General features: G+C 43.5%; 1 long non-coding RNA gene across 1 annotated transcript; it reads left to right on the top strand.

Annotated features, from left to right (window-relative positions):
• The first annotated feature begins 33,167 nt into the window (after nt 1-33,167).
• Nucleotides 33,168-41,208, top strand: LOC122461974. Its single transcript, XR_006284287.1, has 4 exons — nt 33,168-33,286; nt 38,518-38,593; nt 38,741-38,838; nt 40,377-41,208. It is a non-coding gene; the product is annotated as an uncharacterized LOC122461974 (long non-coding RNA).
• Nucleotides 41,209-72,089: the final 30,881 nt, after the last annotated feature.

Here is a 72,089-nt window from a genome sequence, read left to right as displayed (position 1 = left end):
GCTCCACTGAAGTTTAAAAATAATTGGTGATTAGAAGGTATAATCTTAATGTACAGCAATACACCCAGCCTCTCACCTTTTTTTTGTTTTGTTTTTCAGGATTTCTGAAGTAGTGTAGCTTTACTACTCTGAAAAGATGCTAGCTTCACATCATGCTCTTCTTTATTTTGCAAGAATAATTTTGTCTTTTTTTTTGGATACACTGTAATCCAAAACCACTGCTGTGCTTTCAAATTCATTTTAATCTCTGTAACTCCTTGCACTTCGTTCTCAGCAGCGAAAGCCATACATTATACAATTCCGAAGCTGATTTCTATCTAGCTAAGAAGACTTTTTTATTTTGATAAAATAATATTTAGTAACTTCAGAATTCCTCAAGACATGTATAACATGGGAGATTTTCATCTACTCATGGTGAGGGAGCAGCGGTTTTGCTCTGAAGAGGGTTGAGCCAAAATCTGGACAGATATTTAGAAATTCAGCCACTGTGCTTTGATATCTTCAGTAAAGCCATCCGCGCTTTGAATATTAATCAGGGGATAGAAGAAAAATAGGTGTTATGTTATGCAGAATGATGAGGCTGCTTAAAACAGATACAGCCTGTATTCTTTTGAGTTACCTCCTGCACTCCAGAGCTTGTTGTCATACAGCTAAATAACTTAACACATCTTTTTTGTTAAATGGCTTATAGAGCCAATCCTGTCCTAAGTAGTAGCCTGGATTTCACTGGGGTCCTGTGAGCATAACGGAAGGAAGAATAGTGTCTGGTGTCAGTGACGTGAAAGGAGAAATTGATTATTTTATAGTACCACATGGTGCTTAACAGAAGACACAGAATGGAGAGAAATGGGAACAGACTTTTCTCTAGGGTTCTTGCTCCCTCTTGCGCAGGGGGGATGTACCAGTGGGTGGAGAATGTCAATGGTGGGAGGGCCGGGGAGGGATCTGAAATGTGGTGTACTTCTGCAGTCTTCACTGGCAACAAAGTTAGGTGGCCCTGAGGCTGCTCTTGTTTGCACCAAGGGCCAGACTAGATCAAGGCAAAAAGTGATGTAAAGCCAGGTATGCCTCCTCTCTCCAGCTGCACCACATGCTACTCTGATGCACCTTCAGAATATGACTTGTGATCCCACCCACAAAGAACTTAAGTTTTAGAACTAACATAATTCGGGGAGGAGGGGTGACAGGAAAAATGAACAGATGTTGGGAGGAGGGTAACCGCAATTTAGTTCCCCACCGTTTCTCACTTTGAGACATGTGCACATCTTGGTGGATCCAGAGTAGTTTTAGGTTAATTGGTTGGTTCATCTGTTTGTTTCAATGTACCTGAAAGAAGAAGGGTGAAGCTAATTCTAGACTGTTGTTATAGGCATTGCAGGAAAATTGACTTCTTCTTTTCAGGAGGGATTGACATGAGGGTGGGGGAGTGGTCTTGCAGACCAAGTCAGAGGGCTAGTCCATGCATAGGATGTGGCATGGCAAATAAAGAGACGTTTGTGGGAGAAGCTGATGAATGGAGCATTGAGGCTGGCAAAAGTAGGGGAACCATATCACTGTGGAGTGAGAAAAGCGGGAGAAAGCTAGGGAGAAGGGAGTAACGTAAGGCTTTGAAGGCAAGAAGTTGTTTACATTAGTTGCAGTTGAGATGATGTTGCTCTAAACAGGAGATTTTTTAATGAATTAACTTTCAACATTTTCCTATTGATGCATACCTGATCGGGGTGGGGGGGTTCACTAACACACATAGTATGTGCTTCCCTCTGTGCCTCATCCGTTCTGCTTCATCTCTTAGCTAGGGGACTTAGTTCTTTAGCTCAAGCTGCAGAGGGTTTTGGTTTTTGCTCTAGAGGTCCCAGGCTCAATTTGCAGCTAGAAGCACAATGATGATGATGATGATTACATGGGTGTGTCTATACTATGATTGATAGGACAAAGCACGATAAATAAACTCAGATAGGCTGTGTACAAAGGTTCCTGGAAACTGATGTTTTAACATCAAGCAAGATGGATAGTCTAGTGGCTAGGGCATTAGACTAGGGCTTAGGAGTCCTGAGTTCAAGTCTATGCTCTGTTACAGACTTCCTATGTGACCTTGGGCAACTCCCTTAGTCTCTCTGTGTCTCAGTTCTCCATCTGTAAAATGAGACTAACAGCACATCCCTACCTCACAGGGCTGTTATGGGGATAAATACGTTAAAGGTGCTGATACCATAGGGATGGGAGCCATGTAAGCACTTGGGCTAGATAGACTATAAAAACCTACACTTGGAGACTTTAAAATACACCTTCATCACCTCCAAGCACTATGTGCTGCAGCTTCCTTGCTTTTCATCTTTGTGTCAGCATGAAAAAACTTTAAGGAAACCATTATACTTATTCCAAAATTTATGGGTTTTTTTTCTGTCTCTTCATCTTCCATAAGTAGTATTTATTGGAGGGATTGGCACAAGATGACATTTAATAATATGTTAGCAAATTAAATTCCCACATGGTTTCCAGCTAAGAGTGCTTCTTGCTTGCAGAAGGAAAAACCTTTTACACCATGTCAACATTGAAGATTTTTTGCGAACATCAGTTGGAAACCTGCCCACATGCTGCTGTTCAAACATGGAGCAGGGACATTTGTGGTTTGGAATTGGGCTCATTAAACACCTACCAGATTCCAAAGGAAAAAAAATACTCTGGATAAATCTTAAAATGCTCCCCATCCTGTAATGAGGTGATTCCACTGACCATGGAAAAGAGCTCCAGTAATAAACTCTCACTGTTAGGGAAGCAAATACTGGAACTTCTTGAAAGGAACAAAGAAACAAAGAAACCTCTTCAGTATCTAGCGGTTGCATTATTCAGCATTGCATCATCAGCTGTTAAGTAGAGTGAATGTTAAAAATGAAGGGTGGGATTTTCAAAAGCCTTCAGCCAGGGCCTTACTCTGTTTCAAAGCAAAGCAATTCAGGAGGTAGGAGTCCAAGCCGAGGTGAGTGACGCCCACCTCCTTGGATCTGTGTTCAAAGAGAGAATTCATGAACAGGCTTGGGCTCTGACAGTAATGGTACTTAAACATTGGAACAGTTTAAGAGTGGTAGTGGTGGACTCACCCCTGCTTGGAGTCTTTAGAACAAAATTAGATGTCTTTGTAACAGACAGTCTTTACTCCAGCTTCTGGGAACAATTCGACACCCTGTATATAATGAAGGTTCAGTCTAGATAGTCATTAGATTAGTCATTCCCTTCTGGCTTTGGAGTCTATGAATCTATGACTCTTAGTCTCGTGATTTGCAATACTGTTGTTAAACCTAAAATTGATTCGGAGCAGAAATGTCTGGGGTGTGTCAAGAAACATTCTAGGAGATGAGCCTGAGCTTTTAGCTGCAGCAGCCCTGAGTGGCACTTGATAACCCAGGTGGATATACAAGTTGTCTAGGTCAATTCAAAGTCCATAGTAGGTACAAAGACCAGGAGTAGACATGGTCCTGTTCCTGCTCTGTTAAAGTTAATGAGCATTTCACCACTGTCCTCAAGGGGAGCAAGATTAAGCCCCTATGTGCTTTCTTGCCTTCCACATTAATAAGGCCACCACAAACAGCCTCCTGGAGCAAAACACAGCCATTGAGATGGGCCCCAGAAAATACAAAAGAGAAGTGTGAATGGTTCAGTGAAAATGACCTGTTTCAAGGGTGTGAGGCCGACATATGTCAAATCTAAGAGTTCTCAGGCATAATTCTTGTATGATTATTTATACTTATACAGAAGACCTCACGAGCTCCAACCAGGACTGGATACCCAACGAGCTAGTCACTGTTCCAGCACATAGTATGAAACAAACCCTGTCATGAAGAATTTACAGTCTTAAGCTCTGCTCTGGCAAATGCCTACATGGGCTAACTTCAAGTGAATATGCGTGTAAATTTTTTCAGGACCAGGGTCTACAACAGGACAAGACAAACAAGTGGGGATAATAGAGACATTAAGGTGGCAGGGGAGCATGGATGATAACATACATAGGAACATCTGGTACATAGACTTATCTATGTACAATACGCAGGTTTTGAATCAAACGTTTGGGTTAGGTATGTTAGAGGATATTAAAATGAAAGAACAAGTTTTAGTTTGTGTCCTGAACTTAGACCGATTTATAGATAGAAATAGGCATGGATGGTTTATGCTTTACACCTAACTAAATATCATGTGGCAGTATTTCGCAACTGAACGAGAAAATAATAGGGTTAACAACATTTTCTTTCCATGCAGCTAATGAGGAGATTCAATTTCTCTTCAATATGGTTTAGCAGCATAATTAACATAAATCCAAATGCTAATTGGTGCTGAGCACCTTGCGGCTTCCATTGAAGTTGTGGGTCCTTGACATCTCTGAGGATTTGCCCTGTGAACAAAACTGAACTTCTATTTTAGGCATCTGACAGTGAATAATAAGTACCCGCCATATGGAAGCACCATCTTTAGGACTGAACTGTGAGTCGTAATAAGTACTGGATGATATTCTGAGCACTCACTAGTCACTACAAAACATTTTTATAACTCTTGTTGTACTGTATAACAGCCATTTGTTGTTGAAATAGAACTTTAACTTTTTTAGCACACGGGTTGAAATAATCCTTTATTTATATGAAACTGTTTGCACTTCCCCCCCCACGACCCCCATACATGCTTCCTGTCACCCTGCAATATCCACATGTAAGATAATGAGGCAATACAGAAAATGATCTCTCTTTCATTTATACTATGACAATGTCATGTCTTATTAAGTGACACTGATGATGGACGAATCGCTAAAGGTTTTGGAAGTTTGGTTAGATATGTATGTCAGAGTTTAGGTGCTCTATCTAAACTGAACCCTGACCTTTTAGGTATTGGAAATATAGCAGGAGGAGAACAGCCTGGTAATAGTATGGTACTTTCATGTCCTGCTCAGCCAAGTAAAAATTACACAGGTCTTAAGTTTGGGTCTGGTGTGGAGAGCAGCCCAGTTTCTCCAGATACTCCCATTGCAACTAAATGAAGTGGAAGTTGGCAGAACAAATGAGGAGTGGGTTAGGCCTTGTTCTGTTCTCTCTCTCCCCTTGTGCTATTAAAGAGTAAGTCTGCCAGGAAGCATAGAGATGCCACACTTCCTGTATACTAAACATGCAGTCATTTTGTTTTCCTGTCATGCAAGTCATTCTGGGTAAGAGAAAATAAAGGAGCCCGGGACAGGCTGTAGTCACAGGCTACAGCTAGAGAGTAGTAGGCAGTTTTGTTCCCTTATTTTAGTGCCTAGTTTCTGTTCTTAATAAAGGATTTACTTTGAAACTGGCCCTGCTCATCAGTAAGTTACTGCTTGGTACTGGAAACAGAAGGCACGGGGTGGTGGAAGACCCAGGGAGAGAGGTAACATTGAAATGGCTGCTATGAAGCCTGTGTAACTGCAAGTAACTCCCCCGCCAGCCCTGAGAATCAGGGGAAATGCTGAAGGTGCCTGGAAAAGGTTCAGACAGCAGTTTGAGCTATACATGAAAGCCACAGGGGCAAATAAATTGGACGATGAGAACAGAGGCAGGCACAGAAGCCCTGGATGTATTCAATGCATTCCATGACAACAGTAGGGGGAAGAGAGAAGAAAGCTTTGCATAAATAAAGAAAGTGTTTGAGAATCATTGTGTCCCCAGACAAAAAAATGTTACTTATGAAAGACATATGTTCAGGATGAGAACACAGAAGGGAGGGGAAACAATAGAGAAGTTTGTCACAGACTTAAAACTAAAAAGTCAGTCTTTCTGAGAATATGGAATAGTAAAGAACACTCTCATTAAAGACTCCTCTCCTGGGATGGAATAATAAAAATGTCCATGAGCTGTTAGGAAGGGAGATGGCTCTGACACTAGACAGGGCAATATGTATTTGTCAAGTGTCAGAACAAACAGAAACACTAATAAAAGCCCTAGAAAAAGGTACAGAGATACCATAGCTAAACCAGCAAGGGAAAAGTTCATAGAAATTAAATTGGCCAAGGAAAGAAACACAGAAAGCAATGCCAGTGATGTGGCAACCAACATGAGTGTGAAATGCCTCGCATTCAGGCACATATACAGAAAGTATAATAAACCCAACCACGATGCTAAAAGGTACAGAGAAAACGTATATGCAAAGTAAATGTAATAACAAAAACTAAAATAGAAGGTATAAGGAGCATATAAAAAGTGGGAGACATAGCCGTGCTATGTTCACACGTTCAACTCCTTCTACAGCTATGTGTTAATCTTTGGTCACTGGGGTTTCCATTGTCTCCATCGGGTCTTCCACTGATATGGGGTGGTTCCAGCCAGTCCTTAAAGACCCATTCAGATCACCCCAGAGAGTTCAATTAAACATACACCTCATGTCTCCTGCTCTGCCCTGGGAGCAGCATTTCAACCCTTCTGCAGCCATTAGATAGCAATACCAGGGTAATATGTAGAGAGCTCATGCAAATATTACAGATCCCACCAGTATTTCACTGTACAATGGTCTAGAGGGTCTAGCGGGCATGAAGGTGTATATGCATGACATAATTTGTGGCAGCATTGACATTGAACATCAGGAATGACCAAGGAGCATGAAGGCCTTGCTAGAGCCCTAGGTCTGGCTAAAAGTATGAATCACAGCAGGCAGTGAGCAAAAATAGGCCTTGGTAGAATAACAATACTGTGTATCACCTAACAAGGCAGCACAATCCTGAGAGGATGGTACAGGAATACCCAGACCTCTCAAGTAACTCCATAAATATATTCCTGAGAGGATGGTACAGGAACACCCAGACCCCTCATAAGATAAGGTGGGAATGACAGGATAATGGATGAGGATGTTTTGTTCAAACTATCAGTACAAGGTATACAGATGGTAACGGGTAACATCTGGAATGTAACATGTAATTTGTTTATATCAATGTTTAAAAGGAGAATGGAAAGAGGAGCATCTTCGTACTAGCCTAGTGGAGAACTGATACGTTGTCATGGGCGTACATGTGTTAGTGTGCCTATAACCAGTGAGCCAGGGCACTGATACCAAGCTTCGCTCACATTAAGCGTGGCCCACCTTTTGCCACCGAACTGAGTCTGTGGTCTTTCTTTATGATTAACATTGAGGTCTGCTGAATCAGCAAGCTGTAAGCTACACTCTACCAGCTAACACAAGAGCTCCAAGAACAGCGTAAAAGCAACACAGAGATACAAGAACAATGGAGAGTACTGGACAGTGCCAGAGTTAATAACCGTCAACTGACCACGGCCAAATATCCCTACTTGGAGAGAGAGACTGACCTCAAAAGAGAATCTTGCCTGATGAATCAAAGATTCAGGCTGTACTGAATGTGCCAAGACCTGAAGATTAAAAAAACAATTCAAGGGTGCTAGCCATGCTGAATTATATCAGCAAGTTCATCCCTAAACTATGCAGTTTGCACAATTCACCGAAGGCATCTCCTGCACAAAGTCACTGCATGGGCGTGGGTGCCAGAGCGCTGAATGATTTAAAGCACATTCTAACTTCAGCTCTAGTGCTGCATTTTTGGACTCATTGAAAAACATCAAACTATCCACAGATGCCTTGATGGAGGGCTGGGAGCTGTACTATTATAGTGTCATTGAACTGATTGGTTGCCAGTCTCATATGCATTTAGGCAGTGGTTCTCAAACTTTTAGATTGGAGTGTGACCCCCCCTTATAAATGAAAAACACTTTTTTATATTTAACACTATTATAAATTCTGGAGGTGAAGCGAGGTTTGGGGGGGGAGGCTGACAGCTTATGACCGCCCATGTAAAAATCTTGCGACCCCCCTGAGAAGTCACCACCCCCTGTTTGAGAACCTTGATCTAGGGTAAGGACAGCAGCGGAGAAGATATATGTGCAAATTGAAAAAGAGACACTAGGTCTGACATATGGATGTAAAAGATTTTGCAACTTCATTGTAACTGATCACAGACCACTGATCTTTGCGATATGCAAAAAAAGGACTTGGTGAAGCACCACCAAGAAGACAGTGACGATTTCTGAAAATACTGAAGTATGATGTGACCCTGGAGTCCCAACCCAGATGTGATGTAGTAATGGAAGACACGCAATTAAGAGCGTGTGCGCCACCTGTCAAAACACAGACTGATGATCTGGAATAAGCAATAAACATACCTGTGAAGATAATCCAAGTTTCATGTGCTGTATCTCCAGGCATATGGGATAAACTGGAGGCAAAAATCTCAGGAGTGCTCATGGGTCCTACTGTGATGAGAAGGAAAACATTGGAACAAATACACCTTGGAATGACCAGCTCAAAAGGAGAGCTAGAGAGGTTTGTATTCTGGCCCAGATGAACACAGACATTGACAAATTGGTGAGCAGGCATTGGGGGTGTCAGAAGTACCGAGATTCTGAGCAGCGGGAACCATTGGGACCACATGAACAATTATGGTTCCATGGCACAGAGTTACAATTTGACATGGCCAATCTGGGAAGATTTGAGGTCCTCATTACAATGGACTGCTTTACCAATTCCCCAGAAATAGTCATACTCAAACATACCACAGCTGCAGCGATTGTCAGGCACATTAAATCTGTATTTGCATTTCATGGAACTCCAAGAACAGTAATGACTGACACTGGACTACAGTTCAAGAATAGGGAATTCCTGGACTTTGCTAAAATGTACAACTTTCATCATGAAACATGTAGTGCTAGATATCCACAAGGCATTGGACTAGCTGAATGCAGAGTGAAGAACTTGCTCAAAAAAGCAATGGTTGCAAGAAAAGATCCATATTCATCACTATTCAATTATAGAGCTACACCACTGCAATGTGAAAAGTCACCTGCTGAACTCCTCTGCATCAAACATATACATACCTGATTACCAGATATGAGAGAAAAAAACAACAGCTGACAACGGAGTCCGTGACAGTGAGGAAAAGGCTGGGGAAGTATACACAGACAAAATGTAACAACAAAAGAGCAAGACCTCTTCCACAGTTAAAAATGAAAGACTTGGTGAGAGTTTGGCAAGATGGGCACTGGCCAGTCAAAGCTCCAGTGATAAAAGAAGAGCGACCTTGCACATTCTCAGTGACCACAGAGGAAGGCTAATTCTTATGAAGCAACTGAAAGATCTGCTGAAGACACCTGAGAACTTGGCATAAATTGTGAAGTGAGAGGAGAAACACAGTTTGAAAATAGCTCACAAAGTGTTCCTGTTATTAACTCTGAGATTGACTAGTCTATTACAGACAAGGACTTGCTTAAACAGGGCTTGCAATACAGCAGATCATGAAGATTTTTGAAATGCCCTAAGAGACTGATCAACACAAATTAAGATTGTATTAGTGCAACCTGAAGGGCTAAGTCAGCTACTAGTATTTTTGTATAGCTTGCGAGTTAAATTCAAAAGTGTTTTTGTTCAGTCAGGGAATTTGGAAAGGGTTCTAAAAAAGGGAAGATGTGCTATTGAGTAAGTCCTCCAGTCTGCAGCCTGAAGTCTTTAAATCATGATTTGAGGACTTCAGTAATTCAGGGCTTATCTACGCTACCACTTAGACGTTACTCAGTGGTGTAAATAATCCACACCCCTAAATGTTGTAAGTTACACCAACCTAAGCACCTGTTAAGTGATTCCCCACTCTGGCACATAGAGTGCAGAAGGTGGGGGCCTGCAAGGATTCTAAAAATTAATACTGGCCACTTCAGGCTTGTAGTAAACTCTCAAGGTTACAGCTGCTGCCACCACCCAAATGCAAACCCCTTGGAACCAGGAAGGCGCACTTGGGAATTCCTTCCTGTGTGGTACCCTCAAGCCCTTTCACCTCCCCACCCCTCCGGGGAAGAGCTGAGAAAGAAAACAAAGGAAATTAGCTGTTGCCCCCAGCTAATTAAACAACATATGCACAAACCTCTTAGGACACCAAAAATCCAATCCTGTTCTTAAAAAAGGTAAACTTTATTAAAAACAAAAAGAAGGAAAATACATCCGCAACTTAGGCTTTTGCTAGATTTTAAAAACCCACTTAGAAAAATTAAACATCAAGAATAACCTTCTTGGGGTCCAGCTTAAAGGTTACAAGCAAACAAAAAACATTTGGGGGTTAGCACAGAGGAGTCCACTAGCCATAAGAAATAAACAGAAATAAACCTAACCGTGTCTTTCCAAACATTCCTGATCTACTTACATATTTGGGTTGTTAAAAGTAGTTCTAGATATGATCTGATGATTTTCATATCTGGCCTTCAGCTTCTCACAGCATAACAGCTCCCTGTTTCCCTCTTTCCTGGAGAACAAAGGGGAAGGTTTTTTTCCCCATTTCAAAAAGTTCTAGCCTTCCCATTGGCTATTTGGTCAGGTGCCCACTCCCTTTCCTTTACCTGGGGGACTTTTTAACCCTTTACAGGTAAAGCAAGCAGAGAACAGCCACCAAGAGGGACTTTATAGCTAACTGGCTTGCTGAGTGTCCGTAAAAGGGAGCTACACCCCCCTTTCACTTATCACAGTGCTGGTGTAGACAGCGCTATGTCGGTGGGAGAGTGTCTTCACCACAGTGGTGCAGCTTCATCAGTGTACTCTAGCTCTCAGCCAGAGGTTATGGGTCTATTACAGAAGTGGGTGGGTGAGGTTCTGTGGCCTGCCATGTGCAGGAGGTCACACGAGATGATCATGACGGTCCCTGCTTAAAGTCTATGAGTCTATGTAAACATACTTGCACTACCCTCATCGAGCTAGGGTGGAGGGCGACTAGCAGTGTAGCTGAAGTAGCAGAGGGTGCAGCCGCAAAGGCATGGGTGAGCTGTGCTGAGTACGAAAGAGTATGTGTGCGCCACCAGGGGAATCACACTCTAGCTCCAAGTGTAGTGTAGCCTCAATCACAGAGCCTCCCAGGACTACTCCTAAGTTGGAACGAAAAAGAAAAAAAATCCAACCCTCAGAAACAAAACATTCTACTGTACACGCTTCTCTCTTTGGGGAGAGGATGAGAGAACAAACATATGATAGATGTTAGTCACATTGCTTAATGCACTGCTGGAAGGCACTCAGATTCAGTGATGATGAGGGCAGTATAAAAACCTAGATAGAATAGAATAGCAGCTTCTGCACTTTCTTGGGACACAATCTAGTCCTTGGTGATGGGCTAATTGCCTCGTGCCACAAGGTGACCAGATCAGGTACCATGCAGATTTAAAATTATAACTCTACTGGGGGAAAAAAACACACACACTCAGATATTAAACATGTATGAAGGAAGTTAATTCATTCAATGGACTGGCTGAAAGTTGTTACCTTTTCTGTGTAAACTATTACTGTCCTATTCAGCCTTACTCCACTTTCCTACTTGTTGTTTGTTACTCCTACTTGTTGCTTTCTATCTTAAACTAGAATGTAAACTCTTCAGGACAGGACATGTAATGTATGTATTTGCACAGCATCTAGCACAATAGGGCCTTGATCCTGATTGCATCCTCTGAGTATTACCGTAATATATGTAAGAATAGTGATGATATTATTATCCATATTCTTCATTTATTAAGATAGCCCCATAACATTCAATGCAAGTTATTGACGTATACTGGAAATATTTTTCATTGTGCTTACCTCTTTCCAAAACTCTGGAGGAGAGAGCACTACTGAATTGAAATTGCTTATAAAAATTGGAACGGGAACTGCATCATTTGGTCCCATGTGGCATGTCAGGGAAATGAAGGCTCTTCTCAGTGTATAGAAAAGCATGCCATGCTGGTTTGCCCAGAGGAAGGGATACCAAAGCTGGTAAAGTAAATTGGGATAAGACTTCAGCTTTGCTGAGTGACATGTTGCATCTTAACTGCAAAACGACTGAATGCTTTTTATCAGAGGGGTAGCTGTGTTAGTCTGTATCCACAAAAACTACGAGGAGTCTGGTGGCATCATAAAGACTAACACATTTACTTGGGCATAAGCATCTGAAGAAGTGAGTTTTTTACCCACAAAAACGTATGCCCAAATAAACCTGTTAGTCTTTAAGGTGCCACCAGACTCCTTGTTGTTTTTTGCAAATGCTTTTTTGATATTGTTTAATACCGATTGATAATGCTATGCCATATACCGTCTGACTGTGGTGCCACTCACAAAATAGGATATGAGACATGATGTTAAGTAGTACACTGACTTAGTATGTCAATTTAAAAACACACCTTTCTTGCAGTGCAAACTTGGCTTGTGTCGGTACAGCAACCGCTCCAGTGGGCTCCGCTCACAGCTGGGGCTTCTAGGTGCTGCTTTCATACAAAAAATAAGTAATAATAGCTTTCTCTCACATGAAAATCATGCCTAACTCCAATGACATGAATAGTTACATCAGTGTAAAACTGATGTCAAAAAGGAATCAAGCTTCAGAGGGGTAGCCATGTTAGTCTGGATCTGTAAAAGCAGCAAAGAGTCCTGTGGCACCTTACAGACTAAAAGACGTATTGGAGCGTGAGCTTTCGCGGGTGAATACCCGAAGTAAGAATCAGTTAGCTTAAGTCACTGGTAACATTTATTCCACTGTAGGTCATGAAAGTGGGAGCTACTGAAGGCAGTGTGGCTTAGGGGTAGAACAATAGCATGGTATGAGGTGAACTGGGTTCTATTCACTCCCCTGCTAGGTGATTTTGAGTAAGCCACTTCACTGCTCTGTACCTCAGTTTCCCCATTTCTAAAATATAGCTGTTGATGCTTACTCCCCTGTAAAGGGCTTTGTGATCTACTGATAAAAAGTGATGTATACAAGCTAGGTGGAATTATTACTATTTTATTACTTCCTTGAATCTGAAGGCAAAATTTGGCTCTGTACTTCAGTGCTTGTGTTTAATTCCAGTACAGCAGTAACCTATGCTTGGTTTTAGATGTAGGAACTTGACAAGAACAGTTTCAAAATTGTAAGAGACTGTGCAAGCTGCCAATCAGATTCACAACAATTGCCTGAAATTTTTTGGAGTTGATTATATTGGGTTGGACAATCTCTCTGGTGTTCACTTGAAGGCTTTCATAGCAGTGCAGAACAGCCCACTGTTGACCACGGAGGCATACTGTAAGAATGTACAGCAGGTGGGATTACTTTATATCTTTCTGTGTACTCCTTTGAACAACCATGCTAGCTGCTGTTTTGAAAATCCTGTATCCAGTCACAGATCTGCTTCTGTGTCTCCACATTTTGCTCAAAATTCCCATGTCTGGGGTCCTGTGGATAACATGAAGGGCCGGTAAGACTTTGTGGAAGCAAACCAAATCCATTGCACTTCAGAAATTAAGCCTGCAATTTTGTGGAAGGCATAGGCTGCCGATGTAACCGACTTAAAATGAGCAGCACAACAGGTGTTTATATTGTTATGGTTTCCATTTAATTCAACAACAAGAGATGTCAAATAGCTAGGCTTAATCAACTTTATTAATCAAAGATGATTAGTTAAAGATTAAAACAGCACAATACAGAAAGGCAAAACTATACAGTACCATCGATCTGGGAGGGAGCAGTGCAGGTGGTTAGAGGTCTCAATATGTGAGCTGCACTCTGCCTTTATATCTATTGGGGTTGAGGATTTCACCCGTTCTTTGTATTACTTCTCATCTATTATCTTTGGTATGTTTTGAAGACCTTTGGCTAGGCTTACGCAGACCCTGAAGTAAACAGGACAAAGTCTGTAACTACTTTATTACCTTGTTTTGATCTTAGTATTCCAGAAGACAGCAAAACTTTCGAGACATTCTTAATCAGTTATAGCTTGGTACAGAAGTCATGTTCACTAAAACAACAAAATTGTTTGTCTTGTTCATGTTCTCTGGAATGGCTCTATATCTATACCTAACATTGAATTTACAATACTCCCCTTGGTTAAACAGCTTAACACAAGTAAAAAGTCTTTGGGGAAAAGCTGAACATGAATAAAATTAATTGTTAAACAAGACCGTAGCTGATATTATATGTCATATTGTATATAATATTGACTAACACTATAAACCTTACAGATGCTCTCTTTTCTGGCTTCATATATATTTTGTAAGACAGAGGGTTTTTAGTAGCTATGCACAGCAGTATACCTAAAGCTTGGTGGGTTGAGTGTATTTCTCAAGCCCTGTTGTAGTCCCCTGCTGTATACAGAGCAAGGGTCATACAAAGGTTTCAGCATTTAATTATAGTTTAGTTTTAGTGTTATATAATTCAGCATGAATATAAGGCATTCTAAGCTATAGTGTACTACAGTGATTTACTATTAGCTAATTATTTTGGTTACATAACATTTTATTTTTATATTCATACTTATAGCTACTCCACCACCTTCCATGCTTTGATGAATGCATTTTGTGCATGAGCTGAACATCCCTATTATCTGGTGCTTAGCAAAGCAATTTACCTTCCTGGATAATAATTCTGTTTCGGAGAGCTGGGTTCCCAATAAAGTCTGTTTTACAAGAGTCAGCTTCACAAACCTTGATAAAGTCCCTTCCTTATTTGATAACTACCCCAGCAGCATTTTAACGAGGTACAACTTTGCAAGCTTGGTTTTTCCATTTTGCCTTTGGCCTGGCTAGGAACACCATGGGGCCTTGGCTTAGTTCAGTCATAAATAGGATAACTCACTTTTATTCTTCAGGCATTTTTTATCACAGGCTTCAAAGCAATTTGCTTTTTTTGTTGGGTGACTCTAAGGGCAGAGGGAGATAATAGTTTGAGCAGAGGACTGGGAATCAAGGCTCCTGGGATCTGTTCCTAGTTGTACCACTGAGTCTCTGGGTGACTTTGGGAAATTCATTTAACTTTTCAGGGCCAAAAATTCTGCTCTCAGTTATAGTGGTGTAAATTCAGTTGTTTTAGTCATACCTTCTATTGGTTTTACCACATTTACACTGGTCAATGAGAGCAGATTTTAACTCATAGGGGCCTCCTTTTACTCACTACCATGGTTCTACACAAGATCTCCAGTATTGGCTAGCATCTCTGCACTGTGCTAAACATCCCTGAGTCCCAGCACTCCATCTCTGCTGCACAGCTGGCACATGAGTCCTGGAGACTGGAGTCCTAGGCTGTGCTCCAGACTTGAGTGATGGGCTGGAGTACTGGAGAATATAGCTGGATACTTTGAACTACCGGTTCCCACCGCCCACACCACAACTGGCTGGCCTCATGCAAACCGGACTCCACCAGGCCCTGAACCAGGGCCCTAACAGTGGCAGAGTGGTCCGCCACTGGGTCAATAGGGAATCCCACTGAAACCTGCTGACCTCACATGGGTGGGAGATATCACTCGCTCACCCTCCCTGGGTCACTTCCTATTCCTCTTCCTGAAGCCGTAGTCCAAGGGGCATCAGGGGTCTTCCGAATCCTCAGTGTGATTAATTCCCTGGGGCTTGGTTAGCCATACATCTCCAGTCCTAATCTCGGGATTTCGGGCTCCTGCAGGCAAGGGCTGTGGCGGCTCTTCAGCTGGAGCCTCTTCCAAAGGTCCTTCCTCTCCAGTGGTCAGCCTGGAAAGAGCTGGGCTGCTCCCTTTTATACTAAGGCAGCACGGTCTAAGGGGTGGGACGTCCGCCGCCCATAGCATGGGGTTAACCCTTTCCTGCCCAGTGCGGGGTATGCACACCCCGTCACAGCCCTCCCCCTTAAGAGGGATCCCGGTGGGTGGTCCATCTCCTTCTCCTTTCCTCCCCTCTCAGCCTGGAGAAGAAGTCCGCATTGGTGTGAGCCTTACCAGGTCGATGACACTCATGGAAGTCATACAGTTGGAGGGAGAGGTACCAACGCATAATCCTGGGGTTGGCGTCCTTCATGCTGTGTAACCATCGGAGGGGTGCATGATCAGTAGTCAATGAGAAGGTGCTACCCAGCAGATAGTAGCTTAGGGTGTTGATTGCCCACTTTACTGCCAAGGCCTCCTTGTCGATTGTTGACTAGTGTGTCTCCCTGGGGAACAGCTTACAGCTCAGATATAAAATGAGGTGTTCTTTCCCATTGATTTCCTGGGATAGGATGGACCCTAATCCCATTTATGAAGCATCTCTTTGCAGTATGAAGTCTTTTGAGAAGTCTGCATACATGAGGACTGGTTCCTGGGCTAGCCATTTCTTAAGGGTCTGGAATGCCTGGGTCACACTTACTGGACCACTGCACGTGCCAGAGTTGGGAACTTTTGAGAGAGAGGGGCCGCTATTGTCGCAAAGCCCGGCATAAAATGCAGATAGAATCCGGCCAATCCCAGGAATTGGCATACTTGCTTCTTCATTGTCAGCCTTGGGGTATTGGATAGAGCTTGCACCTTACCTATCAGTGGTCGTAACTTGCCTCCTCCCACTATATACCCCAGGTATGTCACCTCTTCCAGCCCGAGATGACATTTCAGAGGGTTGGTCGTGAGGCCTGCCTCCCAACAGGCCTTGAAAACACTGGTCAGGTGTCAAGGGTGGTCCTCCCAACTGCCACTGTAAATCACGATGTCATCTATATAAGCTGATGCGTAGTGGTCATGAGGCTGCAGCACCCTGTTCATCAACTTCTGGCCTTGTTATGAACTGGAAGAGGCCATATAGTGTGGGAAAGGCAGTCTTTGCCCTGGAATTTGGTGTCAGGGGTATCTGCCAATACCCTTTTGTTAAATCCAGTGTTGACAAATATTTGGCTCCCCCTAGTCATTCCAGGAGTTCTTTGATACATGGCATCTGCTACTCATCAAACAGGGAGATGGTGCTGACCTTTCAAAAGTGGATGCAAAATCGGATGGCCCCCTCTGGCTTTGGGAGAAGTATGATTGGGCTTCGCCATTCATTTCGAGATTCTTCCACCACTCCCAACTCAAGTATTTTCTCCAGTTCCTGGTGGACAGTGTCCCACATCTTCCTGGGAAGGGACTGATGGTCATCCCTCACCCTCTGTCCCAGGGTTGTTGCAATATGGTGGCTTACCATATCAGTCTGCCCTGGGTGTGTTGACAAGATGTCCAGGAACTCCTGTACTAGAAATTGTAACTGTTCCTGTTGTGCAGGGCTAAGGCCTTCTCCCATTACCACTGGCTTCGGCTCCAGAGGTTTTCCCACTAATGGTCCCAGTTCTCGTTCTGGGGGTGAAGTTGCAATGAATAAGATGTCTCTGTCCTTCCAGGCTTTCAACAAGTTCACACGATATGTGTGTACTTCCTTCCATCACCCCAGCAACCTGATCTTGTAATCTACTGGTCCTACCTGGCTAGACACCTCAAAGGGGCCTTGCCACTTGGCTAATAGTTTCAGTTCAGTGGAGGGCAATAATAATAGAACCCAGTACCCCAGCTCAAAGCTGCGTACCTTAGTCCCTCCTTTGTACTGTTGCTCCTGGGTTTGCTGGGCTCGTAACAGGTTCTCTCAGCCGAAGGCCGCCCAAGGCCTTGAGAGGAGCTGTACACATAGTGGGTAGTTCCCAGGACCCGTGTTTCTTGCACTTCCCAGTCCTCTCTCAGTAGGTCAAGGATGCCCCAAGGTTGTCTCCCATAGAGGAGCTCAAAGTGGGAGAACCCAGTTGTGGCTTGGGGGACCTCCTGCACAGCAAACAGTACGGTAGGCAACGAGTCCCAATCTTGAGGATCATCTTCTACAAACTTGTGGAGCATTGATTTGAGGGTTCTGTTAAAGCACTCAACTAACCCACCAGTTTGTGGGTGATACATTGAAGTCCTAATGGTTCGAATGTTCATGAGCAGCACAACTCAGCTATCAATTTGGAGGACACATTGGTGCCCTAATCACTTAGGATTTCCTTGGGTATCCCAATCCAAGTGAAAATCTTCACTAACTCAGTCATGATGTTAGGGGCCATAGCTGTGCACAGGGGGATGGCCTCAGGGTAGCGTGTTACATAATCGACAAGCATAAGGATGAATTGGTTCCCTGTCTGGCTCTTCTCTAATGGGCCCATGAGATCCATGCCTACTCATTCAAATGGTATGACAACCATGGGGACAGACACAAAAGGGACCCGGGGTAACCCTTTTGATCTGGTCCTCTGGCACTCGGGGCAGGAGGCACAATAATCCCTTACCTCCTGGTGAATACCAGGCCAAAAAAACTGACCTGCTATCTTCTGGAGGGACTTCTCTCTATGCAGGTGTTCTACCCAGGGTACTGCATGAGCCAGCTGCAGGAGGCTCTGGCATAATCTCCAGGGTACCAAGAGCTGTTGGATAACTTCCTGTGTTTGGGGTTCCTGCACCACTCAGTAGAGGTGGTCTACTCAGATCTCAAACAATTGTCCTTGGGGAGGTAGTGGCGTATTGTCGCCTTCTTGGTCTGGGGTTGCCCCTGTTCCCAGGCTCGGCTTAAGGATAGGTCCTCCCTCTGCTCTTGGATGATGTCCCCGTCATGCTCCAACTCCACCTGGGTATCTTCTACAGAGTGTTCCATGCCTGGATGGGACTTGGTGGATGGCACAGGGGGTTCAAACAGTCCTTCTCCAGGGTCAGGTTCCGAGGGGTGGCCAAACAGTTCCCCTCTCATCGATCCTGCTTCTCCCCCTCCTGGATTTTGTCTGCCATGGTCCCGCAGGATCTCTTGGAATTCCAGCCAGTCTCGCCCCAACACCATCAGGTAGGCCAACTTGGGAGCTACACCAGCTGGAGGTTTCTTCTCAGCAGTAGACCTCAAATTTTACCCAGGCAGTTGGATAGGGCTGTATATCCCCATGGATACACTGTAGGTGTATCCTTGTCCTGGAGAGTCCAAGGTTGGGAATGAGTTCCTCCCGAATGATTGTCTGGTTGCAGCCTGAGTTGACTAAGGCTGTTGTGGGGATCCCTTCCACTCAAACTAGGGCCATGAGTTTTTCTCAAGCTGTCTTCTGGGCCTGAGGGCTGGCTCCACAGACTTGTTTATAACTACAATCCATGTAGGAGCATTCCTGCTAAAAGTGTCCCTCTTGGCCACACTCCCAGCAGTGGTCTCAGGCTCCCCCAACACCAGGGTTCGCCTTCGGTATGCTCTGTCCTTCTTGAGGGTCTCCTTCCCTGGTGGTCTGGGTCCAGCTGACGGGCCGCTTGTGTTTGTGCATTGGGGGGTTAGCTGGTGGTTGGGAGAGGTGTCGTGATTCCACTGGGTCCACCAAGCTGCCAAGTAGTCCTCCATCAGTTCTATGGCCTCTGACAGTGTCATCGGCCAGTGCCGTTGCACCCACTCCCTCCCTCCACTTTGGAGGATCTGGGTGAGCTGATCGAGGACAACGATCTCCGCTACTTGAGTCTCCAATTGTTTCTCTGGCTCTAACTATATCCAGGCATTATCCCACAGGTGTTGGGCTACCACCCAAGGTCTGGGCCCTGGCAGGTACCTTTCTTGACGGAAGCACCAGCGATATGCGTCAGGGTTAATCCCTATCTGGTCCACGATGGTGGCCTTCACTCTCTCATACACTAGGGCATCCTGTGGGTCTAACCCCCGGTAGGCTGCCTGGGCTGACACCGTCAGATAGGGAGCTAACAGGGTAGCCCAGTACTCTGATGGTCACCTGGCGGCAGTGGCTGCCCGTTCGAATATCACTGGAAATGCCTCGGGGTCATCGCTGGGTACCATTTTCAACAGTCGTACTGGCAAGCCAGTGGGAAGTGCCCTCATGTCTTGCCCAGGCAGGCCGGGGGTCAGCATGCCTGTTGGGTGCAACAGGGAAGCCATTTGCTGGATCAGGCATTCTTGTTGGGCCTGGTGTTGCATGGCCAGCTCTCTCATCATTTGATGCTGCTGGGCCGTAATTTGTTGCAACAGCTGAGCCTGGTGTTGCTGCTGTTGGGTAGCCTGTTGCTGTTGACTTTCCAACAGCCATTTCAAAATCTTGTGGGTCTCCATTTTGGGTAGACCGACAAGTAGGCAGGTGAAGGAGGATTATGCTGCTAACAACCTCCTTCCCCTAAGGCCTTTCAGCAAGGCCCAATTGATGCCCACTTTCTCCACCACATGTCGCATGGTATGCACAACCCGTCCTCCTTTGGGACAGGGTGGGGTTGTGATACCACCATGGTTACAGTCTACCAGACTGTCCTTAGGCTGAAAGTGGCACCGCCCAGAGGCCAGAGTCAATATGGTGGCTCTTGGAGTTAGGGCAGTGCAGCCTAATGTCCAGAGTCAATATAAGGGCCCTTCAATTCAGGGCAGTGTGGTGTAGCAGCCAGAGTCCATTACAATGGCCCTTACATTCAGGGTGGTGTGGCCTAGAGGTCAGAGTCAAGTACCTGAGGGGCCACCACAAGGGGGGAGGGGCGAGTAGGGGGCCTGGTTCTTCCCGACTCCACCAGGCCCCAACCCAGGGCCCTAACAGTGGTGGGAGTGGTCCGCCACTTGGTCAGCAGGGAATTCCACGAAACACGCTGACCTCACACAGGTGGGAGATACCACTCGCTCACCCTCCCTGGGTCACTTCCTACCACTCTTCCTGAAGCCACAGTCCATGGAGCATTGGGGCCTTCAGGCTCCTCAGTGTGGATAATTCCCTGGGGATCCTTTGGCCACAGATCTCCAGTCCTAATCTCAGGATCTCCGCCTTCTGCAGGCAAGGGCTGTGGCAACTCTTCAGCTGGAGCTTCTTCCAAAGGTCCTTCCTCTCCAGCAGTCAGCCTAGAATGAGCTGGGCTGCTCCCTTTTATACTGAGGCAGCAGTTGGAGCATGCCCAGCACAGTCTGAGGGGCGGAATTTCCACCACCCATAGAGTGGAGTTAACTCTTTCCTGCCCAGTGCGGGATATGCACACCCTATCACAGGCCTCCTGGGTTACATCTGATCTTTCAATCAGGATTGGGGTCCTGTTGTGCTGTGCATTGTATGAACACCACAATGGAAGACCTGATCTCCGTGCTGAGGAGCATACAAGATACAGCATGTGGTTATACAATCTGAGGGAATAGTCAAGGGAAGATGAAGGCAACAGTGATAGGAATACATGATTACATAGGTTCACCATGGGCTCCCCAGATGGTTTTGAGTCATTAAGGTAAATAATTGTTTTATATTTAATCCCCACACTTACCGTCCATCTGCCTAGCCCTGTTCTCTTCTGTATATTTATGCATTACTTTCCCGCATTCATAAAAGCCCTTTATATAGCTGGTTGAAAAATTTAAAATGATTTTTTCCATCAAAAAACTTTGGAGAAAAGTAAAACTTTTTGGAGAAAATTTTAAGTTCAAACAAAATGTTTTCATCTGTAGGATAACTTCCATCAAAACTGTGTGTGTTTAATGGTTTGCCAAAAAAAAAATCACAATTTTTGTGTTTTTTTTAATGATTTTATGTTTCAGTTTGCTACCATGTAACACTGAATTGAGTACAAGTGTTGATGTGTGTTCCTGATGTAGTGGTTGGAGGAGGATGCACATAAATACATTATGTACTCCCTCCAGCTATGCCTCACACAAGGGTCTCTTTGTAGTTTAGAAAGATATTGGCTTTCAAAAACCACCACCATGTCTGTAAAAATGTTTAAATTTGGAAATCTTTGAAATGGAAATACTTTTTATATTTTTGAAATGTAAAAATACCAACTGTGCTGAACTGCTCTAGATCTAGGTCAATAGAGTGAGCTCAGAGAGATGGTTCACGCTATAGCTGGATGCCTAGTCTTGCTGTTTTAAATCACTGTTCATTGGCTATAGCTTCATCAGAAATGAAAACAGCTGAAGAAAAGGGCTCCTGCAGATGTGCACCAGCATGCACTTTGTTGCCTCAGGGAACTAATCACATCTCCTCCATGGGAATTTATGGAATGTCTTATTCATTGAAATACTGAATTTTCACAGCAGCAATCTACAGTAGCATGGGGAAGCTACATCAGATACAACTATTCCTTCCCCATATTTCACCTCCCGGAAAAAATCCCCTTGTCCCAAAGTGTGTGTCTGTGTATAATTTGGTATAGGTTTCATTTAAAGTGTGTCAATTTAAAGAGAAACAGTAAATACAATAATTATATGTATTATGGTGACATCTATGCTACGTCTACACTGCATGCTTCTTTCAGCAGCCTGTACAGTATGTACTCGGACAGCCCCCAAGCATGGGTTTAAGTAGCAGTTTAGACAGTGAGGCATGGCTTAAGTGAGTCGAGTACAGCCATGCCTGAAGAAGTGTGGATGTGTACCCTACGTGGCTCTCTGTTCGCCCAAGCTGTGCCTTCCTTTCTACACTGCTATTCTTAGCTCTGTAGTGTCCCACTGCTTCCCAGGGAAAGACTCCGACGATGGGGAAAGGCTCTGGCAGGGGGAGGCAATGGGGAAAGGCTCAGCCTCACCCAGCTGCCTCCCCACCTGCCAGAGCCTTTCACTGACACGTGTAGTTACACCCCATAGTGTAGCTAGTGACACAGCTTGCTTGGCACTGCAACGTGTAGCCCCACCTACCTTACATGCCACCAAAAGTGGTGTGTAGTGTAAACGTAGTCCTAGAGGCTGTAATTGCAGGCCCATTGCGTCAGGCAGCATACAAACATATAGTCCAAGACGGTCCCTTCGCCGAAGTCTTTGCAGTCAAGGAGAGACAACAGACAAGAAGAGCATCAGTTATGATTATTAGTGCTATAGGCAGCGTTCGTAGTGCGCTAGAGGAAAAAAAGTTGCCATTAATGGCTGACGAATTGGTTCGGCTAACGTAACAAGAAGTTCAAATAGCTTTGGTGCATAAATTACAAACTTAGTAACATTCTTCCAAAACTGCAATAACTTGAGGCTTTAACCAGAAGGCCGCTGAAGTCAATTAGAGGGCTCTCGCTGACTTCAATGGGCTTTGGATCGGGCCTTGGGAAAAGAGTATGAAGACCTATTTCGAATGACCAAGCAGAAATAGGAAACTCTTTAACAGACTGTACAGCTGGACATGGAGATGGATGGTATACGGAAGGCCTTACGTCCCTGGCTGACACCTAGGATACATACACTCGCCTTTTTAGTTGCCTTTTTATTGATAAGCAAATAGGTTCACATGGCAAACTAAAAGGCCTACTCTTAAAGTAAACACTGACCACGAGAATCAAAAAAAAAAGAGGAAAGGTAGCTCTTCCAGAGGGAGTGGCCAGCTCCTCTCCGTACGCTAAACCCCAGCACAAAACACTGCTCACCAATGTGGAGAGCATGTATGTGTCCCTGACAACCAGAAATGTGATAATTTGTAGGGATAGTCCCAATAATCACTGTTTTAACACCGTTTTTGAGAAGCCCTCAGACTGCCAAGTCAGTGGAAATGACAGTAGGCTGGCTGAATGCCTCAGAATCTACCACCCTTACCCATTTCCTGCACCCATAAACCATCGCCACTCAGTCAGACACTGATGAAATGCTGCCTTCCCTCTGCTCCCAAGAGGCTTCCCACAGGTGTGTACCATGATGAGTTGCTGAATGTCCTGAGTTCTCAATGAAGTTAATGAAACATATGGATACTTAGTATCTTGCAGAATCAGGTCTAAGTCATATGAATAAAGTTGAGGGATGCTGGATCAGGCAGAAAACCCCACATGGGCTCAGACATGGAATCATCAGAGCCTGTGATTATAGGAGCAGCGGCTTGTCTGTGGACAATTTTATTTTTGTATGTATGCCCCACTTTAAATTATTTTTGACATCTTGGAGCTCCAGCTATGCTCCAGACAACAGCTTTTGCCAGTGGGCTGAAGTGCAGAGATTTGTCTGAGAACAAGAATACATGCCTCCATGCCCCAAAGCAAATGACCGAAGAACAGAAGTGACAAGGTTATTGAGGTAGCTGTAGCTGGGTTGCAGGTTGAGGTTCCATACGGTAGCTCTTTGTAATTGGATCTATGACATATGTGCCTGAACGGTACAGGCCGTGCTGTAGCATCGTAGGCGGGCAGTTATCTTGGTGAAGTGCACAAAAGGGCATCCGCAGCTTGAATTCCCAAAGAATAGTGGTGAAGCTGGTAGTCTTGCCTAGTATTAGGTTGCCTGACACGTCCCATTATAAGACACGGGTTTTAGTGGCTTGTAAGTTTGCCAAACATTCGCCATTTAGGCTGAAATTGTACATGCAGGGTGTCTGCCTCAGCCTGAATTTATTTTGAAAGTTTCAGCTAAAATGGTTCAGAAAATACATTGCTTGCCTAGGTTAAAAAAATGCTTAGGTTACAGCTCACTAGCTAACGAGGGGCTAGAGGGGAAAATGAATGCAATCGTTAGTAATTGGTATTTGCTAATTCCCCCAGAAAACATATTTATCATGTTATTGAACCTTGCTGCTTGTTGCCTAGTGGATATTCCAGTTCCCCACCTAAGTTGGGATAATTATATTTACTCTAAAGCTTTTAGATCTAAGGAGGAAAAGTACTGTAGAAATACAAAATGTTGTTTTTTTTAGTATTGCATGGAGAGTGGGTAGTGAACAAAGAAGGACTGCTTTCTCAGTATTGCAGTAGTCAAGGTATTTCACACATTAAGTATAGGAAGATCGGAGTGAATTCTACAGATGCGAAGATAATTGTATTTTAGGGTCACCATAGTATGCCAGTCATACAGTATGTAGGCTTAAGTGGACTTTGCATGCCTACCCGTCAGTCACATGTTGTGCAAAGGCCATTGAGACTTACAAGCATGGACCTGATTCACCATTGACCTACTCCAGTTTTATGCCGGTGCAGCTCTACCGAAGCAGTGGAATTATACTGGCATAAAACTGGAGTCATGCAGTGGTAATCCCGGCTCCAGAACATCTGAGAGGAAGCCTGTGCCCAATTATCTGATGGCATAACTCCATCACAACTCCATGTTATCACTAGTGCCCAGTAATGCCAATTTGCTTTTCCTCTCAGGCTTCATTTATGGCTAATGTGCCCGTACAAAGTAGGTTACTAGGCCAGATCCTCAGATAGTGTAAATGGAGCTACACTGTTTTAAAGCAGCTAAGGATCTGGCCGCATTGATGTCAGCCATTATTATCTCTTGGCAGATTTTTCCTTTGGGGTCCCTCTCTCAGCCCCTGTCCTCTCCCTGACCCATGATTCCCTCCCCATGTGGATGCAGTGTTAAAATGAAAGTGGCATTTAAAAATACATAGGGCTAAATTGGTATACAAGCTACAGAAGGAGAAACATTTGTTTTTAAAATTCCACAGCTTTAAGGGCATGGAGTGTCCACTGAACTGTCCATATAAAGGGGCTAGGCATGGCCTAGGCATCTCTTGAGAGCCACAGGGCAATTAATGCATCTTGGGGCCTCCATATTCCTCTGAAAACAGACTCTGCCATGGTGAGCTCCCCAGCCATGTCTGGCTCAGATCATTCCCTGAAAATGGAGGGATGGGTTTGACGGGGGGAAGTGGCAGATTAACAGTATCTCACGCAAGGCGATCCATGAAGAACAGCCAGGGTATGATGCAGCAGAGAAAAGCAATTCCCCAGTTCTACCCCATTCCCACCTCGCCACATTTCCCCCACACCCATTGTAGATGGCATGCCTCCAAATGCAGAGGGACTCAACAGCCTTGAGGTTTTTGGTCATACACGTTGTTTTCCATTCATTTCATCTCCTCCATACATCACCCCATGAGGTTTGTTCCAGCCTGACTGATGTACGAGAGCAAAATGAAGCCCAGTGTGGCTAGATAGAAGCCCAGAAGCTGTGCACAGACGGGAGGGGGGACAGGAAGTTGGTTATGGCTCTCTGATTCTGTGGCTGGCTGCCTCCCTAACAACCTACGGGCTGCTCAAAACTGAATCAGATGGTAAGAGTCCACAAACTCTGGCCATGCCCCTTCTAGCCCCCAGCACTGGGGTCGCAACGATGGTGGCATATACCAATGCTACACCGAGTGGGAGACTGACTCCCTCAAAACATAAAATAATGACTGATAAAGATTGCAGAGGACACAAAAATGGGGGGAGAGATAAATAATGAAGAAGATGGGTCACTAATTCAGAGCAATCTGGATCACATCATAAATTGGGCACAAGCAAACAATATGCATTTTAATATGGCTGTGGTGCTGGCAAACTGGGTGCCAGCTCATGCCAAAGCCCCAGGTCTTCCTGAATGCTTACATATGCATAGCTGGAAGGCAGGCCGATTCAATTGAGTATTAGTATAGATCAAAGAGATTGGTCAATGTATAAGAGTGTATTTGGTGGTTAAACTTCATGAAAACTAATGAGATGTTACTAGCATTATTTTTACTTATCTGTATCCCGTTATACATGTACATTGTGTGTACCCCTGTAACTAAATAACCCATCAAATGAGAAAGGAGCCTTGTATAATGCAAATGAAGAACTTTAACAGAAAAGTGCTAATTTCAAAGGAAGTGGTCATTGTGTGTGATGACTGGTGGTCAAAGGAAGAGCCCACGTGGGAGGTGACCTTGTCAGCTTATTTTCTCTGAGAAGAAACTATAAGTATGGATTGAGGAAAATACCTGCATCTCTGGACTGTTTGGATTCTAACAGGGTGGAATAACTGAACGAGAAGGCGGAGATCCCCCGAGTTATTCTCAGTAGTCCTGAGAGACTTTTGGGAAACTGGCAGAACACTAAATCTCTGTTAACAGTTGGAATTATAGACTGTGACTCATCTGTACGTACATTTTACCTGCTTTAACCTCTCAATAACTCTCATTTCCTTTTCTTAGCTAATAAACCTTGAGTTAGTTTACTATAGAATTGGCTGCTGGAGCTGTCTTTGGTATAAGATCTAGGATACCAATTGATCTGGGATAAGTGACTGGTCTCTTGGGACTGGGAGCAAGCTGAATGTGGTGTGATTTTTGATGTAAGTGACCTTTTATCACAAAGCCAATTTGTCTGGGTGGCAAGATAGGCTGGAGAGTCTAAGGGGACTGTCTGTGACTCCATGGTAAGACTGGGATAGTGATCCAGGAGTTCACTTTTGTCATCTAATTATAGAACACACCAACAGTTTGCCCTGTTTTCTGACAGTCTGCCCTACGGCCGGCACTCATAGTCGTGAGCCGCTCCAGACAGCATGACAATGGCACAATGTAAATGGAAATCTAGGAACAAAGAACACAGGCCATATTTACTCTCTCCTGGGAAGCAATGATTCTGAGAAAAAATTGGGTGTCAAGGTGGATCATCAGTTCCCTGTGTGATGCTAAAAACTGCAAAAGAGCTAATATGATCCTGGGATGCATAAATGGGAGTCTCGTGTAGGAGTAGAGAGGTTATTTTACCTCTATATTTGGCACTGGTGCAACCTCTGCTGGAATACTGTGTCCAGTTCTGGTGTCCACCATTCAAGAAGGATGTTGATATATTGGAAAGGGTTCAAAGAAGAACCACAAGAGTGAGTAAATGATTATAAAATGTACCTTATGGTGATAGATTCAAGGAGCTCAATGTATTTAGCTTAACAAAGAGAAGAGTAAGGGGTGACTCAATTACAATCGATAAGTATGTGCATGGGGAACAAATATTTAATAATGGGCTCTTCCAACAAGCAGAGAGAGGTATAACATGATCCAATGGCTGGCAGCTGAAGCTAGACAAATTCAGACTGGAAATAAGATGAAAAAATTTAGTGGTGAGAGTAATTACCTACCGGAACAATTTACCAACAGTTGTGGTGGATTCTCAACTTTGATCCAATGTTTAAACCAAGATTTGATATTTTCCCAAAAAATCTGCTCCAGGAATTATTTTGGGGGAAGTTCTATGACCAATGTTATACAGGAGGACCGACCAGATGACCACAGTGGTCTCTTCTAGCCTCAGAATCCATGAATCTCTGCTGAGGGAACCCATATAGAGAGGTGCAGCCAGGTTTTACTACATTTTGCACTACCTGAGTGGAATCTGCCATGGAATTTAGATATACCAACTGAAACAGTGATATTTCTTCTTTATGTTGCAAAAGGTGTCCTCTGAATTTAGGGTCAGCTTCTGGATTTTGGCTGTGCAATTACATCCATGCTCAATGTGCCGCAGCAGAATTTTCCAAATCTATTTTCTCTTCTTTTAGCTTTTTGTTCCTCCTTTTGTGTTGAAGGTACACCCTGGATGACTTTGTGGAATCACAGAGCACACTGTGAAAGATGTGTGGAATGAAATGTCCTTGCTCATCCTCGCACACAGAGAAGACAGGCTCCAGTGTGCCGTGCTATTTGCTTTGTGCTGCACAGATGCACAATATCCAATAAAGTCAGAGATACAACATAAAAACCCCACCAAGACCAGAAGGAAGAAACCCCAGAGAAATAAACCATTTTTATTAAAGGGATTTTAAAGGTTTTTTTTCCTGGTTTTCCTATTCGTTAGCTTACCTCCCTCTGCAGCCAGCTTTGTAGAGCCTTTTGGGAAAGGGAATCATTGTTCACATGCATCAAATTTGAAATACTTTCAAAATAAAAAGTACTTTTAACCACAAAATTCTTTGAAGCAAGTTTTTTTCTTCCCCAGTGATTACATCAGGTTTTAAAATGGGTCGAGTGTATTTTTGTTTGTTTTTTGTGTATCTGCCTTCATGGCGTTAACCCTGCCGCTCTTCCAGGCATCAGCTAAAATGACCACTTGTGATGCTGTGAAACTGAAGAGCTCACATGACTCCAGAGAGATGAGCTTCTGAAGAAAGTGAAAGCCTTTAAGTTATACTTCTCCTTGGTTAGTTCCCTAAGGAAATCCACTCTCTCCATGTGGGAGGTTAGTGAAATACATTAGTAGCAAGAAGGTTGGTGCCCCATGTTTAATGATCCTTAGCCACAGAAGTCTCCTACTGCAAATGGAACATAAAGCTACTCTAAATTGAGAGATGAGGCCAGGCATTCTAGTTCACCTATTTTTGTTTCTAAGCTTCTTGTGTTTCTATATAGATACTTACATTTTATGGGCCTATTGTTAACTCCGTAGTCTGACATCTTGATTTCACGGACTACCTCTGATCTTTACCTATCCCTGCTCCAGTTCAGATGTTTTCTGTCCCATTTTTTACTGGTTGCTTTCCATTATAGACATCTCTAAATGATGTCTATGTCCAACATGAATGCTTCTCTCCACTCACTGTCTTCCAGCCTAACTAAACAATTTCCCAAAACTTTATTATTTCAGTGTGCTTACAGTTAGGATGCTCTGGCCCCAGAATGTTCCTCAGTTCCTAATAAATGTAAACCTCTCTTATTCACGCCATGTCTTCATCCTTATACTTAGACCCTGCAATTCTTCCCCATGCCTTCAATCTAGTTGTCCCTGCACATACATGGGACTGGAAGCATTTCTGAAAGAGCTGCCTAAGCCACCTTCCTAGCAATCTAAAGTTAGCTTCCACGGCCTCATTGGTACAAATAAGTACAACTGCAGACTGTTCCCCAGCACTCACTAAGAGAAAGTCTAGAGCCCTCATGAGACCCATCACTTTTGAAGCTCATAAGTAAGTTGCTGACTGTTTCTTACCGTCAACACATGTCCAGCTACCTGGATTTTTTAATGATCTAATCCCTGCCACAAGAGCCTTCCCCATCCCTGCAGGCTCTGTCTCCACATCTACTAGCCTCCGCAAAGACAACTTACTTGCCTGTGTCCAGGGAAGCAAACTTGGAGAAGCCAGCCAAGAGCTCTTCACTGTGACCCTGTGGGACATGGCCAAGTGTCAGCTAGCTGAGGGATTTGGTTTACCAGAATGAGGCTTCACTGTACCGCGTTCACAATGCGTTTACATTTAATGATGGGCAAACCTTCAGAGATTCAGAGGGTCATTACTGATCGTTCAAAAGTGTTGATCCAAACCACCCAGACTTTTGGGGAACGCAAAATTGTGCTGGATATTTTGAAGGGGTAGGCTCTCTCACCAAATTTCTGGTACTTCTTTCTGATGGTTTGGCAATAGTCCAAGAACAGTCTATTTTCATAGTCTGGCACTTACATTTCCAGTCCCAGACAGAACTCAGGCACGCTGAGATGCACAAAAATGTCTGTGTTCATATATGTGTATAAAACCCCAGAAAAGGTGTGTTTCACATTCTGTTTTGAGCTTGGGGGCAAAGATTTGGAAGAGGTCTTACTTTATCTTTGTGGGTTCACCCACCCTTAATATGTTAGTAGTTCCAGTTATAACCTTTGTCATCACCAGATAAAACTCTGATAAATCAATAGGTGAAGATCAAAATTCCTATTTAAATGACTGGCTGCATGAGATTCAACACCTGAATGGCTCCGAATGCAACTAATGGGAAGGCCCCTGTGTCAACATCCAATGGCAAAATTTGACCCTAAATGATCATAATGATGATGTTTCATTCACAAAATTAAATAAAATCAGCAAAAAGTAGAACCAGCTACAAATGGACAACAGAGGAGCAGCAAATATGCCCCACTTCAAGAATGCAATTAGGTATGTGTCTAGCTTTAAATCTATGAGTCTATGTCTACACTACATTGTAAACCCAGGTCTGTGGGACCTGATGTTTCCAAGCCCATGCTTGAGCATCCACACTTCATTGTAAACTTGGGTTTACAGTTGCTGGATCTGGGTCTCACAGCTGTGCTAATGCATCCATACTGCGCTACACAGATCTTCTGACATGGATCTGTAGATTTGAGTTGTGTACACACTGTAAAATGACAGGGCTTGGACTCAAGTCACAGAGGGACTCAGGCTCTGATGCCCCTCCCTGCCCCCCTCCGCCCCCCCGGCAGGTTCCTGGGACCCAGGTCCTGATTGCTTGCTGACCCGAGTCAGACTGATTTGGGAGTGGATGGAAGAGGGACTTGATCTCCAACCTGAGTCAGATTCTAGGCTTAGTGTGCAGTGTAGACATACCCAGTGTCATCCCAATGGGTTAGGAACATGCTTCAGTACCTTGCTGAACTGGGACCTTAATTCAGGGGAAATGTAACCAAATATAGACACTCGTACATCATTTAAAAGGTAATAGAGGACAAGGTCTGTTCAGCAGATACAGTTAGAGAATAAAAGACAAAAGACATCTCTGTGTGTCATTACTCAATGATGTGCAACATAAACAGAAAAGAAATACCCATATTTCCATGCACAGAAGAATGACAATTTGGATAACTCCTTATCACTCTGGTCTAAGTGAACAATCAAATATTAACAAATAAGCAAAAAAGGCACCTGACAAGTCTATGGATCATAAAATAGGAAACAATGATAATTCTTGCCTATGTAATTCTGAGAAAACCGTTTGAAACATAAAGATTATATTGATTGATTAGCATGATTAGGAATCTAACCACTTCACAAGAAGAAATAGGAGCAGCACTAGCAGTCACTGGTAAAAACAGTCCTCCCCTTTCACTAAGAGAGTGTTCATTTCGAAATATTTTTATATATTAACATTTGTGTTTCTAAAGCATCTTCTGCTTGTGGATGTCAAAGTGTTTTGCTTAAATCAATAAAACTTCACAACAGCCCTTCTGAGGTAAGTATCCCCCCGACACACACATTTTAAAGATGGGGAAACTGAAGTAGAAAGAGATTAAAGCCCTGATTCAACACAAATTCAAGTCCTAGAAAACTCCCAATAGCCATAAAGCATCTCCTTGATTACTACAGGACATGGATCAGGCCCTAAAAGCAACATTTTCAAACTTGTTTGCCTAAATTTAAGCACATGTAGGGTGAGATTTTCAAACACACAACATGTGTTAATACCTAATTCTCACTGAAAGTCAATGGGAATTAAGCACCTACTTGACATTTTGTGCCTTTGAAAATCTCCTCAGTGGGCCCTTAGTCAGCAAAGAACCTTAAGGCACATGCTTAAGTCCCACTGACATTCACAGGACTAAAGCACATGGTTAAATGTAAGCATATGCTTAAGTACTTTGCTGAATAGGGATAAACTTAAGAACATGCAAAAATGTTGTTGAGCTGGGTTCAGTAATAGGTAACCTAGTCTTCAGATGTACCAAACACGTCCAGTTTCCATTGCTGTCAATGGATGAAATTCACCCCTCTGCAGACGGCACACACAATAGCTACGCAACATTTAAGCATGAGCAAGGGATAGAAAATGTGTGCGTTTAAAGGCTGCATTTGTATCATTTTGAGCATGGCTATATGTAATGTTCAGGAGGGATGTTAAGAATTCATCTTCATGTGAAATGACTTGTCAACTCTTTCTCTATTGAGCTGAGGAGAAATTTTTTTACAAAACTTCGCTGCTAATGAGTTGGTAATGCCTCAGCAATAAACTACAACCTGCATCCGCATAAGCTTATAAAAATATCTTTTGGAGATAAAATTGGCATTATTTATGTGTGTCACTTAATATGAATAATGTATCAGTTTAGCTTAACCTGAATAATTCAAATCAAATGTTGGTAAACTCTAAAAGCCTTTTTAAATGGAGATTGGGAAAGAATCGTATCTCCTTTGAGACTTTCACCAAATGAGTTTTCTGTAGATCTTTTAACTTTTTTTTTTTTAAGATCCTGGTCGAGATAATGTGCCTTTTCTTTTTCTAGTGGGAGAAAATAACTGTTGTTGCTGTACGTTAGATGGCGAGCACAAACGACAGCATCTCAGATGTGTTTGAAGTAGATCATATTATTGTAAATTTTACATGCAGATTCCTCAGAACATGCGGTTTGCAGAGAAAGGGGGAGACTGGAAAAGGAGGAGAGATTTAACTTTTATTTGTGCATGTAAATAGCAGAACATGTAAGTTCTGGCGCAGTTACTTTCCACTGGAGCAGCAGTGATAGATCATTGCAGAGTGAGGTGAGAAAACAAAACCCCAGTCTCTTTGTTAATGCTTTAAGGTCTGTTTTTAGCCACCTATCAAGGCAAGAGGACAGGAAGGATTAATTTATTATGATAGATATTAAGGCAGCGCTCGATTTTAACTTGGGATACATGCCCATGCAAGGAAACACACTGGTAAAGTGAAAAAAAGAAATCAAGCCCAATAATAGAGCTAGTTGAATTTCCAATACTGAAATATTTTGGCCAAACCGCAAAATATTTTGTTTTGGAAATGCCCTGGATAGGTGGGGTGGAGGCCTCATGCTCCCTTTTGCCAGGCTCCCTGGTCAGCCTGCATCTCAAGGTGCACCTGGTCTTCCCCCTTGGTAAAGGAGGCAATTCCTCACAGATATCTTCAACAGGGTGGCTTGCTTGTTGGCCAGAGAGCCCACACTAGGGTTATGTCAGCCCTAATTACAAGATGAGCCTCATCTGAGAGGAAGCAAGTAATTCCTGTATAAAAAGGCAGTGAGATGCCACAAGGGGGGTTGGGCTGAGGAAAGTAGCTGAGTACTGCCTGAGGCCCGGCAGTAAGCTGAGGGTTGCCCAGGAAACAGAAGTCTGAGAAGCTGTAACTGGCTGAAAGCTGTTGCTGAAGGGAGCCCAGGTGAGGAAACTTTTAATTTTCCTGTGGAGTTTGTTTGAGGAGCCCTATGAAGCAGAAAAGAAGGGTGGGGCACTGCAGAGGCAACGGTGGCCATGGACTGGTGCTCAGGAAGCAGTGAGGGGACACAGTGCCAGTGTCCCTGGCTGTGGTACGTGATGGAAAGCGTAGTCCAGCTGGGGAGCCTGGACAACAGAGGAGACTAGACATGCGATGACTGAACTGCAACTCCCATGAGGCACCATTGCAGCATTTCCAAATTGAAATGTTTTGGTTTTCAGGCATTTGTCAACAAAATAATTGCAAGAAGACACTCATCATGGGGGATAAAGGAGCGAAAAACCCAATTTTTCATTGAAAACCAGTTGACAAAAAAATGTTCACCAACACTAACCCATATGAACAGTGCAACAACAAAGTACATAACCCAAATAGAAAACAAAAGCAGAATTAACTTTCTCCCAAAGGATGCCACATATGACTCTAGTATATGCTGAGGAGGAAGCTTTCCAGGTATTCAGACTTGACCTTTCCAGTTTATACTTGGAGCTGGTTAGCAGTCTGAAGCCTACAATCTCAGCTGCCATATTGAGACAGGTGACAAGAAATTAGACTTACATTACTGAAGGGTTTAAATGCCCATATCAAAACCTGATATTACATTTGTTGAGCCAGGGCAGTCAATGCTGGTTGCAAAGTAGCCTGACTGGACCAATAGGACAAAAGCAACAGTAAAAGACACCATGTTTTTCCCAAGTCACCTCCTTTGAGGAGATCAATACACAGAACATTATCTACAGTAATGCTAAACAAAAGCTAACTTTGCTTTACAACTTTCATGTTAATTATGCATCCTTTTATATGCATCAGTATCATTTTTCATATTTCTGTTGGATGAAAGCAGAAATATCTTGTCACACATAAAACAACTAAAACCAGATTGTTTAGACTTGTTTTTGGGTTCAGCAAGGCATATTTTGTTTTTTTAAATTTCTAATTAATTTGACAGTTTCATATCCCACTCTTCAAGGCACTGCCCCAGTGGGTTTCAGTTCCCCTTGGATCACTGATAAATACAGAAAAAGTGGCGAATATTTAGGGTGACCATATTTCCCCATGTTGAATATGGGACCCCTTGTAAAATTACTCATATTCAAGCAAGTTCAATGGCAATCAGTCTGAACTGTGCAGTACAAATGTTCAAATTAACATAAAGTTGACTGAGCCCCTGTTCTAAAGAAATACTGCGTAACTGGATTCTTTATATTTACCTTCTTATCTATAAAGCTTTAGGGTTCACACAGGGAGGGTGACACACACACACCCCTACCCCCCACCACACACACAGACACTCCCATACACGTCTCTCACAAAAAGCCTGTCTGCATGGTTCTACAGCTGGGTGTGTTCCTACCTGTGTGCTGGTGAAAGTGTGAGACCTGGAGCGTGTCTGCAGCTTGTCACAGCATTACAGGGTGAGTGGGAGCCCAGGCTGGTGGGTCAAGGAGCTCAGTACCCCAGTTCCAGGTGGCGCCCTGGGAGGGAACTTGTCACACCAGGGTGGGTGAAGAAGGCGCTGTGGAGCCTGCAGGGTCAGGGCACGAACAGGCTGGAAATCGTGTCCCCCCTGCCCTGCCACTCCAGAGCTTAGCTGAGGGGATGAGAGGCTTCTCCATGCCAGCGCTGTGCAGGTCTTGGAACACGCAGGGCTCAGTTCTTCCTGGCCAGTGCCCCAGGCTGGATGGTCTTGGCCTTTCCCAGGCCGCCTGCCCAGCCAGAGGCAATGGGGGAAGGAAGGAGCCTGCTGGCCAGGCTGTTGGTGAGCTGAGCACTCCGACCAGGGGCTGGTTCTCCGCACAGCGCTGGGAGCAGGTTGTGCCTCACTGTGGGGGGGCGGGATATGGAGGAGCAGTGGTGCTGTGGGGGTGAAGGGGCAAAGCAGGGAGAGGACAGCGAGAGGGGGAGCACATTAAGGGGCAATGGGTGGGCAGCAGAGAAGACACGTAACCAGTTGCCGCCCGAACTCACCAGCAACCACAGCGCAGAGCCAGTGCCGGTTGGAAACGGGACATGGGGAGAGGCCCTGCTGGCCGAGCGCCAGCACGCAGTGTGGGCTGTGCTGATAGACCAGCAAAGGGAGCAGCCAGCCCCGTGTGCTGCAGTTTTGCCCCGCCACCAGCCTTGCACACTCACCCCCATCATCAGCCACAGGACCCCCTCTCCACCGCTGGTGGGAGGGCGGATGGCGAGCAGGGATCCAGCCAGCAGCAGGACCCGCCAGTACTGATGGGGAGGGAGACAGAAAATACGGGACAAATTGCCAGTTTTTAAGAAAAAGTTGGGACACCTGCAGGAGGGCTTAAATACTGGACTGTCCCATGAAAAATGGGACATCTGGTCGCCCTACAGATACTCAGATGTTGTAAATCAGCATAGATCCATTGACTTCAACTGAGTTACACCAAGTTACAACAGCTGAGGATCTGGCCTGAAGCATTTTTGTTTTTCCCCAAGATCCTTTGTGTTATATATTTATTTCAAAGATAAGATTGTGAGGTACCTTGGTCTCTGCGCATAGGTACTTACACATGGAAAAGACATTTGACAGTACAGGGCTTTTCAATCTAGCAGACAAAGACATGACAAGATTGGCTGGAAGTTCAAGTTAGATAAATTCGACCTTGACATAAGCTGCAGTTTCTTAACAGTGATAGTAATTAAATACTGGAACAGTTTACCAGGGGAGGTGGTGGTCTTAGAACCTGTGCGTCTTAGAAGTGAGAACTATTTTAAAAACATGCTTTAGTCAATCTTCTGGGGAAAACTCTATAGCCTGTGTGTACAGGAGGTCAGACTAGATGATCATAGTGTTCCAAGCTGGCCTTAGAGTCTCTGAATCAGTGAATCTTTGAGGAACTGTGGGTTATGGAGGGGAAAAAGTAAAGCAAAGCCTTACTAAGACAAAACAATCTTTAAAGTCAAATCTGTAATGTGGGATACCATCCTATCAACTGTTCAAAATCATCATTCTTCATAGTTACATAGAATGAGACCACTGCTGAAATTAAATCCCATTTTCCATCTAAATTACTCTTCCTGATACATCTAGGACCAGATGTCATACGTGCAGGTATGGGGTGTTGCATGTATAAGCATGAGATAAAAATGGGCATATAGAAATGCAGAGGAATGCAATCCTGCACTAATGAAAGCGCTGCTTGCTGACTGCCAGTTTATTCTTCCATAGGAAAAGGGATAAGGCCAAAAAGAGGCATGTGTCGTTACATTCTTTGTTAGTATAATGAGGATCATGCTTAAGCCCATGGCTTCTCAGACATGCTCATGCTCCACTTCCACCCTATCCTATTTTACCCTGTATGCTTGTGGGTGAGGTGCTGAGTGCATCCTGGGGGGCACTGAGGACCCTCAACTCCCATACAAGTCCAAAGGGGTGATGAGTATGCAGCAGCTTGAAAAAACAGGCAACATACATTTAGTGCTATGGGAGATAAGTACCCAACTCCCTTTGAAATTCAGCAGGAGTTGGGTGCCTCATTCCATTAGTCTCTTTCAAAAATCCCAAGCTCAGCATGCAGTTAGGTTATTGATGTTAAGCACCCAGGTTTCTTGGCCATAGTGTAAGGGAGACTGTTTGCCTAAATGATAATAATAATAAAGGTACTAGTCCAAGCCCTCTACCTGATCATTACAAAGGCTGGAAATAAAGGAAAATTTCCACAGCTTGCTCTTTCTTCTAATAAACCTCCAAAACACTTTGGCAGATGAAAAGGCATTGCAAGAGGATAATGAAGGTTTTAAGGTGAAGTTTGTACTCACACTGGGTGTTGGACTGACAACCCTGAAGTCTTCTGTGTATCCGGAGAACAGGGAACAGTTGTGCAGGTGCCCGCAGTCACCTGGAAATGTGCCTCAGTTGTGCCATGGAAGAGCCATCCCTGGAAGCAGCCAGGCTGCCGAGATTGCAGACAAGGGTACTGATTTAAAGTAGCATTGAGATATTGATACCCGTCCACTAGGAAGTGGGCTGAAAGCAGCAATGCATTTCCGTGTAGGCGTCTGAACTGTCATTAAATGTGACCACTGGAGCCGAGCAGAGATTTTTCATCAGAAGTGTTTCCATTTAAAAGCTTTTCATATTTTTCAACCGATTCTAATAACTTTCAGCCCCTTTCAACCTGTACTTGAACCAGAGCCCCAGAGCGCATTAATCTTCTGTGCCATATGGCCCTAGCCATTGAGACTTCTAGGACTGGTGGCTGAAATTTTCCAAGGGTACACAGCTCCTGTTAAAAGGCAACAAAAGAGTTCACCAGAATTCATTGCTCACCCACTTCTCCATCTAACAGTATCTGTACCAAGTGCTGCTATTCAAATTCTTCTGCTTACTCCAGTAGGGATTTTTAAGCAAATCATATTCGTTTGCAGTCATTTTAGGGGCTTTTTTTTTTTTAGCATTAGATTGATTACTAGATTGCTCATTTGATTTACAAGTTATTATATTTGCTCCCCCCCATCACTGAATTTGATTTCTCATCTGGGTCTATCTACTCTTTCAAATCCAAGTCTGCTGGGTTTGTTTGGTCTTATTTATTTATTAAATTATTTTAACCACATGAAATAACTACTTGGAGACCTTTCCCTTTCTTCCCTGTTTTCATTATTTTTACAACACAATAGAACTCCTAGAGTTCAACAGCAAACCGTGTGCCTGCAACAGCATAATGAGTGGAATACATACAGCGCTGTATATGATATCAGAATTGATCCCATGGTGATAAAACTAATATCACCAACCCTGGGTTGTGGCACCTCAGAATGAATCATGGGGGAAGCACACACCGAGAATGAAGTAGAAGGCTTTTATTTACACATTCATCTTGCTAATCAGGCGTGGTGGGAAAAAGAAATTCAGAAAAGAAAGTGCCTGGCAGTTTAACAGGAACTCTGATGAAATATTATATTGTTTAAAGTTTGCCAGAGTGTGGTTCTCTAAGGAACAGAATTGCTTTAGTGTTTTCTTCATCTCACAGTGTTTCCTAATGGAATCTGCCTTCTACAGAATAGTGGACAGAGTAGCATACAGAGCGTTACATCTCTTTCACAAACAGAAGTTGGTCCAGTAAAATATTTTATCTCACCCACCTTGTCTCTCATCTCTCCAGGTAAACAGACTAAAAAACTTTTTATTTGTTAACCTTTTATTTGTATTACAGTAGTGCCTGGAGGCTGCCCTGAAGCCAAGATCAGCTACCCATTGTGTACATATGCACAGTAAGAGTAAAGGATAAGGTGGGTTTGCAGAAGGGCATATGGGCAGCTTGGCCAAATTGTGTTTAAGACAGGATTAAAGGGGAAATAGGAAATTGTGGCTTTCAACTACTTTTACATTAGCACTCAAATACATTATTTTTTATTTGTATATTCCTTTGCAAATAGTGAACCAAATGCACGAGGGGTACTATACCACTGAAGTTATTGAAGCAGCATTGAATTTGACTCATTAAGTTAACCCTCAGAATGAACATCTCTGTGATGTAAGTAAGCAATTTTTAATTTCCCCTTACGCAGAATGAAGATGATGACGTGCCCAGGGTTGTAGAGGCAGCCAGTGTCAGAGCAAGGGTGACCAGTCATCCTGATATTATTGGGACTGTCCTGATATTAGGGGCTTTGTCTTATATACATAACTACAGTAACTCCTTACTCAACGTTGTAGTTATGTTCCTGAAAAATGCTACTTTAAGTGAAACATTGTTAAGCGAATCCAATTTCCCCATAAGAATTAATGTAAATGGGACGGGGGGAGGGGGGGCAGTTAGGTTCCAGGGACATTTTTTTCAACAGACAAAACACTATTTTTATATATATATACACACGCACACACATGCCCATATATACAGTATAAGTTTTAAACAAACAATTTAATACTGTACACAGCAATGATGATTGTGAAGCTTGGTTGAGGCGGTGGAGTAAGAGGGTGGGATAGTTCCCAGGGAACGCCTTGGGGCTAAATGATGAACTAGCACTCGGCTGAGCCCTCAAGGGTTTAATATGTTGTTGTTAATGTAGCCTCATGCTCTACAAGGCAGCAGGAATGGAGGGAGGAGACACAGCATGGCAGAGAGAGACAGAGACACACACTGTGAGAGTGAGACACACACACACACATTGCCCCTTTAAGTATGCTGACGCCACTCTAAGTACACTGCCTTTTTAAGTAGATCAGCAAGTTGAGACAGCAGCTGCTACCAGCAAGCTCCCTCCCTCCTGTGCCCTGTCGTGTCCCGCTCTGTGGAGATGGGGCAAAGGAGCAGGGGGACAGGATCGGGGGGAGGGGGACACCCTGACATTAGCACCCCTCTTCCCCCCCCCAAACCCCTCACAGCAAGCAGGAGGCTCCCGGGAGCAGCTCCAAGGCAGAGGGCAGGAGCAGCACGTGGCAGTGGGGGGAGGGACAGCTGAACTGCCGGCAATTGATAGCCTGCTGGGCAGCTGCAGCACAGGGAACTTAGGGGAGCTGATGGGGGGCTGCCGGTCCACCCTGGTTCTAAGCTCCCACCCGCTCGCTGCAATGGGCTGCTCCTCCTGCAAGCAGTGGACAAAGCAGGCGGCTGCCAAACAACATTATAAGGGAGCATTGCGCAACTTTAAACGAGCATGGTCTTTAATTGATCAGCAACATAACAACAAAACAACGTTAACCGGGACATTAAGTGAGGAGTTACTGTGTGTATACACACACACCAAAAAGTGTCCGGATTTTTCAAACTTGCTATCTGATCACCCTAGTCAGAGCAGAGACAAGAACCCAGGAATTCCTGTTGCCCAATCCTATGATCAGTCCAATGGAGTAGGTACTTTTCCTCTTTGTAATTTTGGGCACATTCATAATTGTTGGCAGTATAGCTAGACTTTAATCCTTTTTATATTTGTCTTATTTATGTTTCCGAAGCATGTAATCAATTAGCATACATGCTTATGTGTGTATAAGGAAGCATATGCAACTTCAGCCCCGCCCCCAGCTTTTCTCTCTCTAGACTCTTTTGTGTTGTGTTTTTATTTTAAACAGATGGCTGCATCAAATTCCATGATCATGATGGACAATTAACATGTGCAATTGGTGAATCATGACGGAACATTCCTATAGATAAATACAAGATGAAATTACCTTTGGATATTTTAGAATCATGGAGACAATTTCCTTCTTTGTACTCCCCCATCTTATTCTAGCCATTTAAAATCTCTTCCACAACATTTCATATCAAGCCAAGTTTAAAAATAAAACAACCACAAAGAAAAAAAAAAAACCCACTTCAGCTGTAGAAAAATGGGATCCAAGATTTTGAAAAATGGACATCTGCACATAGGTTTCACCTAATAAGTGGCCTGATTTTCAAAAGACAATGGGAAGAAAATCAGGCCATTTTATTTCGATGTGAAATATAAACTAAGATGCCAAAAAGCTTACTCTCTTTTTGAAAATCTTGACTCTAATATTTATTAACAAAAAAAGGCCTACATTTTGGGACAGTAAAGTTTGCAGCAGAACACACCCCATCCAGACAAAATCTTAAAAAGCATGAAAATAAGAAATTAAGGTGATAGACTGTGCATTCCTTCCCACTTTCATATTGCCTGGAACATACTCTGACACAGTCAGACATATATATTTCAGACTTTGTCTCCAACAGATACCAAAAACAATGCATACCCCAGCTTTGTCCAAGTGGTACTTGAAGGCAAAACTTGAACAGTGAGTTCATATGCTTTTATACCTGTTCTTTGAACAGATCAGCCCATCTCAAAGTTCCACATTCCATGCAGTTGGGAAGTTTTTCTGCTTTAAGATGGGTGAGGCCACTGGTAAGATTGTCCTTCATTGTCATACATTATCATCAAACCACCATAAAGAATTCAAATACCACTCAAAGTTTATATTCTTTGTTATGTTTTTTTGCCATTTCAAATAGATTTTTACAAAATAAAGATTTAAGCTTATGTTAAAACTGGAATTTATAGTGCAAATTTAACTATGGTGCAGCTACTGCTGCATCATAATGAAAACAGATCCATTAAGAAAGGACTTGCCATTTGCAATGCATGATGAAGTGAAAGTAGACTGAAAAGTGACTGCAAAAATTACATTGAAGAGCTCCATATTTATTCACTTCCAATGAGTTTCTGATCAAATTTACTGAGTTTATAAATCAAGATATTTACCAACATTTTCAAACTTTGGTGCATTATGCTTCATAGATTCCAAAGCCAGAAGGGACCATCTAGCCTGATCTCCTGTATAACACAGGCCATAGTACTTCCCCAAATTAATTCCTAGGGCATATCTTTTAGAGAAACATCCAATCTTGATTTAAAAATTGTCAGTGATGGAGAAGCCACTACCACCACTGGTAAATTATTCCAATAGTTAATTACCCTCACTCAAAATATTATGCCTTATTTCCAGTCTGAATTTGTCTGTCTTCAGTTTCTAGACATTGGTCCATGTTACTGCTAGACAGAAGAGCCCATTATTAAATAGTTGTTCCCCGCATTATTTATCGACTGTAAGCAAATCACCCCTAACTGTCTCTTTGTTAAGTTGAATAGATTGAATTCCTGGAGTTTATCACTACAAGGCATGTTTTCTAATCCTTTAATCATTCTCATGGTTCTTCTCTGAACCCTCTCCAATGTATCAATATCCTTCTTGAGTGGTAGGTACCAGAACTGGACATGGTGTTAGAGCAGAGATTGCACCAGTGCCAAATACAGAGGTCAAATAACTTTTTGCTCCTACTCCAGATTCCTCTGTTTATGCATCCCAGGATCACATTAGCTTTTTTGACCACAGCATCATACTGAGAGCTCATGTTCAGCTGATTATCCACCACGATTCCCAAATCATTTTTAGAGTCACTGCTTCCCAGGATAGAGTCCCCCATCCAGTAAGTGTGGCCTACATCCTTTGTTCCTAGAAGTATACATTTACATTCTGCCATATCGTTTGCTCTCACCCGGTTTACCAAGCAATCCAGAGATCACTCTGAACAGTGACACTATCCTCTTTGTTATTTACTACTCCCCCAATTTTTGTGTCATCTGTAAACTTTATCAGTGATGATCTTATGTTTTCTTAAGCCTTATGCTCTTATGTTTTGTTCAGTCCTCAATCATTGTAGGCAACTAACATTTTCATTTATGTGCTTTTAAATGGAGTGAAGAGCCTAATAGTTGACAATGTAGAAAACGTTGGCTGATTGCTTTGATTTTTTTTGCTGTAAACTCATTCTGGCATCTGAAAATTTAGCTGAGATCTTTCTGCTTCTCATGCCACCCTAGTAATAACCACTGATTATTTTGCTGGATAGAATCCAATGTGCTCTTCCATTCCTGCATCACCATGCTAATAGTACGGCAGTAGATGTTTGCTTTGATCAGAACCATATGCAGGTCTGATGAAGACACACACAAAGACTGAGGAGTCTTGGTAATTTGGACAACCTTCTCTCTTCCTTCTCTGAGGTCTCTAATGACACCTCTAAAGTTTCCATTCCGCTGTTACTTTCCTGTTGACTTTTCCTAGAGAAATTTAAGGTCATTTTTAGGTTGCACAGTAATTTCCAGGAAGAACAAGGTGTCAGTTATACCTGTGCTATTTTCCCCCTTTCCCTGAATTTCCTAGAGTTCCCTGCCGTGGCAGAAATTATCTGAGGAAACCAAAACACGATAGTTCCTTAGAGACATTTGTTGAGGGAAAGAACTGCAGTTCCACTGCTTTGCATTACAGAATCTAAGCTTCAGTTGAGCATTATTGATTTCTTCAGCAGAACCTGCCACTCCATTCTATCTAAAGGATGTGTATACTCCTATTCAATCATTTGGGAAATCCTGTCTCATTGATCTAGTAAATCCACATACTTGAAGTACTGTACATTATTTCCCTTATAGGTGCGATTTGTGTTTTATTCTTATTAGCACTAACTAGACACCATGTAGGTAGATCAGGGCATATTGATATTACAATATCAGCATCGCACTAATGTAAGAAAGGGTGAGAAATACAGAGCACAACAGGTCCAGCATATGGTATCTCAAGTGAAAAGGGTTGTTGTTAGTTTAATCAATGTGCTTTTGAAAAATGTAAATACTTATATCATAATATGTAAAAATCACATTTGCCCATAAAAAAAGGGTCTATTCTGGCTCTGACAACAACTAGTAGATGACTGACATTTAAACCCAAATTTTCAAACGAGTGCCTCAGTTTTTGATTCCTTACTAATGTTACCAAGGGGCTTGATTTTCAGAGCTGCTCATGGCCATTGACCGTCCCACTGAAATTAAGAGAAGGTGTAAACCAGAGGTGGGCAAACTACGGCCCGCGACCGTTCTACCCAGCCCTTGAGCTCCTGACCCGGGAGGCTAGCCCCTGGTCCCTCCCCTGTTGTCCCCCCCTCCCTCGCAACCTTAGCTCGCCGTACCGCCAGCACTCTGGGCGGCAGGGCTGCGAGCTCCTACCGGGCAACACGGCTGCAAGACCCACCAGCCTGCCCTAGTGCTCTAGACTGTGCGGCAGCGTGGCTGGCTCCGGACAGGAGGTGGGGCTGCCAGTCCTGGTACCATGAGCGGCATGGTAAGGGGCTGGGAGTACCGGGGGGGCAGTCAGGGGACAGGGAGCAAGGGGCGGTTGGATAGGCGTGGGAGTCCCGGGGGGCTGGTCAGGGGGCAGGGGTGTGGATAGGGGTCGGGGCAGTCAGGGGACAGGGAGCGGGGGAGGGGGGTGTTGATGGGGGTGAGGTCCTGGGGGGGTGGTTAGGGGCGGGAGGTCCCAAGAGGGGGCGGTCAGGGGATAAGGGTTGGCTGGGTAGGAGGTTCTGAGGGGGGCAATCAGGGGTCAGGAAGTGGGAGGGAGCAGCTAGAGGGCGGGGGCCAGGCTGTTTGGGGGACACATCCTTCCCTACCCTGCCCTCCATACAGTTTCGGAACCCTGATGTGGCCCTCGGGCCAAAAAGTCCCTGTCTCACCCCTCCCCCCCCCCCCCCCCCCCCCGCCCCGGTGTAAACACTTCTATCATTTGAAAATCAGGCCAAAAACTGATTTGAACAGAATTTTTGGCCACTTTGATATTGACCTTAAATTTTCTATGTCTATTTTCATGGTTGACTATTTATAATAATACCATATCTAGCACAGAAACCTGGCAACATGCTTAATTAATTAATGTTTGTGATGTGCTTTGAGATACAGGGAGGGTAATTTACCATTGGAACAATTTACCAAGGGTTGTAGTGGATCATCACTGGCAATTTTCAAATTGAGATTGGATGTTTTTTTCTAAAAAACATGCTCCAGTTCCAACAGGAGTTAATTCAAGGAAACTCCTGTGCCATGTGTTATGCAGGAGGTCAGACTAGATGATTCATCGATTCCAAGGGACCATTCTCACCATCTAGTCTGACCTCCTGCATAACAGAGTGTCACAGTTCAGGGCAACTGCACCTGTATTTCCCCCTTGTTGTCCACCAAGAGGAGTCATTTTTAGCCATATGGCTACTCAGCCCTCAAGTATCTTGAGTGGAGACTCCCATCTCTCTTCCCTGACTGGAGGTTTTCCAGGCCCCACAGTTCCCTGCCTACATTGTATTCTCCCCCAGCAATAAACTGGCTAAATAGGCTTGTGTCTACACTTTTGCTTTCTGCTCAGAAGTTATGAACAGTTGTAGTTTCCCACAGTTATAAATTACCACACAGCTCTTTCTATGCAAGCACATTCATTCTTAAGGTGAAAGCATTACAGACAGAACATGTTAAAACAATAAAAGAACCTACACACACGCAAATAAGCTTACCAGAGATCACCTACCACCACCATGTCCAGCAGGGACTCTGGCAGGAGTCAGTCCTTCAAACCCCACCAAGGGAATTTGTCTGTGGTTACAAGTTCATAACAACCTCATCTCAGAACAGGCACCCCCATGAATAAGTCAGTCTTTCCTTTATACAGCCTGGGTCTTTGGTCTTCAGATTCTGGGGAGAGATAATCGGCAGACAATGGTTCTTTCTTAAAGGCACAGCTTCAAAAGGTTGGGTGGAGGTGGGAATTTTCATTCACTTTCCCCCAGGTATTTCCTAGGAAACCCACTTAACTTGGTGTGTTCCAAAAGTTCCTTCTTGTACAGTCCATTGTTTAAAATAATCATTTGAAGCTTATAATACTTCCCAAGGTTTACATTGGCCATGCCTCCCTCCTACAGAAGTTGCAGCCAATCCCACAATAATAGATAAGCTTTGCATTCAATACAATAGACTCCAAAAATACTTAAACTTAATTCTATAAGGTTTTTCAAGGATATTGCAGGAAATTGCCCTGTCACACACCAGTCATAGAACTTCCCCAAAATAATTTCTTTGAACAAGACCATTACACAAAATCCAATTTTGATTTAAAAATTGCAAGTGGTGGAGAATCCACCATGACCCCTGGTAAATCCTTCCAGTAGTTAATTACCCTCACTATTAAAATGTTATGCCTTGTGTCCAGCTTCAACTTCCAGCCATTGAATTGTTTTATGCCTTTCTCTGCTAGACTGAAGAGCCTATTATGAAATATTTGTTCCCATGTAGGTACTTATAGATTGTGGTCTAGTTAACCCTTCACATTCTGGCTTTATAATCAATGAATTGTCAGATGAAAGATGTCATGTAAATGCTACTATGGTATTCTATATCAATTGATCCAAGTACCGTAATCACTAGTGATTTGCACTATTATGATATGATACTGTATTATTTTTAAAGTCCTGTTTCCCACTCAACCCCAACTATATAGTACTTAATATTCTTCAGTAATACATGAAAATATGCCATCAATTTTAATTTTGCTTAACCCTTTCTGTGTGCAAATATTGAACTATAGCATAGATTTCAAAAGAAGCCAATTGTTTACTTTGCTGAAAAGCAAAAATTATTGCTGATAAAAGATGCTCATATGAATACCTGTTGTTATTCTTGTAACTGATAGACAGGTACCGTACAGTTGGTAATACTACACTGTTCTCAACAATGCTCACTGAGGTAGGGTGGAATAGTGGATAGGAAATTGAACTGGGACTTAGGAGACCGGGGTTTTGGTTTCTAGCTCTGCCATCGCTTTGTTGGGTAACTTTAGGCAAATCACTTCCCCAGCCCAGGCCTCAGTATACCCATCTGTAAAATGGGGATAATAAGTGTGCCCTCCTGTGGAAAGTGCTTTGAGATCTGCTGGTGAAAAATCCTGTACAAGAGATAGGTATTATGTAGATGGAACACCACTGAGAGTGAAAGGGTTATTTACATATCAATGCCCCTTTAATTTATGGTCTTTCCACTGATACACACAACTGGTCGTGATCACCAATTGAGTTGTTTCTTGTGGTGTGGCCATTCTGAACCGGATTCGGACTATCCATCCACAAAGGACACCGAACAGCTCTAAAATAGAAAGAAATCCTCAGTTACTACCAACCAGGGTGGGATTGGAACCACTAAATTTAAAAGTGAGGTGCTTCACTTTCTAAGAGTTGTCCTCTGAGACATCCAGTCTCCTTCTACAAGTGAGAAAGGCTGTATGCCTCAATGCATAGTATTGCTGTCTCTCAAAGTTGTGAGAGGGAGCTTATTCTTGACTTCAAGGGGTCTATTTGGGTGCCAGAAGTTTTGCATCGATGTACCTGAATTGGAGTTTCAGGCATGGGGCTAGATCCTGAACCGCACCAGAACTCTAGCATAGCTGAGGAGTTGGGGGGCAAAAGTGGCTTTAAGCCATCTTTCTGATCTCCAGCACTGCCATGGCCCACTCCAGCCTCTCACCTAATTTAGAGCAACCTCACATCTACTCTAAATTACACCCCACTGCAAAGGCACAAACAATGGGTTCCACAGCCAGGAATTGCCAGAGTATAATGCTCTCTGGCCATGCCTCCTCCCTCCCCAGCATGCCCCTCCACTGGCAATGCTGGGAGAGTGCACCACACAGAGAACTAGATCAGCTGTGTGTTATGAGGGAGTCGCTCTGTGCCAGGAGAATCCCCATCTGGGGAGCTTTACATACACTTTGTGCTGCCGGAGCAAGGCAGGGCCTGGCTCAGTACAGTCAGGCAACGTCTTGTAAATGTCTATATAATTTGGATAGTTGGCCTCTATTGTCATACAGACCCGCTCAAGACAAATCTGGATCGAGTGTTTCACTTGATAAATGGGTCATGGCAGCACCTATATACAAATTATGTGTTACCTGCCAGAAGAAGGTGAAAAGAAATTGGAGCCTTATCCGGTGCCAAAGATATTATACGCTGGCATTGAGCTGTGGTCTAGGGAGCAATAAATTGGCCTCCTCAAACAAAACTGAAACAGCTGTTGTCTTTAAAAACTGTCAGACACCAACTGTGTTTTCAAAGTTTGGTTTCCCCCTGGGCTGTTTAAATATTTCATTAGAAAATCTTTAAAGTTAAAAATTGTAATGAATTGAAAATTAGCAAGCACAGAGCATACATGCAACCATTCACCACAACATCTGGTTCCCTGAATAAATTTACCCTCTAATAATATCTAGCTCTTATATAGTGCTTTTCATCAGGAGATCTCAAACACTTTGCAAAGGAGATCAGAATAATTAGCCCTATTTTTAGATAGGGAATCTGAGGCACAGAGGTGGCAAAATTTGCCCCAATTCACTTAGCAGGCCAGTGTGAGAGCCAAGACTTGAACCCAAATCTCCTGAAGCCCAGGCTAGTGCGCTATCCATTAGGCTAAGCAACAACAGCATTAGATAGAATGCTAAAGGAACATCCTGCATGATGCATGGTGACCAGCCGTGGCTTGAGCAGGAGCTGAGGCAGGAACAGGCACAGGCTAGAGCAGTCTGTCATAACTGCCAGGGAGCATCCCCAACATTAAGGTAGAAACATTAAGCAGACTGGAGTGGCTGCTTTGATTAGGAGCCTATACACTTGCATGGCCTCCCGTGGCTCTTCTTATCTTTCCTTTGCGTTGGAATAGCTTGATGTTGAGCCTCTAGAATTACATCTTTTAGGAACTGCCAGCCCCCTTCAACTGCTTTTCTTCATAATTGGTCTTTCCATGGGATCTTGACTATTATTTCTCTGAGTTGGTTGAAATCCACCTTTCTGAAGTCCAGTGTCCTTGTTTTGCTGTTCTGATGTCCTCCTGTCCTTAGGATCTTGAATTCTATCAGAACATGATCACTTCCTCTCAAGTTCCCAACCACCTTCTCGTTTGCAACTAATTCATTCCTGTTGGTCAAAACCAGATCCAAAATCAGTTATCCCTAGTTGTTTCCTCAACTTTCTGAATCAGAAAGTTGTCCCCTACACATACTTGCAGGACATGTTATGTTTTGCTGTAATAGTCTTCCAATAGATATCAGTGAAGTTAAAATCCCGCATTAATACTAGTGCGTGTGTGTGTTAGCTAATCTTGTTACCTGTTGTAGAATGACTCATCCACTTCCTCTTCCTGATTTGGTAGTCTATAATAGAACCCCATCGCTGCTATACTTTTCTCTCTTTATCCTCACCCAGAGACTCTCAGTAGGTCTTTCGCTCACTTCCTTTTGGACCTTGGGGCAAGTGTACACATTCTTGATCTACAGTGCAACACCTCCTCCTTTTCTCTTGGGCAGTTGGAGTTTGAAGGCCACAAAGTTGAGCTTCTGGATGACCTGGAATGGGCCAAGGTATCTATAATCCACCTTTTGTGAAGATCGGGTAGAGCCAAGGTGTTGTGTGGAGAGCTATCCATGATGTGAGGCGTTCCTTGCTGACAGAGGTTGGCATAGCATTTGTGATCCCTTTTGGCCTCTAGGTGAGATTTCAATGTCTCCTGAACATGGTGCAGCCTCCAGCTAGGTTGGAGGCTGCAGGGACATGGGAAATTTGTAGCATGGCTGGATGGAAATAGAGGTAGAAGCTGAAGTTAGCAGAAAAAGGACTCCAGTGGGTCGATCTGTGGTCAGAGTTGGTGTAAGTGAATTTGGCAAAAGGGAGGACTGAAACCCATTCTGGTGGTAATTGATGAAGCAGTGGAGGTATTGCTCAAGAATCTGGTTCATTCACGCCATCTGTTCATCAGCTGGGGTTGATCCACGTCCAGGAAACTGAACAACTTTCACCAGAAATGTGAAATGAATTGCGATCCACAAACAGATGTAACATTAAATGTTAGTGTGACACCACCCAGGGTACATTGAACAGCTGTGTCCCCTTAATTCTCTAGCCTGGGATGCCTTTTACACTGCTTTTTGCTGTTACACAGCCTTCAGTATGCAAATTCACTCCCAGCTAAATACATGAGTCACTCATGAATTAAACTGCAGGACAACACCCACAAATCCTTAGTCTCAGCGTTGTTCACCCAGAAATGTGCATCTTGTACTATCCAGCATACTACTGAACAAAGCAAACTAATAGAAAGTCTGTCATTTCATTAAAGGAAAATGATATATGCACCAGCTTTGTTATCCCAAATGGAGTCCCCCCCACACTTTAATCCAAACACTCTGGTTAAGATTAAACAATAAGATAAGTTTATTAACTACAGAAAGATAGAGTTTAAGTGATTACAACTGATGATGCATAAATGTCAGGACTGGTTACAAAAGAAAACAAAAGAGTAATATACAAGTGACTGCCTAACTTAACAAGCTAAGTGAACTTAAAAGCAAAGGTTTTATTTCACCATACACTGTTGTAAATTTCACAGGTTGAGTCCCCCTTCAGCCTGGGACCACTCCCCCTTAGTTCAATTCTTTGAGAATTTTTGATGTCACGAGCAAAGAGAGGTGTGAGGAGAGGTGAATTCAAGTGTTTTTCTCCCTCTTTATAATTCAATTTCTTGTGCTAGAAACATCCTTGCTGAGTCATGGGGGCACGCAGTCCATTGTGGACATGATGTTTGAATCATCCCTGTGATGAACTATACATTTCTTGTTTTCACCTTCACCCCCTTCTTAAGCATGGCCACTTAAGTAGGTGATGGCCTTTTAACACCTGTCTTGGATGCTAGTGTGTCTTAGTCTCTGAAAAACTGATTTGTGTGTGTGATGCAGAATTACAACATATTTCATTAACAATTATATAGTAGAATCTTATTACCTTGCATATAGTGTTGCTACACATTTTAACGGGATAAAGATATTCAGCAGATTATGACATTTCAAATGATACCTCATAAGGCATACTTTGTACATAATTTATCATAGTCTTGTAAAAGTGGTGACCATAATAGTATAAACTGTCACAGGTAGATCATGGAGTTTGAAGATGTGGGTGAAAAATAGTTGGGCTGCTACTTCCTCAGTGAGCATTTGAAGGCACAGCATGAAATGAGACATTTTTGTAAGTAGGTTGACAATGATTAGCACAGTCACGTGGCCCTGGGAACTGGGAAGGTCAATGATAAAATCCATGAAGATGGACAACTACAGTTGAGATGGAGTGGGCAGGGGAATCAAAGCACCCAAGGGTTTGGTGTGTACTTTGAAGCACACACATCACAGGAGTTGATGTAGGACTCGATGAACAAATGTAGTTGTGGTCACCAGAAACTTCGAGACACCAACCTCAATATTTTCCAGTGACTGAAATGGTCAGCTGGGGGCAAATCACGACATAGAGTACTGCTAGGCATGGTTGACCATCAAGGATACAAATCCAGTCTTCAAACAAGAGGATCATATTCTTGACCATGAATTTTGAATTAGGAGCTAGGTCCATATTGGACAAAGTAAGTTTTGCCTCAAACTTATTGAGGGGTAGGAGGGATTTCACAAGAAACGGTAGTTGTTGTTCACCATCACATTGGCAAAATGGCAGGGTTTCAAGATTGTGGCAGGTTCTGAAGTCCCATCTCTTTTGTCGCCGTGCTCACTCTTACGAGAGAACACATTGGGTTACCATTCTTGGCACCTGGGTGATGGGTCTGGGTGAAGTCAAACCCAGGAGAAATGAAGAAACCAGTGGATCTCTGGTTGATTGGGAGGTTTCATGGTTCATGGGTTCTTGTGATGCATTTATACCTGGACTGGGAAATGTGTGTCTTACAGGTGATGATGTCATTCTTCAAAAGAGGCCTTGGTGGCCTGCAGTTCTTTCTCACAGATCTCATAGTTTTGCTCCACAGTTGTCAGTTTCCAGGAACAAAATGCACAAGGATGAAGCACACTCTGGTTCCATGCCATTGTAACAAAACTGCTTCGATTGCAGGCATCTGCTTTGACAACAAAGGCTTTTTTGTTGAGTCCAAATATACCAAGAAGGGCACTGACGTAAACACTCCTTTCAGTGAGCAAAAGAAAATTGGGCTTCCTGTGTTCCAAGCAAATATATTATTCTTCTAGAATAGCCCAGGAATCAGGGTCACCACCTTTGAAAACCCCTTGCTGAACCTCTGATAGAAGATGGCAAATCTCAGAAAGCATTGGATGTCACAGATGTTTCTTCAGTTTGCCCAGTCCATGATCACAGACACTCTTCGGGGATCCATACCTATCTGATCAAGGGAAATTACATAGTCTAAGTAGTAAACAGAATGTGCTCAAACTCACACTTCTCAGGTTTCCTATACAGGCCACATGCTCAGAGGCACTCAAGTACCAGGCAGACATATTGGTTGTGGAGGCCTTGATTTTCTGAGAAGATGAGGCTGTCATCTAGGTAGATCACCATGAACTGGTCCAATACATCTCTAAAAAAATGCCAGCTTAATTCAGGGCTGCTACTGCATTGACTGAATTAAATCTCAAACCACCAAAACCAACAGCTGTTTTTGCAATGCTGTGTTGTTTTAGTTTTGATGTCAATGGTTTTTGTTGTTTTTCTGTGCATGCGAGACAGCATGGTGCTAATGTTGCAGGTTCAGTCCCCAACATGGGCTAAGTTGCAATGATGGCCATGTTGCCCTCACAAATGTTGGTGGTAAAACAGGTGGGCAGGATCTGTCGTAGATTGAAAATACCTGCAAATTTTTACCACTTTTGGGTGTTGCAAATGGCTCATAAATGCAAAAGTGGTTCCAAAAGAACATAATTTTGTTGCTTCTTTGTAAAAGAAAGTTAACACACTTGGCTAAAATGCCATCAGGGCTAAAGTTTTTTCTCCAAGTGAGCAAATGTAATGACTAGGACAAAACATTTTCATGGTTTGTGTAAATTTAGAGTTTTAATGGTGTAAGCAGAAAACCAGGAGGGTTTCCCTCTCCCCATCTTTATCAGTCCTGGGCGTACAGCCCAGAAGTGATAAGAGCTAGTTTGTTCCTAAACATCTTACAAATATATAACAGCAGTTTTAAGTTTTGTTTTAGCTACATATAAAGTAAGTTATAAATTTTAAGCTTTGTTAACATCTAAAACATTTTTGTAATATCTAATGAAACAAGATTTGTAAATTCCAATTTTAGGATAAGAAAGTTGCAAACCTTAAAATACAATCAAGTACATTTTTCTTGTCCTTTTTTCTCAATGCTTAAACTAAAATAAGGTTTTACTTTGTAATTGTGATTTGTATGAACAAATGTCCGATGCTTGGTGAAATGATTCATAGAAGAGAAGGATTATGTTGTGATAATTGGGTTTACACATTAATCCTAATTGTGAGCTCAACTATAAAAAGTATGCAAATGTTTGTAAGATGTCATGATAACCTATAATAGCAAATGTTGATGGGAAAAAGTATGCAAGAGAGACAGAAAAACGGAATTAGTCCAAACAAAAAGGCCTACTCATACAACTCAAGGACCGTGTTAAGAGCATTCTTGGTAAATAAGAAAAGTGTAGAACGAGAAATCAGGGAACCATATTGGTGTGTCAGAAACAAGGCCTAATTGGTGAGTAAAATAATGAGAGGATGGGCTATTCCACCCATCACTTTCTTTGTGGGTCTTTAAAGAAAGAAACTTTGGGAAGAAAAAGTATCTACTGGAGCAAGTTTCACCATGATCGCTTCCACTCCCACTGTCTCCTGGGACTCTCCAGGCCTTCATTATCCTGATCCTGAGAGATGTCTTGACCAGAGCAGGCCATAGAGGAATGTAGATGACATTGCCAACTCTGCTAGCTCCAGCTGTATCCTAAACACCATTTGGGATGAATCAGGATCAGACTTTAACAACAACAGCAGCAAGAACAGCTCCAGCCCATCTCACTGTTAGAGAGCTTATTCCTTCACTCTCCCACTTCCCTGGTCCTTCTCGCATGAACAGAGAGCAACAATACCCGAAGTCTGAAGGTGCAAACAATTCGATGTTTATTGGGTTGAACTTCCAGCAAGCTTAAATACAAGTTCCTTTTTCCTTATTTTCGAATCCCAACTTACTTCCTGTTTGCCCCTAATCTATATAGTAATATTCTTAGCTATACCTTAACCAATCATTCTACTGAAATTTAACTAACCAATCCTAACATATTGTAACATGATTAGCTAACCAATTATATCCCACCACCTTAATTAGTTTACACCCAGCAAAATTAATTATACAGCAGACAGAAACAATCACAGAACCAGACAGAGACCATGCCAATAAACAACAGCAAAGTGGGAACTATAATGACAAAACAATACAGAAGTGAGGATTTCACAACTACATCCGATGAAGTGAGCTGTAGCTCACGAAAGCTCATGCTCAGATAAATTGGTTAGTCTCTAAGGTGCCACAAGTACTCCTTTTCTTTTTGCGAATACAGACTAACACGGCTGTTACTCTGAAAAAAGACATAAGAGTTTCCCAGCTGTGTCTATTGTTAAGTGAGTTCTTACCAGACAGAAAACTATCAACCTCAATTTCCTTTTACATCTTCTAGGCACTTCCCTTTCTCTGGAGGTGATAGGCACTATCAGGACAGGATTGTATTCAGGACAGGATTGTATTCCTAACAGCCCAATAGCACCTTCTTTCAATGTGACTACTTTGGAATGTGAGAATGTGACTGGTCGCTTCCCAGCTTATGGCTGCCTCTGTCGCTTAGCCAAAGGCCTTAGCCTAAGAACAGGGCCTCAGACTGTCACAGTAAGAGAAGGACCTTACACTGGCAGACAGTGATTTTGATTCTTTCTTTTATACCTCTAACTAGCCAAGTGATAAGAATACACCTAAATTCTTAAAGTACAGACCTTTGCAGACAGGCCTGAATATCTATATCCTAACACTCACTTCTTCTCTTTTATCCAACAGGACAGATATGGCCATCTTTGATATCACCTAAGAGACCATCAAACAAGGGTTTTTTCTTTCTAAAAACTCTCCAGCTAAAGGGAAAGGGAACAAAGGAGGTTGTTAAAATGAAAACCTTACTCAAAATGTTACATTTCAAATGCTTTAACTTTTTCCTTCTTTATCTTTAATAAAAGGTTTAAATGATTGTTAATTATGTCAGGTTTCAGAGTAACAGCCGTGTTAGTCTGTATTCGCAAAAAGAAAAGGAGTACTTGTGGCACCTTAGAGACTAACCAATTTATTTGAGCATAAGCTTTTGTGAGCTACAGCTCACTTCATCGGATGCATCCAATGAAGTGAGCTGTAGCTCACAAAACAAATAAATTGGTTAGTCTCAAATAAATTGCTCAAATAAATTGGTTAGTCTCTAAGGTGCCACAACTACTCCTTTTCTTTTTGTTAATTATGTGTTTGCCATGGTACTAAGCTGGCTAAGGTTCCTGAATTCCAAACCCTGAACCTTGTTTAACACTATTTAATATTAGGCAGTGACTAGGTTATGCTAGCACAGGGGCTGGCAACCTTTGGCACCCGGCCCATCAAGGTAAAGCCGCTGGCGGGCAGGGCCAGTTTGTTTATCTGGAGCGTCCACAGGCACAGAGCCCTGCAGCTCCCATTGGCCATTCCCGGCCAATGGGAGCTGTGGGAAGCAGTGGCTAGCACGTCCCTCGGCCTGCACCGCTTCCTGCCACTCCCATTGCAGGGAACAGTGAACTGCAGCCAGAGCTGTGGGGCTCTGTGCCTCTGGATGCTCCAGATAAACAAATCGGCCTGGCCCACCAGTGGCTTTACTCTGACGGGCCGGGTGCCAAAGGTTGCCAACCCCTGTGCTAACACATTTGGCCCCTTTATTCCATCTGAATTACTACTACACAACCCGGGCAGATTTGGTAGATCTGGGCTGCCTTGTTCCATGTGTATTGGTGACCAGGTGCTAGAAGTGGGTGGCATATGCTAAGATGGGCCAACAGCCTTATGTGAAAACCTACAAGGCAAACCTACAATGTGAGTGCAATTTGGCTGTTGAATATGACTGAAAAGGCATAGATGAATTCACTGAAATGAGTACGGATTAGCCTCATCCATTCCAGAAGTAGCAAGGCACCTTCTAGGGCTTCCCACGTCAACAAACTGATGACAAGCCCCACCTAGGTCTGCTTATCAGGCTACATCGTGGGACACATTAAGAACAGAAGGTTTGTAAACCACACAATCTCTGGTAGTCCCCATCAATTCCTCCCAGAGGTGGAACTTCAGGCCGCATTCCATAGAAACTTTGAGCTTGCAGTACTGGCAGCATTAGATCTGCTGGCATTTGGGAGCAGAGGGAGGCATTCTCCCTTGCAGTTGGACAACCTGACCCTATAGGTTGTGGACCAGCTCTATGATCTTAGTGACAGATGTGCCACGGATTTCAATCTTGGCCATGCACGTTTGGAGGAGTCTGCTCAATCTTTCCAGAACAGAGAGGCAACTGGCTATGGCGTGAGCAGGAGCAGAGACAGGCTGGACAGGAGTAGTCTGTCAGGACTATGAGGTAGCATAGATCATCCCCAACATGGTAGCAACATTGAGTGGGCTAGAGTGGCTGCTTTCCTTAGGAGCCTAAATAGCTGCTGTGGGTCACTTGGTTAGTCCCTTGCTTGTGGATTGGCTGGGCCCTTACAACTCAAGGGTATTATCTAAAATGTCTTATCAGGCTCTGAGATCAGAATACTCAGGCTCAGGGATGACTCCCCAGGCTCAGAACACCCATCACATCCAGGACCATCAATGTGCTTGCCAAAATATTGCAGATGTCTTTACCCTGCAGGGTTACCTCATATTACCTCTAGAAAATAGCTAATATACACGACTATGATCATGGAAATATGTCTGGCTACTAAAGCACTGGAAAAGGAAAATAAAGAAGAAAGATGAGTGTTTTTTTAAAAAATGAGTTGAATTTTTGTTATGGGAATTTAGATGAATTACATGGGAAGGGGTCTTCCTTTTGGCTAACTAGACTGGGGCTTCCATCTCTCCGTTACAAGATAAAGTTGGGTCTCCTTTTACAATCTATTCCATTGCATCTCACGTATGAAAAGGATAGAAAATACCTTAACACAATTTAGCACTGCTACTTAATGACAAATATATTCATTACTCAGACCATTTCTTTGTATTTTGTTCTGTTTATTCATGATACTCTGAGCACAATGTTTTCCATATATTTTCTTCTGCATTGTTTACCCATTTTTTTGAAGTTTAGATATGCATTTTGTTTATCCTAGCAATAAAGGAACAGGAATAATACAGCAAATAATTGTAAGATGTCTGGAATTGTCTGCACTGTGCAAAATAAGTTCTATTTATTATTCTCTCGAGAAACCAAACTATATTAATGTACACTAGAGAACTTTTAAAGCATGCCAGCACTGTATACACAGGCCAGTGAGCATACAACACATGGTGCACTTTAGAATTCACACCCCGCTAGCATGCATTGCTACACTGTGTAGACAAGACAGAAACTTACCAGGAAAAAGATCATGACCAACCACATTGGGTATGATTGTTTGGACAGTATTTGTCTGTAAAATAACTTGACCTAGATTTTTGATGCTGAGCAATTTTATTAAGAAAGAGAAAATCAGTGTGATATTAATAATCCAGATGCTGTTTTTTCATTTCAGATCCTGATTTAGCCAGATAAACTATATAATGATTACCGTGCAGTAGTTATTTTTGATTGACTTGCCTACAGAAATTTAATAAGTGCTGTAAATGTCATAGTGTTGGCCCACAAAATTACGGAAACATCCCCCAGCACCTTCAAAATCAAAACAGCAGAGATATATGGTAATTGCTCAGTAACCAAGTGCAAGCTTGTGAAATTCACAGTGAAATTACTTCTCTGAGTGAAAGGAGGCAAGCTTAAGATGCCCTGGGAGGAAAATGGTGCAATTGCTATGTCCCCATCCTATAGTTATAAAACATTGAGGGCCAGTTTTTTTCTTTTTCTTTTTAACAAAACTGTAATTTTCAAAAAGGTGGGTGCATTTAGACATTTAAGTGACTGATGTTTGCAGACACAGTCTGGTAGTTGGATGAATAAATGCCATATATAGCACCTGCTATGAATTGTTCCCCCATTATTAAGCCCACAAACTTAAGAGATGGGATGGAAACCCCTTTCAAAGTCAGCCCCTTAATGAACTAATCAAAAAAGTAAGGAATATCAAGAGAGGTGGGGGGATAATAGTGTCTGTTGGATATTAAACCACTGTGTTATATGCTGTAGAAAACTCATTCCCTTCACATTTTACTACAACAAAATGCAATTATACATTCCAGCTGTAAGAGCAACATTCATGGACCTCACATTGACTTCAATGTGGACTTCACATTGACTTATTTTGCATTGTGTCATTCATATGAATTATAGAACATAGGAACATAGCGATTGCCAAACTGTCTGAGATCCCCGGTGCAGTACATCAAGTTCAGTATTCTGCCGCCAGCAGTGCCCCGCACATGCTGCTTCCAAAGATAGGGTCTCCTGCCCACATTCCTTTAATCATGATGTAGCCTTGTGCTGTGACGTGCAAGGATTTAGATAGCAGAAATGCAGTCCTTTTTGTCCTGCCACATAATTCAGTTGCCTTAATCTTATTACAGAGTGAAGTAGCAGTGCAGAAGGTGATAGATGACATACAGGGCATGGAACAGTAATGTAAAGACACTGAGCTAAATTCCACACTGCTTTGCTCAAGGTGTGGCCTCGTTACCATCAGTGTCATTGCGAGGATTTTTTTCAGATGAACCTTGCTCAGAAATGAAGAGCTGGCAAGGGGCCCAGAGACTGGACGGCATTGCCAGAGAGAGTCTACCAGTTCCTCCACTGTCACATTCTTGTCATTTGCATAAAGATGCCAAGGAAAAAGCAAGGCACGGGAGGTGTCCCTTTCACTGTTACCATCCTCCTCCTTTGCCGGTCCTCTCCTATCATTTGTTACACCTCTTGTCTTAATTTAGATTTTAAGCTTTTCCTTACAGGTCCTTTAATTTGTGTAGGTCCAATGGCTAGTACAACAGGGACCCAACTTGGCAGGGACTTTTAAGTGCTATTGTAATACAAATGCTTAACACTGAGTATACTCTCAGGTTGTAAAGATCTAGAATAACGTACAAGAGGCTGATTCTTTTTTTAAAGTAATGAAAGAAAAATAGGAAATAACTCGTCTGCCTGCTCCAAAATATAGGCTCCTTACCTTTGAGCTAAAACATCATAGTCCCTGTACTGCTCAGCAGTTCTCATTTTATACAGCAGAGGCTAATGAAATATATTGATTTATACCCTCCCCAATGGCTTACCTAGTATTCTAGTTAGACGAAAATAGATCCTTGAGCTTCTGGGTCTTCTAAGACTTCAGATTCTGCTCTGAGACAAGAATAACAAACCAATGGGCATCTAATACTTTACATAAGATCTTCTACCACCTTCTAATGCCTTGGGCAGACCTGTCTGGAAGAGTCATTATAGATTCAACCTCCATCTAAACTGGTTGAAGAACCTGAGAGGTACAAACATTGTACAGTTACTTCTACTAGTTCACCCAGGATTCTTAGGGATGTGTTGTGTCCACATAATTAGTTGGTTGTGCCATTCATATATTTTTTCCTCCTGAATTATCCAAAGAGAGGCATGTTTCCACTCCATTTTTTTGCATTTTTTTGCCTTTAATCTTGAAGAATGCATAGAGTAACTCATCAGATTTACATGCCTAGCAGAGTGGAGATGAGATGGGAAGGAGCCAGACTTTTCTCATCTCTCTTGCATACTGATGTCAAGCTTGTTGCTGAAGAGTGGAGACTAGAGATTACCCCTTAATTTCTTACTATGCTGGCCACTCTTCTTGACTTTCCAGCCCATGCAGCACCCATTCCCCCTCCAGGCAGGGGTTGTTCCTCCTTCTTACTGCTTTTGTTCTTGAGATCACAGCTCCTTCAAAATAACCAGAACTTTTTTCCCTCTTAGATTATTGACAATGGAGAAGAAAAGTGTAAAAATGTAGATTAGAGAAGAGTAATTGGAAGTGAGTCCAATCTAGAAAGGAGAACTTTCTGGCTTGTTTCTGTCTCTCTATTATGACTGAGCTGGGTATATCCTTCCAATTTCACGTTAGGTTTGTCAGGTGCTGAGTAATTTGCATGGACTCCTGATGGGTTACATATTCCAGGAATTATCTAAGAATAGCCTGTGGTGCTTTGCAATCAAAAGAGATGCTTCTAGCTAGAACAGATTTTTTCTTCTGCTGACTCTTGTAGTGAAGATGCACTGTGATTAAAATTTATGTCTGGCACTTGCCTACAAAATTTGGGAAATAGAACCATCATTGTTCTTAACTTACAGACACTTCCTATGAAAGGTGTTACCATGGCACTTGCCCTGTTCTTTCTGTGGACATCACCAGGGTTGGGCCCATGAAGAATATTTTCAAGATAAGGCCGTGAAACCTGCTTATAATGGGCCACAGCTGCAGTGGCATTCACTTCCCATTGAAATAAATGGAAAGTCACTGCATAGCAATAGAGAGTGATTGTTCAGCTATGGGGAACCTCCACTCAGAGTGAAAAAATGGCCTCAGGAGGGCAAGATACTGGGACTACTTGTGGAGTAAATTTCTACTTATGCAATGTGAGCAAGGGTGGTCAGAAGCTGGCTCTGACAGAGGGCTCCACTGAACTTAGATATTGTTTTCCCCATGAACTTCAGTCCTTATTCCAGAGTCACCAGGGAGGCAAAAAAAACCCCACACTGAATAGAGTTAAAATCCCTTTTCTGAGTCTTCCCTGGATTTCAGCTGTGGGTGCACACACAGGGAGTGGAGCAGAGCGTGTTGTCCCGCAAGCTCCCAACTCAATGCAGAGGATCTGAAGAGGTGGCAGACTCCCTGTGCTCTGCCACCTACCACTGCACACTTATGCTAGGGCCAATCTGGCTGATTTTTAAACATGAAGTATTAGCATTTGCACTCTAATTTGTCACATGTCATGTCACCACCGATCATCTTAAAGCCCATTTTAAATAGAAGCAGGCTGTTGTGACACATGCTTAAAATAACTGCTCTAATTGTACTCTTCAAAGTCAGTAAAGTTATTTAAATCTGAAATACCAGGAGTCTGATTTGTGTGAAGCTGCGGCAAGCTAGAGAAGTAAGTTTAATTTTTTTTAATAAATCAGAGTTGGGGGCCACACTCCATGTAAATTGGCCCTCACCCAATTGAAGTCAATGAAGCTGCACCAATTTATACCAGTAGATAAATCGGCCCCTAGAATCCAGAAGGACAGATGATATAGCTAAAAAAATAAAACCTTGGCAAGCTCTAATAATTTTTGTCCTGAAGCTCTCAAGAAGGATTAAGCCATAAATTCAATTTATTTTTAATTGCATGAAGTCCCTAAGGACCAAGACCATAACAAACGGACTCCCAGAGGTGAAAGTACTGAATCAGTCCCGGCATGCGCTTAAATTAAATAGACACAAAACCCACTAATTAGCAGAGACAGAAACTAAAATTATTTAGGATTTTTATTTAATGAGAGGCAAATAGCTTTGAATATAACAATTATCTAATTATACTGTCTTAATGCTGCAGAGGTTTTTATGCTTGTGTATGAAGTGGAGCTGAATGCTTCGAACAAGGAGTAAATTCTTTACTTCCACTAGAGCAAATATATTATGATCTGCTTGACCTGAGACACAACAATTAAGGATGCAGAGCTCAGTTGTCTAGAGAGATTATATTGAATTCAGTCAGTCAGTCGGAAACGTTTAATTAACACGCAAATCATAAGGAGAATATACATTGTTCTGGTTTGTGGCATCCAATAGGGTTTTAATGGAACATAAAGATACTCATTCAAAATGATAAAATAATAAAAGTTAGTTGAAGGTGTTAATGCTGCAAGTGCTTGCATTGTGCATTGACGATGGTGTCCTCTGTGTAAGCGGGGAAATAGTCCTGCTATTGTGGGGAACTTTCCTGGCTTCTGCACTACCCTGATGAAGTGGCCTAGCGAAAGGATCTGAGTCCTCGCTCCCACTTCCTTTACCCAGTGGCCTCCCTGCCCTTGAGGACTTCCCTTCCACTCTCCTGTCTGGCAGAGTCCTCGTAATCCCAACAAGGCTGGGCCCAGGATTCCTGGGGGGCTCAACCCCCAACCCTGCTGTGGTCACCTAGGATAGGGGCTAGGGTGTCCCCACTCTGGGGTACTCTCTCTGCACTGGGCACTTCTCTGACCCACTGACCATTACATACAAGTTAAAGCAAATGCAAGTTATTTAATCAACAATGAATTTTAAAAAGAATAAGGAATAATGGGAAAGGTTAAAGGAAACGCATCACCCCGCTCTGTGGCAGGGAACATCACAAACAGTGTCTCTGGAACGTCAGGGCAGTTCACAGTCTGTTCCTTGTAAGTCCCAGGCCTTCTTCTCAGGCCCTGGCTGTGCTGCAGGGATGCTGTGGGTTGGACACTTGCTCTGGTGGTAGCCACAGGCTCTCAGGCTCTAAGTGGTAGGACCCTTCTTCCCAGTGTCGCCCCCGCCCTGTCGGAGTTACGATCCAAGCCTGGCCTGCAGAGCCTCTTGGCTGAGGTGTCTCCCCTGTGCTGGGCCCGCTGCCCAGGGTCCCCCTTGGTCTCCCCAGCTGCTCACCACACCCAGCTCTGGACTGCTCCAGCCCCAGCTCCACCACTCTGTCTCTGCACTGCTGCTGCTGCTCTGCCTCCAGCTCCCTGGCTGCTTCTCTGGCCCCTCTGGCTCTGGTTGCTGCAGCTCTGCTCCCAGGACAGGTCTGCTCTACAGGCTGCTTCTGTGACTCTGCTCCCAGCACTGACCTGCTTCCTGGGCTGCTTTTCTCGCCCCTCTGGCTCTGGTTGCTGCAGCTCTGCTCCCAGGGCACGTCTGCTCTCTCTGGACTGTGCCTTAAAGGTATTTTGGCACACAAATATCTTTAAGAATCTGGGCCTATATACTTATCGGCATCTTTAGACTTTAAAAACCTAGCCCTTAGTCTCTCTCTATGCTCCAGTTCCTCATCTGTAAAGGGGCAGAATAGTGCTTCCCTATCTCTCGGGGATGTTGTGAGGATAAATACATTAAAGATTGTGAGGTGCTCAGATGCTATGGTAACCAGGGTCATATATCTATATATATATATATTTGTTCATGCAGCTGTTGAAAGTGATTGGAGGCATATACATATATATACACACCACACAACCAGTCATGGAAATCAAGTGGCAGCTTCCAGGAGGGGAGAGAGTAAACAGCTTTGTGAACAGGCTAAATTGAGGTGAAGGAGAAGGAGAAGAGAGATCTTGAGATCTGGCCATGAAGAGACACTCAGTAAGTTGGGTAACACCACTTTCAAGAGATAGGAAAAGACAGAAGCCAGATTGCAGGGAACTGAAAAGAGATTTAATGGTAAAGGAGCCAAGGAAGTGGGAACAGGTAACACAATCAAGCAGCATGAAGTGCTGGGGAGACAGGTGTTCACTGAAAGCATTGAAATTCTGCTCTCCTTTGACTACAGTGATGTTGCATGGCTGTACCCCAGGACAAAATTTGTCCCACTGTCAGTTTTAAGAGAACGTTCCCTAATTAGAGCGCATGCTATTTTTCTGTGTATCTTTTCTGTGCTTCACAGTTACCTGTCACTGTGGAAGGGACACGTTTCCCCCACTCCTGTTGGAAAGCATAAGTGAAGATGGCATGTCAGCAACACCTGCTTAGTCACATGAGTGACTGACTTGCATCGGTAGCGTAGCTTTGTTTTCGTCTCTGTTCAGTAATTATTTGCCAATAAAGCCGTTCTTTCATTACCTTAGATGTCATTCTGGTGTCCTCTGAGCATCGCCTACCTCTCAGGCATATAGGCTTTTTTTCTGAAGATACCCCAGCTTCATCCCTACTTATTACTTTTGGAGACGTTGGTGCTTATTCAAGAGAATGCTGTGTAAGGCCATGTGGGTTTTTACTTCCTTCAATCACTTCCAACAGCTGCATGTGCAAACATAAATTAAACTATTATAAATCTAAGAAGATTATAATGACTGCAATTAACTTCCAACTTATTTAATAAAATGGGTGTTTTCAAAGACGAGATTTATAAAAGGGATAGATTGCATGCAGTTAAAGAAATGTAATTCGCTGTTCAGACCAAAAGGGCTCTAAATGAAAAAAATTGCTTTGATGTGGTCCCAAGGAGACCACAGGGAAAAGCAGAGAAATGTTTGTCTCATCACAGGCTGTGTTTTCATTTTCTGCCAGAGCTGTGTTAAATAATCTGTTAGAGTTGGTACAAAGGCATCCTTGTAAATCTGAGATTGGTGCCATGCAATATATAATCAGGAGGAAGATACTCTTTTGGTGTAATTTGGTGTTGGTCCAGCAAGCTCAATGGAAATGCACCAGTTTATACCAGGAAACCACCTGTCCTGTAATATTTAGGGCATCAATGAAAACCGAGGAGAGAAAAGAGAGGAAGAGTCAGAAATGTTTTATACACCAGATCTTAAAGGAGCAAGAGACACCCAGTGCTATTTTATGGCTATGGATTCAGATGCTATATTATGTGAGAAATTAGAAATTTAATTAACACTTTGCAGTAAAAATACTTACGGAGGTCTTTTCGCTTGCAGTTCTCAAAGTGCTTGATAGAAGTGGATATCCTTGGTCCCAGTGCACGGTGGTTAAGCCAATATTTTCAAAAGCATCCATTAAATTTTGATGTTTGAATTTTGGGCGCTCAATTTACGACATGTTGGGCCTGATTTTTTCAGAAGTGCTGAGTACCTAGCCGGTCAACAAAATTATAAACGAATGGTGATGTGAGTAAAACCAAAAGCAAATCGTAATTATCCATTCAGAGATTACTGAAGAGCTGGCCTGGCTGTATTTCAGCTTTCTGATGCCCAGGGTAAGTAGGGCTGCATGGTTTAAGAATTGTTCTTCTGACTTCGTATCTTCTGCCTGTGGGGAAAAAAAGGGACATTTTTCTCTCTGTGTCATCATGAGCCATGTGGGTATCTGTGGAATGCTGCTTATTGATAAGAATTTGTTATCTTTGTTCTCTTGCAAGTGTGGTATATGATTTACAGAGCACAACCGCTGTTACACAGGATATTACAGAGGCATGAGTCACCAAAAATGCTCCTAATGTTTGATGAGTACGGTGATCACGGAACTCTTAGTGGGAATATGTGTCCTCCTTCATCAAGAAACGGCCACAGCAGGTTCTGACTTCCGTATGTAAAGAAAAAAAAAAGGGAGCACATTTATCCCATTTCACCTTGTTCAGCTTAGATCCCCTTTGGAGTCCAGTGGTATCTTGGGGAGCCAGTGTGCGGAACTGGTCCAGTGCTACTGGCCGAGGTACAGCTGCTCCTTTGTAACGCATTCTGGGCCAGCTCTTGTTTATACTGCCAAGGATTGTTTTAGCCCTTTTTGCCCCAGTATCGCAGTGGGCATTCATGTCCAGTTGGTTGTCTGCCATTACCCATGTGTCCTTTCCAGAGTCACTGTTTTCCAGGATACAGTCATTCATTCAAAAAGGATGGCCTACGTTCTTTGTTTCTAGGTGCATGACCTTGCATTTAGCACTCTATTAAAATGTTTGATTGCATCCAGTTTACCAAGCAATCCAAATTGCTCCATATCACTGACCTGCATTTACCACCCTACCAATCTTTGTGTCATCCACAAACTTTATCAGCAGTAATCTTCTATTTTTTGCAGGTCACTGAATAGCTTTGAGATGAGAACTGATTCCTCGAGACCCCATCAAAAATGCCCCCACTAATGATTTCTTATTGACATTTAAAAATTGAAATCTTAGTTCCCTCAAGCTGAGGAGAAACCTTTCTATACCTCCCTCAGGCTTTCCCTAATCCAGAGGTGGGCAAATTACGGCCCACAGGCCACATCTAGCCTGCGGGACTGTCCTGCCCAGCTCCTGAGCTCCTGGCCAGGGAGGCTAGCCCCCAGCCCCTCTCCCGCTGTTCCCCCTCCCCTGCAGCCTCAGCTGCTGGGCAGCGCGGCAGCATGGCTGGCTTTGGCATGGTAAGGTGGTAGGGCGCGGGGGGTTCCAGGGGGCAGTCAGGGGACAGTGAGCAGGGGGCGGTTGGATGGGGCAGGCAGTCAGGGAACAGGGAATGGGGGTGGGGGGGTGGATAGACGAGGGAGTCCTGGGGGTCCTGTTAGGGGGTGGGGGTGTGGATAGAGGTCGGGGCAGTCAGGGGTCAGGGATAGTTGGATAGGGGGTGGGGTTGCGGGGGGCAGTTAGGAGCGGGGGTCCCGGGAGGGGGCAGTCAGGGGACAAGGAGCGGGGGGGTTGGATGGGCAGGGATTCTGAGGGGGGCAGTCAGGGGGCGGGAAGTGGAAGGGGGCGGATAGGGGGTGGGGGCCAGGGTGTTTGCCAACCTTCCCTACCCTACCCTCCATATAGTTTTGCAACCCCGATGTGGCCCTCGGGCCAAAAAGTTTGTCCACCTCTGCCCTAATCACTTACAATACTCCATTTGCTGTTCCTGTAAGTTAGCCACACAACCCACTTGTCTCCAAAAGACACGTTCTTCTCTTCAGACATCTCCTCTTGGTCTCCTGATATCGTTCCTCCACAGCAGGACCCGCTGTCCCCTTCTGACTACTCTCTTATTCATTCCAAATACTCTTGAATCTCTTGCAATGTTTACAATCCCTCAGGAATCAGGATGGTAGGAAAGAGGCTTCGGCACTCTTTGTTAAGTTCATGAGCCTCTGATTCACTCTGATTCTGACTGCTCCGACTTCTGGAAACGTTTGTTCACGCTGCACATGCTCAGAGGCTTAAAACTGTCATTTGAAGGCATAGCCACTCCCATACTGGTAACCTGATTTCTATCCTTCTACCTTCAGTTTCATACATGTTAACAAAAGCAGTGGCAACTAGGTGTCTATCTAAGTATACTTGGTTTCGCGCTTCGGGTGGTTCCCAGCTCATGTAGACATACTCGTGCTAGTGCTCATCAAGCTTGCACTCTCAATACACTAGTGCAGCCATGGCAATATGGGGAGTGGGAGCACAGCTACCCCAGTACAAAGCTGCCTGGAGCTGTGGGTACACATTTGGGGTGACTAGCCCATGCCACCAGGGCGCTGCCTGTGAAACCACGGCTACACTGCTATTGTTTGTGCACTCGCTCAATGAAAGCTAGTGCCAATACATCTATGAGAGCTGGGAATCACGCCCCTAACTCCTGTAGCCTTAGTTTTTCCTTCATTTCCAACTCACTTGTGTGTGCATTTTTAGGCTAATATCTCCAGGCCTGAATAATGAAACATGAAATATACAAATAGTTGTAAAATGTAAGAGACAAAGGAGAAATCCATGCAGCTAATTAGCTTTCTTATTAGCTTTCCCTAATGAGTGTGTGTGTCACAGTTTCTCAGTTTGTCTTGCAGATATCGCCTTTTTGGATTGTTGTTGTTAGTTGCATTACTGTAACGCCTAGAGGCCCTCACCAAGACTAGGGCCTCATTTGACCAGTGGCAGGGGTGAAAGTAAAGGCGAAGACTTACCGGTACGGGGGCTGGCTCCGGCCCCCCGGAAGGGGCGGGGTCTCGGGTAGAAGGGGTGGGCTTTGGGGGGGTCAGCGTCCCCCAGCCAGCCCATCCACGCGCTGCCTGGCCCGCCCCAGCAAGGGCTCCACCGGCGATTTAAAGGGCCTGGGGCGGCAGCCCTGTCTGTAGGGACCCGCCAACAGGAGCGCAAAAGGGGCAGCGGCAGCACTTGAAGCAGGGTCCTTTGCCACGGCAGCGCTTTAAAGTCCGCTGGGTACGAGCTGGTACCGGCGGCCTCTTTTTACCGGTGCGCCGTACCAGCCTGTACCGGCCCACTTTCACCCCTGACTAGCGATTATATAAACATATACTCAGAGACATTCCCTGCCTCAAAGTGTTTACAATCTAAATAGACAAGTCCAACAAAGTGTGAAAAGAGAGATGAAGTGACTTGCTCAAGATCACACAGAAAATCAGAGTCAGGATTAGAACCAAAGCTTTATAATTCTCAGCCTACTACCTGCTCCACTAGACAAAGCTCCCTTTTCAAGACCTCGTAAAGGCTTTTCCTTCTCCGTTTTTGCATAGAAGGAAAGGGATGGTGCATGAAATAAACAGAAGTGATTCTTTTCACTATATCATCGGTGGTATTAACTTATAGCATATTTCAATACACATGAGCTCGCAGTGAAGTAGAGATACACAAGGCTGAATGGCAATGTATCTTCATAGAAGCTCGTTGTGCATTCATGTAATCCAGCTCACTCTAAAGGTCAGCAGTGCAATCTTGAACACAGAAATGTAACTGCATCTGAAGAGCAAGTGGGGGTTGGGGACAAACATCTGTTATATTGTAAAGAAAATTTGACAAAATCATTGAAAGCTAAAACTCAGTAACACAAAGCTTATTCTAAGAGAAGCTTATTCTAACCCTTCAACCTGATGAATCACATTGACATTGCACTTTAAAAAAGTTACATTTAATTGAATGCCTAAGAAAGAAACGAATTCAGAGAGCTTTTCTCCTTTCGGCTTCATAAATTGCAGTTAGTGCTCACTCCTGTCCTTGGATGTGACAGGAACAGCACTGTTTATCCTGTACAACCAACCATTGCACCCGTGTATCCATAGGATGTGTATAATTTGTATAGACCGCAATATTTTTCAAGTCATGCACATTGCCAGTACAATACAGCCTCCGGCACAGTGGCTTCTCATACAACCTCTGTCCCTAGATGCTTTACCCAACTGAGCAAGACAGACAGCAGTATGAGAAAGAGTGATGTGTAAACATACTGTACCCTACATTAATTATTGTCATAAGATTAATGATAGAGAGTAATTAAGAGGCAGAGGTAAGGGAGAAAACATATTGTTTTGGATGACATTTTGAAGAGAGATGGGGTAGATAGCGTACAGGCACATGGGAAGAAAAGCCCTTGCCCCAAAGCATCAAAATAGACAAGAGAGGAAAGAAAGAAGTGAAGTGACTTGTTCCAGGAGACAGGCAGAGGTCACCTCATTTCCCAAAAGCAATCCTCCCAGATTGTAAATACGTTCTGATGAAATAGGTGATCAGAACACAAAGCATTTCTCGCGCCAAATTTGGCTTTGGGCTGTACATACACATAAGTCTAATAACCATGGCTGAAGGCAGGGGAATATCCAGGCAAGATGCCACACCCAATCTTGTCTTTTTCCTAGCCTGTTGAGTTGATTCTTTACATGCCCTCCCCTAATACACACATATGCTCAGTTCTTGAAGCCATATCAGATTGTTCTGGAAGAGGTGTACGTGTGGAGAAGGAACAGTCTATCATTTTGAATTTCAATGTGCATATTGTATATTTTGTATTGATGCAGTTTGCACACGCACCCAGCACTTTGCCTGGATGCATTACAGTCATGTTGAAATAAATACAGAAATTAAATATTTTGGACTACCTGTGTCTGCCGACAGACGATATGTATCAATCTCCACTTGGTTTATTCATGTTCCTAGCACAATTAATCTGCACTGTGAGAGGGAGGGAGCATGTGTGTGGGTGAGGAGGGGGAAGCTAAAGCAGAGGCAAAAATGTAGTAAAAATTAATGCGTCATGTGAGTGGCAAAGCGAGGACGAGCAAAATTGGGTCTTTAATGATCCAGTAACAACTTGCAGACAACACTGATAAATGTCCTATTTAGAAACAATTTACGGAATATGATTATTTATATTACAGTCTGTCTAAAGACTGAGTAGACAAGAGTAGCAGTGGAAACAGAGGCAGGTAAAATGACTTGCACGACTCAAGTTAACAGCAGAGCGGGAAGTAGAACTCAAGCCTTCTGAAACTCAGCACAGGGCTGGCCGCCACTACACAATGCTGGTGCTGAAAATCAGCAAGCCTCTGTTTAATGTCTTAAGCAGAAGATTGGCCCAGTACCCCCTCAGAGACTATAGGGGCAATGACCAACTAATCTGATCCTTCAAGCAAATGCACCATTGTGCACCAGTTGAAATCACATTAAAGAAGAAAAGATATCAGCCTAGTTGAACAGAAGTAGTGGATGTTTGCAAACAACCTCTTTTAATTAAAGTAGCTGAAGAGCGAGCTTTTATTTTTTCTTTAAAAATGATGAGGTTCAAACAAATGTTGCTGTTGTTTGACATTGTCAAAATGACTCGGATTATTAATAGTCTCTCTGTATGTAAAAAATCCCTTTATTTTTAATACTCATGGAATCACTTAGGCCTTGATGCAGTTATTCAAAACAAGCAAGAGGACCCTTGCACCTGCATTGAGCCCCATTGTAAATTGCAGGATTGGGACCATACACATTGCCTTTTGTAAGTAAACATTTCTAGGGAGGGTTTGAACATGACTCGTAGTTTAAGTAAATCTAAGGGAGAACTGGTGTTTGCCTTGCAGGTCCGTCTTAAAGAGAGTCAATATTGCATGTTTGCATACACTGTTTCGAGGTGCTGAAATCTCACTGAATATGTTGCAAGATGTTCTGGCTGGATCTGGAAGGCTTGCTGCAATACTCTCATTGTAGAAACAAAGCATTTCCACCAACTGTAGTATCTGGGAGATATTTTGCAATGCACATTCTATAACGGCATTCACTGTAGTAAGAACTCCCTCAAACAATGAGTCCTCTGACTCACGTCACAGTTGAAAGGCCAAGGATGGGATCCACAAAGGTATTTAGGTGCCTGAGTCCGTTTTTAGGTAGCACTGCAGTCTGCAAAATGCCCACTTGGCTGCCACCTAATCCCGTAGGCACCTCATCTTGTTTGGTGCCTAAATTTTCACAGTGAAATTTCCCTGGATGCCTATGCCCCTGCCTGTGAGCATGGCACTCTCTTGCCCCACTCCAGGCATCCAGGTGCCTACCTCTTGCTTAAGATAGGTGCTCCTCTGCCTAAGTCATGTGCAGGGCTTGATGTGGTAGGTGTGCTCAAGGGCTGCCTGATGCTACACATCGCTCAGGCTGTGGGGGACTCCATAGTCAAGTCCTTCTCCTCTGCCTGATGAGATGAAGGAATTTGGAGAGGTTTCTTCTATCTCTCAAGTGAGTGTCCTAACCACTGGCCTACAGGAGCTTTGGGTGTGAGGCTCCTCCAATCTCCCCTATGGAAGTTGTTCCACTTTAATTAAATATTTATGAGGCCAGAGAAAAAGTTAGACTGGCTCTATAGCCTGGCTGTTAGGGAACTCATCTGAAGAGGTCCCTCTTTAAATCCCTTTGTCACATCAGGAAGAAGGAGGAATTGAAGCAGGGGTGTCCCATATCCTGGATGAGTACTCTAACCACTGGGATAAAGGAGGGCTGCCTTACATCCCTGCCCTTCCCCGGCTGTTTCATGAGGAGTTAGGCAGCCTCTGAACATGCCTACTGGATCAGGCCTTGTACACGATTTAGGCAGAGGAGAGTTTGTGGATCACAAACAGAGATAGGCATCTCCCTGCGGCCTAGACTTAGGCACTGAGTGTCTAGAGAGGGACAGGGTTTAGCATGCACCCCTCTCACTGACATCACCCACTGGCTAGTTTGGGCAGCTCCCCAGCTAGAGTGCTGGATCTGTGGATCACGTTCTAAGGTACCTCTCTCTCCCCATTGTATCGGGAGCATAGGCGCCTAACTCCGGCTTTGTGGATTGTGGTGTTGTTCCGGTGCTTTTCTGTACACTTGTCATCACAATGCCTAAGTCCCTCTTGTGGAGCTAGGCCCAGAAGGCTACGATGGATTTTTGGTGGTACCTGCTCTCCAAGCGGGTGACCATTGCCCCCTGGCATCCCCCAAAGTAGGCAGGGGCCTCAGGAATGCTGTCAGCTAGTAAAAATGATGGCAAGCTGCCATTCCCAAACAGTGGCACAGCACAATGCAAAGTCCAATGATGATACAAGGGGTCTAGTTGGGGGTAGCAAACAAAAAAACAAATGTTGCACTGTAGTTGTAGTGTGGGAGATATGGTTTGTAGAGTCATGGAAACTGTGAAGAGAAGAAGGCCAAAACAAAGCCAGGAATCTGCTGTACCTATGAAAGGGACTTTAATTTTAAGTTAAGAGCTAACAAAAAGCCACAATGTGTCCTTTAAAGTGCCAACAACAACAACAACTCCTCATCCCATGGCCTACTCTTAAGAGTAAGAAGGCACCTAGCTAAAACCTTTGAGCTAAATCTTCATCAACTGTAAATCCTGACCTGGACTAGGGTCCAAGACTCAATACCCAAATTTATAATCCCTTTACTCTATCCCTTATTGTTTTTGCCAATCATCCCTCCACCCAACCCAGTTAATTTTTTCCCTTTTGTGCCTCTGTGTCTGTGTGTACTATTCTCTCCATCAAAAAAATCCTACCTCTGGCCAGGAGGAAGCATGGGCCACCACCAACAAAACCACATAACAAAGAAAACATGAAAACAGAGAAGCCATAGT

Source organism: Chelonia mydas, chromosome 1 (assembly GCF_015237465.2).
Source record: "Chelonia mydas isolate rCheMyd1 chromosome 1, rCheMyd1.pri.v2, whole genome shotgun sequence".
In the NCBI taxonomy this organism is placed as follows: domain Eukaryota; kingdom Metazoa; phylum Chordata; order Testudines; family Cheloniidae; genus Chelonia; species Chelonia mydas.
This window is presented reverse-complemented; position numbering and strand designations above follow the sequence as displayed.